Below are 72,089 nucleotides of genomic sequence, written 5' to 3'. Positions count from 1 at the left end.
TACAATTTTTTCCAGAATGTCTAAAAGTAATGAGGGCATGGGATGATAAATTTCTTGCTTTGAGAGAAAATAACTGTCAACTGCTTTACTATATCCAGAAAAGCTATGCAGCATAATTGAGGAGAAATAAAAACCTTCCTTCAAAAAAAAAAGTAATTCATGATCTCTAAGACAGCACTACACAAGATACATAATGGAGTCCTACACACAAAGAGGAAGATAAAAACGTTCAGGAAAATATGTGATTGCTGATTAGACAAACAAATGAGGATCAGGAAAGAATAATATATTTTAAAGAAAAACAATAAATGGCAGGAAGTATTATTATATGCTTTTCAGTAATGACAATGAATGTTAATGGTCTCAAATATTCATTCAGAAACACATACTGATGAGTTGTATTAAAAAGCCAGAGTTTTTGCCTATAAAATATGAACTGCACAAAGACAAAGCCATCCTACTATTACTATTTAATCTTGATAAGCTTTCATTTTGCAAATGTATAAAGATATAAAATCTGAAACCTTTCTAAATATCAAACTGTAAATGTTTTTTTGACTTAATTAACAAAAGTAGGTATTTGGAGCGATACTTTTGACAAACACAAATATCTGTACAGTATATTTAAGGAAAACAATATGTACACACAAGGTCGTTTTTATTTTATTTACTGTAACTGTAATAATTTATCTTCAGGACTTTAATAAATAATCTTTCTTGCATATTAAAATGGGATGATATCCATGGACATATGTCACGATCTCTGAGGACCCCTTCTCCTCCCGTCCCCGGAGGAGATGTTCCAATGTTGGGGTCTCGAGGACCCCTTCCCCCCACCTATCTCCCAGGGGGAAATGCCTGAACCTCGATTCTGTGGAAGAAACTCCGCCCTACCCCTCATACCGGCAGAAGGAGTAAGGCATGTCCTTTCTGGACTGCTCTAGGCTGAAGTGGGATGCCGAAATCCCTTCCTCGGCCCCCCATAATGTGTCAGGAACTGCAGGACAAAGATAATGGGGAGACGGCTGGATGGTTGAATGAGTCTCAAAGGCTTTAATTGGGAGGGGGGCTTATATAGCAGTAATGGCGGGACAGGGAGGGACTTGGGCCATTGGCTAAGCCAAGCTGCCCATCAGGTGATGTCATGAAACTTCCTTTGTGGGCTGGACAACCCTATCATGGTGGCACGCACGTGTTCGCCCCAGGGGTGGGGGGCTTCTTTTCCAGTTGAGGCGGGAAGGTGGGTGGGGCTCCCTCCCACACCGTCCCAGGCCTGGGGGAAGGGCAGCCCTTCCCCCACCAAGGCCAACAACAGATATACAATCCATCTTCTATAGCACAATCAAAAAATACTACCTGGGAAATTTGTATTTTAAAATTACCACCATATGATAATTTTATTATGAAAGCATTACAGTTGCTACTTGTTTGGTGGTTTTGTTTCCATCTTCCATCTCTTATTTCCTGCATACAATTCACTATAATATGCAACATTGTACATTTCCAGGAAGCCTTCAGAATAAAAGTGTTACAAGAAAAAATTCTGCTCTATTAAATTCTGTCACATTTGTGCATAATTTTGCCTACTCGTCTATTAGAAAACCTATTAGACATAGGTCCTATAGGGTATTATTTTACATATAATTTGGGGAGAATTTTCTTCAAAAGCAAATTTTATCTATAACCTACTCACATATTATTGTTAACATATAATGTTTCTATTTGTTTTTGATTTATAAACTAATGCAAACAATTTCCATGTGCATAGGATTTATAATAACTCATATACCACATAATATTTTAGCCAGTGTTTAAAACTCTACTTCTGATGGTGGTCCCAGCAGATTATAAAGAAGCTGAATAATTTCATTTGCCTAGGTTGGTCATAGCAATCATAACCTTCTCAGAATGTGTTACTTACTTGTTTGTAGTGGACTATGGTGCAAACTAACCTACTATTCTGTCTTATTATAAAAGTACAGAAGATATAATTACTTATAGTATATAGTACATATCACTTGTTATTGAACATTGGACAGGCAGTCCTTTGCCCGTGCGATGAAATGGGAGAAAACAGAGATTGTGTTGACTTTGATTCCTTGTAGGTTGATGTGCCTTCATGTTTTAATTTTTTAACTAACAATTCGGTGCTATAAAATAAAATGTAAATAATTAAAATAACATATTGAGTGCTATCACAAATTTAAAAACTAATTTATTTTAAAAGTAGGTAATGTAAACTTATGAAAAGCTAATCTTAAGTTATTGTTTAAGATATTTTTCTTCTTTTGGTGCTCGTCCTGAGGCTTGAACCTAAAGCCTGGATGCCTGCTTTCCCTGAGCTGTTTAGCACAAGACTAATACTTACCACTTGACCCACAGTTCTACATTTTTATTTTATTTTTATTGTCAAGGTGGTGTACAGAGGAGTTACAGTTTCATACATAAAACTGTGAATACATTGCTTGTTAAACTTTTTACCTCCTCCCATATTTTTCTCCCACCTTCCATTCTCCCCTTTCCCCGTTCCGTCTAGAGTTGTACAGTTGGTTTACAGCATATTGTTTTGTATGTATTGCTGTTGCATTGGTTCACCTTTTACAATTTGTCTCACCAATTTGATGTTTTCCTTCCCTTCCCTGATTCAGACAACATATATACACTGTTGGTGGGAGTGTAAACTTGTTCAACCACTCTGGAAAGCAGTATGGAGGTTCCTCAAGACTATGACCCAGCAACCCCACTTTGGGGCATCTACCCAAAAGATCACAAGCAGGGCCATACTCAAGTTACCAGCACAATCTTGTTCATTGCAGCACAATTTATAATACCTAATACATGGAACCAATCCAGATGGCCCTCAGGAGATGAATGGTTCAGGAAATTATGGTATATATGCACAGCTCTATTTTTGGCATACAGATTTTCCCTGTCGGTGCTGGCTTCAAATTGATCTCAGCCTCCTGAGTAGGCAGAATTACAGGTCTGAGCTACGTCACCTGGTAAAATATTTTATTTATACGATTACAATATTCTATGCATACAACATTTATAAAGTCACAAAGTCTATAATGGTACACTGTAACAACTTGGGCCATCATACTCACATCTTACCTATTCACTGATTGTTCACTTATTCATTCACTGCCAGAGCAGTTTCCAGTTCTACAAGCTCCATTCATGTACAGTGTCTTTTCCAACTACAACACATTTTACCTTTTTAGCCATATTTTATTATCTATATTCTATTCTATATACTATTTCTATATTCTAGTGTGTTTAGATACTTAAATATCATAGGGTTATACTGACCTACAATTTTTAATACTACACATTCCGTATGGCATTATAATCTAGGTCAAATAGACCATGTCATTGAGTCTAGGCATACAATAGGATGTACAACAAATGACGATAAAATTCCATTTGTAATGTAAACTTTTCTTCTATATCCATATGCCTGATCTCTCACCCTCTTTCTCTCTTTCTCTCACTGTCTCTATCTAACTTTATGTGAACTAAAATGAAATTGTCAATCCTCTAAATAGAATAGACAGGCACAGCCTTTAAAATTAAATATCCCTACTTTAAAAATTATATAACTTTCACAATATGAGAAAAAAATCCAATAATCCATTTTACTTTTTGCAATTTCACCAATCGGATTATTTACTGTGTAACTAACTTCATTAGTGCTCCTTTGAAGTGAAAAGAAAACCTCCTATGAAAATCAGGTAAGCAAATTACTTTTGGCATTTACCTGAAACTCCCTTTAACCTCCCAAAAACATTTTGAGAATTCATTAGTTACACGTTGCTACAATACAACTAGTAAAACAACTATAATAAGGCATGCATTGTAAAGTTAAAACCAATGATAGTCTCATTTGGAATTTTTGTTAATCTAGAATATGTAATTGTCTCTCAAGGTGAACTCAAGGACAAAAATCACTTCATATAGTGATGAAAAACAAATTGAAGACAACTTTATGAGCTATTACTGTTCTTCACCCCCCGCCCCCCCAACCCCGGGCTGAGGACCGAACTCAGGGCCTTGAGTTCGACAGGCAGGCACTTTTCTGCTGAGCTAAATCCCCAGCACCCTATTACTGTTCTTTTGCCTTTAAGAATCAATGAAATCTGCAATGAGGAACATTATGGAAAGGTTAAAAATGAGAACACATGCAGTCTATCAACAGGAAACTTAAACCGTTTAGGTTAATGAAATGTCCATGAAAGTTATATTAATTAGCAAGCTTGCAGGAATCTCACCACTATTTTATAAATGCCAGAGTAGAAAGTAATGGAACTCTGTGGGTACAAATGTATTGTTTCTAAGTTACCACATTGTTGGGGATTCATCTTGGCCTTCAGGGGATGGGCGCCCTTCCCCCAGCCCTGGGGCAGTGTGGAAGTGAGCCACACCTATCTCCTTCTGGGTCCGGAACCAGAGGGGTAGCTTTGAGACCATCCCCCACCTTGCGCCAGCGAGCACACAGGGCGGTACTATGGGAAGTGACGTTAGCCCATGAGGGAGGTCCTTGGGAGCTGCTCTTGGATGGACAAGCTCGCCAGCCTATCGCGGCTCATGCTCAATCCTCGTCATCACTACTATATTACTGTGAGCCCCTCCTGAATAAACCGGATTGCTCTCTGAAGCATCTCCGAGATCCGTCCGCGCCTTGCTTCCTTGGTGGGTAAGGAGGGAGGAAAAATGGATCTTGCTCGGCCATGTGCACCTTAGGCTAGCCCGTGTCCCTCGCTCCACCTTGGCCACCTGCTGGTCAGGTGCCCAGGGGAGAGGGTGGAAAGGGGAGCACTGATAAGGGAGTAAGCTTAGCATCCCCGCACCAGGGGAGGTAAATCTAGCCCGGCACCACACAGTGGTTCCCTTTCGCAGGCTTTGGTCTGTTTTCTGACCAGGATCAGTCCCTTCTGACACTGGAATTTCTGGAAATCCTTCATGAAGAAGAAATATCATATACTGAGAAGCTATCCAATTTCCTATGTTTTTTTTTTTCTTTTAGAAAAAGAAATTGCTGAGATGAGACTAAGAAAATATGAAACCCTAATTTAAAAAAATGATAAAAGAAAAAGAGCTTAGGATTAACCCTTTTATTTTTTTTCAGAGATAAAGACTGAATTCAGGGCCTTGCACTTACCTGGCAAGGACCCTTCCACTGAGCTAACTCCCTACCCCCTGGAACGAACTTTTCATATTGTTGTTATTCTAATGGTTGATTTTTTTACTCTGTGGCATGTGTTATTGTGTCATATATAAAAAGTCATTTTCAAGAACTATGGTCATGTCAGGTGCTGGTGGCTCATACCCATAATCCTAGGTACTCATGAGGCTGAGACCTGAAGATCATGGTTTGAAACCAGGTAAGTCCTTAAGACTCATATTTCCAATAAACTACTCAGAAACAACTGGAAGTGTCACTGTGGCTAAAAGTGATAGAGCAGTAGCCCTGAGCACAGAAAGGCTCAGGAACAGTGTCCCGTCCCTGGGTTCAAACCCCAGTACAAGCAAAAAAAAAATTTTTTTTTTAATTTCAATATGTTAACAGAATAACAAAAATCTACCTGGTAAAATCCACCTGCTTATTGTGCAATAAGCTCACACAACAGAGAGCTTATTGTCCAGTTGCTACTGAACCTCCTAGTGATGCCCAGTGTCCTAGAATTAAGGAGGTGAAGTCTTTAAGAGCTGTTTTGGGTACTAAGGGCTATGTCCCCATCAACTATGAATAAGAAGGTCTGAGTTTCCTCAGTTTTTGAATCAGAACTCCCAGTATGCATTATCTCCCATGAGAGCATTATCCCTTCCCTATTGCTTCAGATCTTGTTATATAACAGTCTTTTTCTTCCTGTCTGTCTTCTCCCATCCTTCACTTGCACATCAACGTGACATCTACTTATTCATACAGTCGGGTGCAAGCACCATACTATTTTGATTCTCCAGCTATGAGAATCCCAGGCCAAATAAACCTCTTTTATTCTTTACCCAGTGTCAGGCATTCTGTTACAGCAACACAAAACAGACCCAGAAAGCACAGAAAAAAAAGAACTTGGCAGAATTCAGCCTACATTGCTGATAGAAATTTCTCAGTAAACCAAGAAAAGAAATTTTCTTAAAGTGACAGATAACATCCAAAATAAAACCTAGGCAGTATAATATTTTATGTGAAAGCCTAAATGTTTACAGTTTATCTTTCAACATAAAACGGAGACTGCCTTTATTATTTCTACTTACTATGATGGTCAAGAGACTACATATAAATCATTGCACTCCAAATCTTGGCTCTCTTCATATAAAACATAGATTTCATACATTATGAGTGACTGCATTTTTTTCTAAATAAACTAAAATATTTATTCTCACATTTGTGCTTTGCACCAATAATCAGTTATTTTAACCATAGTTCCCCATGTTAGTTTTTAATATCTGTTCTGATGAACCAACCATATGTACTGGATCAATACTTTCCAAAGTGATACTCTTCTAAATATCTGTTGTGATTTTATAATACAGTTCAGTCAGGCTTTTCACCTTGTACCTTGTTCAGTTATATAATGTATATGATTGTTTTACAAATTTAATTTACTCACTGTGTGAACACAAGTATTGATGACAAACTTAGCCACTTAGTTTATGAGTAATATATATATATTTACATATATATATATATATATATATATTCGCTTAACTACTATTGAACAGGATTACACTAACAGAAATGTATTACCAGGAATTGAACAGCAAAGAAAACAGCAATTTACTTTTTTTCTTTATTGTCATAGTGAAGTAGAAAAGGGGTTTTCATATGTTAGGCAGTGAGTACATTTTTTATCCAACTTGTTACCTCCTTCCTCATTTTTCCCCCAAGTTCAGCCTCCCCCTTCCCCTCTCCCCACAAGAGTTGTAGAGTTGTTTACACCAAATGGCTTTGTAAGTATTGCTTCTGGAATGCTTTGTCTTTTTATCCTTTGTCTCTCTATTTTTATATTTCCTTTCCCTTCCCTAGGTTTTATTTTTTGTTATTTTTCCCCCCCAGTCCTGGGCCTTGGACTCAGGGCCTGAGCATTGTCCCTGGCTTCTTTGTGCTCAAGACTAGCACTCTGCCACTTGAGCCACAGCGCCCCTTCTGGCCGTTTTCTATATATGTGGTGCTGGGGCATTGAACCCAGGGCTTCATGTATATGAAGCAAGCACTTTTGCCACTAGGCTATATCCCCAGTCCCCCTTCCCTAGTTCTAATAATACATGTATGAATACATTAGGTGATGCTAAGTGAAATGAACTCCACTTTATGGAAATAAAGTGGTATATCGTTGTAATTATTTTCAACAAGCCATGTGAAACAGTACCCTTTGTTTTCTTTTTCTTTTGTTTTCTCTCTCACATTCCCTTCCCGTGTTTTTACCCCTGCTATTACTATATCTGATATTAATACCCTGTATACTGTATATATGTGTATTAAAAGAGCAATTTATTTCTTTGTTTAAAGATAGAACATGAGGCACACTCCACTTGGAAACAAGTTTATAGTTCCAGAAAGGAGACCACATAATGCATCATTCTATGAAACTACCTACTACTTCCTTCATTTCAAACTAAAACCTATTAATTATTTATATAGGAAAGAATGACTGTAGAGGAATGGATTGCTTTTCAGTGTTACAATTTTCACATATTTAACTCAATAAACACTTTGAAAATATTTCAGAGATACTTCTATTGGAATAAACCTAACTAAAAATCCTTTAGTCATACACAGATAAATCAATTTATACAATTAAATACAATTCATAGAGTGGCCACCAATTACGCATATTTTTATCACACACACACATACACACATATAAAAGTACTATTATTAGTATACCATAATAGATCTAATTCATATTTTCCCCTAGTTGGATCATTAAATGACCTAAAGTGTCTAGATTTAAGATTTTACTATATCCAGATACATTTTTAATACTGTTTCATATTATCATATTGAAATATCATCTAAGACCCCTACTAATTTAAACTATAGCTATTATTTCTTTCACTGAATAATTTAGTAACTTTCTCCTTTAGTATACAATATAATTAAGCTCAAAAGTACCCTTAAGAGATTTATATTTTATAATGTAAATTAGTGAATTAGTATCATTTTTCTTGCTTTGCTTTTTTTGGTATCATTTTTCATTCAGAATGAATGTTAATTTTTTATATCTCTAGTGAATTTTGAAATCAGTTCTAATCTATATGGTCTGAAGATTAGCTATAATATAGGGCCTTCAACTTAGTGGGAAAAGATCATAATATGTTGAATGCTTACATCTATTTCTCAAGGCTACTTTCAATATGCTCTGATATTTCCCATCATGTTGCCAGAACACATGAAGCCTATAGTTGTGATTGTAACTGTGGATTACAATACCCACATTCACATTTCCTATGGAAGTGAATTTTGTATAAGCTCATAATTGAAGACTCAATACAAGCAAAATAACTTGGTGGTTATCATTTCTAGTGACCTCCCTGCCATTGCACAATATCATTAAGACAGAACAACCTCTCCTTAGTCTTTGTAAACTGCAGTCAAAACTGGAAGGCTACAGGCAGAACCTAACTTGTAATTCAATTTTTCTACCCAATAGCTATGTATATAGCAAACAAATGCATCAGCCACTGTCATCTATTTGGCAGCATCTTGCAACAATTCAAACCTGTAAATAACAGGAATAAAGTGTTCCTCAATTTTATAAAAGTATAACATGATGGGACCTTCAAGACGGTCAATATAATTGGAACATTAAGCTGACTGCCAAAACGCAAACTGAGAAACAACTATTTAAGTAGTCACAGGAGATGCTTAAATAAGGATATTGCAAGCTAGAGCAAGAAAAAAACTAAGACCCTATCTCCCAAATAACTAGAGCACAAAAAGCTAGAGTCATAGTTTAAAGTAGTAGAGTGTCTGCCTAGCAAGACCAAAGCTCTAAACTTAAACTTAGGGGTTTCTGCACTACAAAAGAAAGAAGAAAGGAAGGCAAAGAGAAACAAAAGAATGAAACCCAGGTCTAACTGAGGAAGAATTACTTTTACCTACGACAAAGTTGCAACTGGTGTTTGAGATAATGACAAAGAGGTCTAATTCCACCTTAGATTAGTCAGAGACGGTTCAAAAATGAATCATCCAGGAGCGTTCCTAAAACATGTCAGTGTTAGGTCAAGACGAATCCTGGGCATCAGGAGGAGAGAATAGCTTTCAGGGGGTCCCAGCTACACACTGTAGAAAATAACAAGGTTGAGCCAGCAAGTGGCTTCCATCTAAGTACAAAACCCTTGCCCTTTTGCTGCCTCTGCCAACAGCTGCTAGCTATTATTTTATGCTTCATCAACATCACCTAAGACATAGATCTTGGGCCCCACCTGTGCCCCTTCCATTTCAGGAAAAAAATCCAACGTGGGGAACTGAGAGTCACCCCACTATAGATGGTTCCCAGACAGAAACATGAGAGACATGAAGGGTGCTCTGCGTGGTGAAGAGGGAGAAACAGTTGCCGCCAATGGAAGAGGCCTTTGCATGTCTACTGACCAAAACACCTTGTGATTTACTGTTTTTAATATCACCAAGGAACACTATGTTTTGAGGTGGAAAATTGGAAGCATCTGATCTAGTGTCAGTCAGTGACCCCAAGATCACAGAATGCTAACCTGCCTTTGTCTGGTTAGAATTTTGGGAAGATTCACCTGTAATTCACCTGGGTCTCAACCCAGACCCTGACTTGTTCCTTTGTTTTTTAAAACACAGTCTAAAGGACCCCAAGCAGGAAGCAATTCCATCCTGCTTTTAACTGTACCTATACTTTCAACTAGTGGCAGTAAAAAGAAATTACATGGATAAAGCAAAATATTTGTTTGAACATTTTGTATTGTCTTATCATTAGTTTGTAGATTAAAGTAACTGCCTCAATTTTTTTTTTAAAAAGGCCAGGAAATGAGAAACCACTTATGTTGAAAGGCTGCCCTCTTGTGACAATGAGTTGTATATTTTACAAGAAATAAAACCCATCTGATCTTATACTCTCTAAAATACAATTCTTAACATAAGAAAGGAAAGCTTAAAGGCTACTACTAGTGGATCTAGCTCAACATCCTGGCTACTCAGAAGACAAGATCTGAGGATCCAGGTTTGAAGCCAACCCAGGAAGATGAAACTTGGAGAACTCTCATCTCCCATTAATCAGTAAAAAAGCCAGAATTGTAAGCATGGCTTACTTAGTGGTTAGAGCCCTGGCCTTGAGCAACAACCACAACAACAAAAAAAGTAAGAGTGCAATGCCATGAGTTCATGTCCCATAAGGGGAACAAAAAAATTTAGTAAAGTTTTATTTGGGTGAACATATTTCAATAAATATTTCCTTTAGGGAACTTAAGGCTTTAATTCACCTCATTATTTGACTGTTCCAATGAATAAATTTCTAAGCATATACAATTCCTCTTTTTTTTAAGTTACTTTCAGGTTGAAATGTAGTAGCATACATCATAGGATGTAATAACTTGCATTGTTGTTTGTAGCTACTAATGTTACTCCCAGACTGAAAAACTAGATAATCGGCAAACAAGTCTAATGGAATGGTAAATAGTACAAGTGCCTTTAAAGAAGTCTTACTCCAGTTGCCAAAGGTAAATGATATAAACAATGACAAAAGTAAGTTGCAAGTGTCATTATACATATACAACAGCTGGAAGCATGGCATGAGAATACTTGGCTTTGCAGATAGGAACCTAGGAAGTTTCCCATGAAGACTCCATCCAGCACATCAAAGCTGCCTCTGCTTTCCTTTTCATCTTTTTTCTCCTCACAACCTAATCTTGTTTTCTCCCACTTTACCTCCCCCCCCCACTTCCCCCCTCCCGCAAGTTGTAAAGTTCATTACCAACGTAGTATCTTCTGAGTATCTTTGTTGCATAGTTTCACCTTTTAAAGCCATGACCAGACATTGAAAAGAATTGTTAGATATTTTAGGTGATACATTTGCTAACAAACCTAATTTAGTCATTATACAATGTAAACATATATCAAAGCATTCATGATATTACGCCCCATAAATATACATCATTATTATGCCAATCAAAAGTTTGAGCAAACACACATGTAAGCTTATGTCTTCTCCATAGTACTTTCAATCTTCTCAAATAGCTTCTGAGAGCAAGTCCATTCCTACAACATACAAAACATTAAGCAGTCTATTTGATCTGCTTGTTCATGCCTTGCGTCATGATCTACAACCGTGCCAGCTGCATCCTCTGTCATAACTCTTTTCATAGTCACCATTCCTAAAGATCAATCATGGGACATCTTAAATCTCCAATGTCTCCCATGGCAGCTGATACTCACCCTTTTCCTCCATATTATACCTAGTATTTAACATGATGTCCACAATTATCATACAATTTTGAAATTTTTGATTTTCCTAGTGGTCCCTGATAGAATACAAATGCCTTGATTCTAAGAATCGAGACATTTGTATTTGTTGTTTTCCAATGTTTTCTGCCATAAACTTAATTGGAAGAGCCTAAAGAAAGCTGATTGAAGAGACTGGTGTTATTAATATTCCTTTTAGGAAGATACATAAGAAATCAGAATGTATGCAAATGGTTTTAAATGACAGAAGCATGTCTTCTGAGGTACAATCTCGTAAAAAGATATTGTAGACTTGTGGATTGTGATCATCTTGTCAAAAACCAGTTACCTTTTAATGACCTCTGAGGACAACGCTTCCCTGACAGATGCTGTCCACAGAGCACGCTGGTCGGTAGCTACAGAGGTAGCTGTCACCAAGGACTAATGTCCTTCTTAGGTTTTTTTAATCATATTTTCAGGAATATTTATTATCAAATGTCCATATATTCTGTTAGAGTGTGCCATACATCTTAATTGTATTACTAACACCAACCCTGTTAAATGGTATGATGAAAACCTCCATTGCTTGATAGGAAACTGACACACAAAAGACTCAGTATTGGGGCTGAGAATATGGCCTAGTGGTAAAGTGCTCACTTCGTATACATGAAGCCTTGGGTTCAATTCCTCAGCACCACATGTATAGGAAAAGCCACGAATGGACACTGTGGCTCAAATGGTAGAACAAAAAGAAGCTATGGACAGTGCTCAGGCCCTGAGTTCAAGCCCCAGGACTGGCAACAACAACAACAACAACAAAAAAGACGGAGTATTCACTGAGTGGCAAGAGGTTGAGCACAAGTTTGAACTGATGAACACCAGGCTCCCTTGTCTGGACTCAAAGCCACTCCCACTTCCCGTGGTCCTGTTTTAGCAAATTCAGCATCCCAGACTTCCATATTCGCTAGCTCCGTGGAAATGCATTCAGAGAGCTGCTCCAAACACTTCCTTCCTGAGAGAGGATCAATTACTTTTTCTGCAGCTTAGTTTGTAAGGTGAAATTTCAAGGAGGAATTTGGGGTCATAATACAGATATAGAAGTATCACCTGTAAATTTATTCTCATATCATATACCCAGACACATGGCTTGTAGTTTGTTTAATCCACAATTATAAAAAAAATGTTACATTCAATCTGGAAAAAACCTAGAAAACCTGGAGAGTACTTTCAATCTCCATAAAACATTTCAGAACATTTCCATTCATGAGTCTCTGGCTCTTTAGAGCTAAATACTAAAACACACATGGACTAGGTTTCCTAGCTTTCATTTATTTACATTGAAAGTAGTATTTTATTCTCAGTATAACATTGGGTGCTCTCAATACAGAAACAATGTACATATCTAAGTATTTCTACAGTTTATTTCAGGATTCTGATGCTGTGGTAGTTCTTCTAGTCATTAAAAGGCAAGTCAATTTTCTTTGTATTGTGAACATGGTATGTATCATTTGCCTTCATTTATTCTCATCTCATTCTTTGTTGTCTGATAAATTTACAATAACAAATAATTACAGAGGTCCATGAAAGGGTATAGAGCGGGAGGAGAGGTGAACAAATGCAGTCATGCTATTCAGCATATTCTATGTGGAAAATGAACTATGTAACTTATGGGCAAGGATGGAAAGGAGAAATTGGGTGTTGGGATGACATTGTCCCAAAGAAGTAATGTGCTCATTACCTGACTTATGAAATGATAACCCCTCTGTAAAAGATTTTAAGAATACAAATCAAATTACTTTTTAAAAAAGAAATCGAGAACTAAGAATGGCTCTAGAAATAATGACTAGAATTATTCATTCATTTAACCTCAAAAAGACCAGTAATACCGATATTTTTCTTTATACTACAACTAATAATTTAGTTATTATAATCACCACTATATGTATTAAATAAAATCAAATTTGTTATTTCTTCTAAGTCAAAATTTTAGTGCAGTTCTTAATTCACAATATGTAGCATTGTTTTGCATTTTGTGAAAATTGACATTGACCTAATTTTAGATGTTTTCTTGGAAGGGAACTATTTAGAAAAGAAAAAGATGCCTCCTTCAGGTCAAAGGAAAGTCCTCATACAGTGTAATAGATAACTTTTTGGTATGGGGAAATATTTCACTTATGAGAACTGCCCATAAATACAATGGGCCTTCTCTCAGCTCAAAGTTGCAATGTTATGATGCACCTTCCGGCACTCCTGGCTCGTGTGTGCCCTGGAAATGTTGGAGAGAGTTGGATGTTTTGACTATGCAATTCCTGCTAGCAATAGGTTGATCACCCACCCTCAACCAGGGCAAAAATATGATCTATAAGATGTAACAGACTAACTCTGTAGGGAGCAAGGACAATACAGTCTTAGACTCATCAGTGTGAATGTGAATGGGACAGATAAGAAGGTAAGTATGGAAAAAGGCAAGGAATGGCTCAATTGAAAAGAAGGATGTGAAGGAAAATCTGAGCTAAGCAGGGGTCCCAGTAAATCTGGGTACATTTTGGGTTGTTTTGAATCCTTCTTTTCTGTGTTCCATTTAAAGCACTTTAATCAAGACTGCTAGCCTACATACAAATACATTCTTCCATATCCCAGAGAGCTAAAACTCTACCTTGAGCCAAGAGCATTGCATTCCAGAAACTTAAGCCATAATGCAGAAATCCAAATTCAATTCATCAACACCATCTGCATGACCAGCTGTTCACCTTCTAAATTTTCTTTTTTTTTCTGAATACCACATGTTCACAGAGAAAAAAATTATGAATGAAAATATTATCTATGCTTTGAAGTCCTACATTTCATTATCCCCCAAAACCCCCTAAAATTCACCCAAAATGTTGTTTAGGCTACTGAGGAAGCAAGTATTGGGGCAATACTTGAATATATGAGTATCTTCAGTCCAAGAACCTAAAAGCACACCCCAGAAAAACAGCATGTGTTTCTGTCAGTTTGCTGAGGTTGTCACATTCAGCAAATTTCATGTCACTTGGCAGACGCTCCCCAGTGGTATCACACCAATGATAACTTAGACAGTGAGCAGAGTTATTGCCATTTTCTCAATGCCAATCTGCTCTTGTCCTATGCTTCTTTTGCAGAGGTTTTGACATCCTGCCCATTGATCCATTTATTCACTCACAAATTAACTTAAGGTTTGTTATTTACTCAGTAGTTTAACAGTCAGAATACAGCAACACAAGTCTTGTCAATATTTGCTATTATCCAAAAGAATTTGTCCCTTCTTTTCTCCCCCAATTCACTGAGGTTTGTAATTTAAGGACATATTTAAGTTCAATGATATATTACATATGAAGTGCTTTAAGTGCAGATTAGCACATGGTTAAAGTACATGTACACCCCCCCCCCCAGTAGACTCAAAGATTTAAAACTTAGTTTTCTGCTATTGGGAAATGGTAGAAATCTTAGGAGATACAACCTATAGGAAGGAAGCTAAGTTATTCGGGGTGTGGTCTGAGGTGATCTACTCTTTTTACCTCCCCTCCATAATGGCTCTCCACCCACCATGAGGTAAACCATGATGTTCTCTGCCTTGCTACAGGCACCAAAGCAACAGTATCTCTGAGCCTCTGGAAGTATGAACCAAAATAAACCCTCTCTCCCACTAAGCTGGGTTTCTCAACTACTTTGTCACAATGATAGGAAACTCATTCACAGGAAGTACTAATGTTTTAGTTTTCTTATTGAAATAATGTAAAAACACAGAGGACTAATGTAGAGCCATTATTATGATGATTACCAGCATTTGTATGAATTACAAATATACTTACATAATTATGCCTTTTCTATATTAGCAACATGTAGGCATAATTATGCAATAAATTAGAATGATAATATGACCTATTAAGATTATGCAAATTATTTAAAGTATTCTTGCATAAAAAAGGAAAATTATAAAACAATATTTTATTTCATGGCAATGCTGGAATTTAATAAGAAACTCAACTTTGCTAGGGTAGTGTTCCATAATCTGAGTCACTTGTATTAGCTCCATTTGAGATTTATTTAAAATTTTCAATTTATGAACATTTGAAATACAAAGAGGTTTCCTTCTGAGAGTTCCGTTTATGTGAACAGTACTTATAATGAATTCACTCCACTACCATATTCCCTTTACTTTTCTTCTTGCTTTCTCCTTTTCCAGAGAGCATTCAATAGGTTTCATTATGTTGTAATATCAAGTTGTTGTATTCATCTACCTTTTATTCATTATTTTTTTCCTCCAAACATTTGGTTCCTTCCACCATAGTTCTACTTTTGTATTACATAGATGATCTGGATTTCACACATTAGTCACATCAACTAACATTTTTTCTGCATCAGGTTTATTTCACCTAACATGAGGGTCTCTAATTCTATCCATTTTCCTTTAGATGACATCATCTCTTTTTTTAATGGATGAATAATACTCTGTTGTGTATATTTATCACATGACTATCTAGTCTCTCTCTTTTGGTATCTGATCCAAACTTCAGTCTTCAAGGCAACTTGCCCTAAAACCATCTGTGCATAATGGCTCCAGAAAATTGATATATGACAATTATGTTTCATATTGACCTTTCAATCTGAAAAAAAAATGATGAAAAACTTTGGTTGGAGATCATAATCTTGAAGATCATAGGAATTCATTGCCCTTATCTCTGAGTACAGTTGGAGAGTTCCTTGTTCATGTCTTTACTTTTACAGAATTACGATACCTGAAGGCATGATAAAACAAACACCTATAAACATTTGTAAAGTTGCATCTTTGAGATACTCTAGGAAGACTGTATCACCTATGGCAAGGAGGCTTCCTGCTGAGTGTAATGGAGTTGAATATACTGGAAGACAAATTAGCTACTATTTTCTCTATTATCCAAAGGCCCTAAGCAATCAGGAACACTAAATAAGATTTCTGTTCTTGGTAACATATTAGCAGTGCTTTATGATTCAATTTACTTTCACTAATGTGAAATTGAGATTTAAAAGCTTCTAGGGCAGTGAAAGACTTGATAAATGGGACTGTGTCAAACTAAAATTTCTGTATGGCACAAGCATAGCCAGAAAACTACAGCCTACAGAATGGGAGATTGTTACCAATTACACATCATTCAATGGCCTAATATCCAGAATAAACAGAGAATTTTTTTAAATTAAGCCTTCACAAAACCAACAACAAGGTTAATAAATCCACTAATGAGCTAAAAAGAATATTCTCAGTAGTGAGATGTCCAGTAGACACATAAAGAAATGCTCAACATCTCTGGCCATAAAGGAAATGCAAATCAGAATAGCATTCAGATTCTATTTCATACCAGTTAGAATATATATTATAAAAAAATGATAACAGATGCTGGTGAGAATGCAGCCAAAAGGGAACTCAAATATACTATTAGTGGGAATGTAAATTTGTTTAACCACTCTGCTTTTCAGATTGGCTAAACAACTACCCCATGATCCAGCAATTCCACTCCTAAGCATTTATCTAAAAGATTGCAAACCATGATTTAGTTATGCTGCTAACACATTCAGGTTTATTGTGTCATTATTCAACATACCAAAATATAGAATCATCCCAGATGCCCCTCAACACAATAGTGGATCAAAACATGTGGATAAACAAAATGCAATTTTACTCATCCATTAGAAAGAATTATATTGTATCGTTTGGAATAACATAGAGCCACCCAGAAAAAAAAAAATATGTTAAGTGAAGTAAGTAAGGTCCAGAGAGTCAAAGGATCCAAGTGTTCCCGCATATGTAGAATCTGGGTTCAGCTTACAAACTCATAAGTAAATATATTAGGTGATACTCAAGTGTAAACAAATGTATTAACTGGAATACAGTAGATTCAAGGGAGAGCCTTAGAATTCATACTTAGAACGGTAAAATCCAATAGCCCCCTCATCAAATGGGCTAAAGACTTAAAAAGAGACTTCTCTGATGAGGAAATGAGAATGGCCAAGAGACATATGAAAAAGTGCTCTACATCACTGGCCATAAAAGAAATGCAAATCAAAACAACATTGAGATTCTATTTCACCCCAGTAAGAATGTCCTATATCAAGAAAACTAACAGTAACAATTGTTGGAGGGGATGTGGCCAAAAGGGAACCCTACTTCATTGTTGGTGGGAATGTAAACTGGTTCAGCCACTCTGGCAAGCAGTATGGAGATTCCTCAGAAGGCTAAACATAGAGCTCCCCTATGACCCAGCAGCCCCACTTTTGGGTATCTATCCAAAAGACCACAGACAAGAATACACTAAAGCCTCCAGCACAACAATGTTCATGGCAGCACAATTTGTCATAGCTAGAATCTAGAACCAACCCAGATGCCCCTCAGTAGATGAATGGATCAGGAAAATGTGGGACATATACACAATGGAATTTTATGCCTCTATCAGAAAGAATGACATTGCCCCATTCACAAGGAAAGGGAAGGACTTGGAAAAAATTATACTAAGTGAAGTGAGCCAGACCCAAAGAAACATGGACTCTATGGTCTCCCTTATAGGGAATAATTAGCACACGTTTAGGCAAGTCACAACAGAGGATCACAAGAGCCCAATAGATACACCTTTATGAACATATAAGATGATGCTAAATGAAATGAACTCCATGTTATGGAAATGATTGATATAACAATCTACTTGTAACTACATGTAACTACTTTCAATGTGCTATGTGTAACCATAGCTTCTATTATTGATGATCTTCTTGTATCCCCTTCATGTGGTTGTACCTACACTATCTCTGTATCTTATCTGAGTATATTGGAAACCGTGTACACTGGTATTAGATCTAGGAAATTGAAAGGGAATACCAAAATCGAGAGAGACAGGGTAAAAAAAGACAAACAACTACAAAAGCAATACTTGCAAAACTGTTTGGTGTAAATGAACTGAACAGTTCATGGGTGGAAAAGGGAAAGGGAGAGGGGGGAGGGGAATGAGGGACGAGGTAACAAACAGTACAAGACATGTATCCAATGCCTAACATATGAAACTGTAACCTCTCTGTACATCAGTCTGATAATAAAAATTTTTTAAAAAGAAAGATAAAAATCAAAGGTCAACAAAATGAAACACCAGGAAGCAGGTACTGAAAAGCGTGATGTGGATTCAAAGGGAAAAAGATAGGTGAATGAAGAGAATAGGAGGAAAATGCAGTAAAGAATTCAACACAATATCCTATAAAATTAAGAAGAGTGATATAACAATTGTTTCCATAACATGGAGTTCATTTCACTTAGCATCATCTTATGTGTTCATAAGGGTATAGCTATTGGGCCTTGTGATGCTCTGCTATGACTTGCCTAAACCTGTACTAATTATTCCCAATAAGGGAGACCATAGAGTCCATGTTTCTTTGCGTCTGGCTCACTTCACTTTATATCACAGTTGTAACTGCTTTCAACGTCCCATGTGTATCTGTAGCTTCTATTATTGATGATGTTCTTGTATCACCTTCCTGTGGTTGTACCTACACTATCTCTGTAATCTTATCTGAGTATATTGGAAACCGTGTATACTGGTATTGGAAGTAGGAAATTGAAAGGGAATACCAAATTTGAGAGACGCAGGGTAAAAAAAAGACAAACAACTACAAAAGCAATACTTGCACAACTGTTCGGTGTAAGTGAACTGAACACCCTGGGGGGGGAGGGGAAGAGGGAGTAGGGAGAGGGGTATGAGGGACAAGGTAACAAACAGTACAAGAAATGTATCCAATGCCTAACGTATGAAACTGTAACCTCTCTGCACATCAGTTTGATAATAAAAATTTGAAAAAAAAAAAAGAAAAGAAAAGAAGTGAAAAACCATATAATAAAAAACCTCTTACTTCCAAAAAAAAGAAGAAGAGTGAGGGAAGCGGTGAGTAGGAGAGATGTGTAGGAATATTGAAAGGGGTGAGACTGAAGATGTATTGTATCCATAAACTGCTTTGTTAAATTCCAACTCCTTTGTACAACTACTTAAATAATTTTAAAAAGATGGAGAGGAAGAAGTTTCCAGGGATATATGGAACTCATGGGAGGACATTAGAGAAATAAAATTATAGAATAATTTGTGCTCTTGTTTAAGGCTGAGATAAGCTTGGGCACCAGGAGCTAAGTGGCAGAGGGGAGAGGGCCATATCTGTAGACACCTGTTCGAGGCCTAGCAAGTGAAAGACTGCAGCAAAAGTGGAGTTGTTTTCATGTGCTGAAAGACAACAGAGGTACAGATACCCTTCTTAAATACCTCAGTTAAAAGTGAAGATTCCTGTTTCAGCCTGGAGCACATATTAAGCACTTTAGGGACCTTCACAAATACAACACTAATTTTGATATGGGCACCAACAATGGACCCAACACACTATCAAGTAGATTATCAAGAATAAACACGATGGAGGACTGACAGATCCTGTTGTTACGTATTCAGTTGTGTTTCCTTCACAGCTCACGTGTTTCTTGACCCCACTACCTTCAAGGGTGACTATATAGGAATAGGACCATTAAAGAGATTATTACATCAAACTGAGGCTACTGAGGTGGGCTTTAATCCAATCTGACTGCCAACCTTCCATTAATGGGAATTTGAGCACATATATGGGCATATGACAGAGCAAAGATTAGTGAAGACATAGCAAGGAGGGAACAAGATGGAAGCCAGGAAGAGAGGCCTCCCAAGAAACAAAATCTGCCATTTATTTATACCAGACTTTCAGCCTCCAGGACTATAAACAAACAAATTTCTATTTCATAAAATAATCTACTTTTGTTATTTTGTCATAACGGCACTTGAAACTGAATATATGAAGCAATCAAGGGCCTAAGTACTGACAGGACTTGATATTCGTCTTACAAAGTACAAACTTTGGAGATTTTGAGGATGCAAGAGAGAATATTCTGGCAAAGGAAATTCCTGGACATACAATAAGTTGAAGTGTGCAAGGATGTTTAGATACTGCTAATAAGCGAATTTTTATAATATACAAAATGGCTTTAATATTTTCTATGCTTTTAATTTCTTAATGTTTCCACATTAGAATAAATTAGTTGTACAGAGGTTTCATTTTTGAAATTTCCATGTGTAACATTCCCCATCACTCCTCTTCATCCTTCATCCCTTCCTAAACCAATCTTGACTTTGTTCTTCCATTTTCATGATTGTATATAAAGGATTTGAACCGTATTTATTCTCCACACTCTTAAAAATTATTTTATTTGATTATTTAAAATATGTACCTAGACTCCTCAGATTTGAATATTGGTTGTGCATGTGATTCTGGAAAAGCTAGTTATGGTTTCTAGGATTGTTTTTCATCAATGCCTTAACAAGATTAACTTCATGAGTTTTATGAGTAAAATGAACTCGTCTAGTATAAGAACATAGTGATGTATGTGTTGGTTATCATGAGTATTATAATTGTTATCATTATGGAAAGATACTTCTTAAAGTACATCCGTGAATAAATCATCATAAAAATCTTAGCTGACTGAAACGTATGGAATAAATTGACGTGCACTATATAATTATGAAGTGATAGATGCAGAATTGGATGTGAACCATCGCAGACCAATAAAGTGAATGACTACTTAGTGAGCTTTATTTGCAAAATGTCATTTAGAACACCAAATATTCTTATTTACAAAGTAGATAATAGTTCAATTTATTTCTAGGTGAAAATTTGCAAATTAAAAGGCTTCATTTCTGTTACTACTGCAGAGAGAATGCACAATCAGTGGCTAATCAGGCCGTGATGATTCCTTGTTTTACTTTAGAAATGTTTCTAACATGCTTATTTAGTAATATAAATGAGTTATGAAATAGGATGCTAATAAGGTACACCAAAATAAAGCTTTTAAGTGACAATTGTTTCAGATATGCGTATTTATTTTTGTTTATCTTTTTAAGGAAGTTTAAAAAAATTTTTTTTGGTTGGGTTGACTAGTTTTTAACATAAGCAGTTACTACATAGCACAGACTGGCTTGGAACTCACTAGGTAGTCCAAGCTTGGAACTCATAATCCTCCTACTTCAACTTCCAAAATGCTGAGATTGAAAGAGTACGTTGTAATTTCCATTTATTTTCTTAATGTTGATTCTCAAACAATTATTCTACAAGTACATATATCTGAATCCCAGATTACACAATGCATTCTAACAATAAAAACTGATTGCATTGTTCCCATTTACGAGTTCTTTCATTTTCAAACAAGCTTAAGTTTGATAAATGAAGGTACTCAAATATTCTGTGCTGTGCATGTATCTGATTGAAGAAATACTTCTTTTCTTTCTTTAAGTACAAAATTATATCTGCAAAATGGTAATCTGTGAAAGGAAAGAGAAAATGAAAACTAAATATTAATACAACGAAAATTATTTCCTTTTTGTCTAAATATTAGAATAGAGCAAGCCTTTACTATGAGTTACAACAGAATCAACTGTAATCACAGACAGAAATTGAGAAACAGTAAATAATACTTATGCAAAAGGAAATCATCGAACTCAATTTATAAGTACCAAGTCCTCTGCTTCCATCCTGACCACCTCCAAGAAAAATAACCATAAATACTACATGCAAACTTAACTTTAAAAAAAAAATAAAATAAGACAAAAAGCCAGGTACAGGAATCAGGTGTGGTAGGCTGTTGGGTATGACAGTAAACAGGTTAGTAAGGACAGATTTCATTGAGAAAATGACATTCTACAGTAAAATCCTGGAATTGAGAAAATAGCCAGGGAATTTCAAAGACAGAAAAATTCTAGGGCAAGCAAATAATCACTACAATGAGAGAGGAGGGTTGTGATAATCACAGCGGAACCAGCCTGGTTTGTCCATGTATGATCAGGAGTTAGTTATAGGAGGCTGGTGTTCCGTAAGCCAAGTGAAACAAAACATACCCTGCATTTCACCTATTTCTATCGATATTGAATTAAGAATATATATTGAGGCTAAACATAGAATTTCCCTATGATCCAGTAATCCAGTTTCTGGGTTACCCAACTGATCACAAACAAGAATGGAGAAACAAGTGACAAAGAGTGAACCAATGCAACAGTGATAACCATAAGACTCTAGGTTGGAAATTAACTCTATAACTAGAGGTTGCAGGGGGGAAGTTAGAGGGTAGGGAAAGTGGGAGAAAATGAGAGAGGGCGTAATAATGTTCCACAAGAAATGTACTCATTACTTATGTAACTCTAACTCCTCTGTACATAACCTTTACAACAAAATAAAAGCAAATTAAAAAAGAAACTAAACACACACACACAATAATGTATATTCAGGGCAGAAAACTAAAAGAAACAGAATTTTTAAGATTATTTTAAAAGTATCAATCAGAAATGGCATTGCTTAGTTAAGTTTGTAGCACTGCAGGTGAAAAGCATGACTGAATTCTGCATGTGGAATATGAGATAAAGTAGTCAATGATAATGCCAACTCTCAAATTTTGGCTTTAGCAACTTGAAATCTCTCTCTCCCTCTCTCTCTCTCTCTCAACATAATTGGAAAAAAATATTATTTTAAATGGACTAAGAACAAATAGAAGAGGCTCTTCCTGAAAGCAAAATAAATACATTGCATGTATTTTGTACATTTTGTAAAACATAAGACCATGTAAATAGCATAAACCCATCCAGTATCCTATCCATAACAAATATTTCACATTTTATCTTATTTTTATAGATATTTATAAAATATAAATTTTATTCTTTTTGTTTTTATGGCAGCAAACAGATTGATGTTCTTTGTATTCTCTCAGCTTTCATCTGGTGCAAATATAAACATTTCTCTAGATTTACTTCTCTCTGTTTACTAGTTCACATTTAATACGCAGTGATAGCAGCAACTAATTTATATATGTGACATAAAATGTCACTTTTTTTTTACTTGTCAATCATTTGGTATACTATCATTTAATTACTATTCTATCTATAGAATTATGTGTTGTTTTCTGTTTATTTCCTCTTAACGTTTTTACATTCCTCTACCAGCATTATGCTCTTTTAATTTCTGCTGTCTCAGAGCATCCTTAAAGGTTTCAAAGACAAGTATATATCAACTTTCCAAATTTTGGGTTCAACTTTTAGTATATGAAATTCCAAATTAGGAAGAGTGAAGCATATGTTTTCGGGCTGGGAATGTGGCCTAGTGGTAAGAGTGCTTGCCTCGTATACTTGAAGCCCTCGATTCCATTCCCCAGCACCACATATATAGAAAATGGCCAGAAGTGGCATTGTAGTTCAAGTGGCAGAGTGCTAGCCTTGAGTAAAAAGAAGCCAGGTACAGTGCTCAGGCCCTGAGTTCAAGGCCCAGGAATGGTGAAAGAAAAAAAAAGATTATTTTTTTTTTCAATTCATTGGTGTTATGATAAACTTGTCAATGTAGTTAATAAGAATTTCCATTGCTACACCATCAAATCCTCTGCTCTGTGAAAAAGCTTAAATGAATATGTGTACAATTTTCTTTATCATCAAGTTCCCTCAAATACAATTTATAAGGGAATGTTTACATGTTACACTCTCTTTTGTTTTTTGGGGTTTTTTTGGTTTGTATTTCATTATTTCCATTCCAGACCTTTGTCTTTTTTGCTTCATGTGAGAGCATCATGGGATCTCCACAGTTCTCCTGTGGCCATCTCTTCTATTGTGATATGACATGTACTCCTTTGCATTTCAATTATATTCCAAAATATAAATAATTCATATATATATATATATTCCTATATAGTTGATTATATTGCCTAAACTTTTCTAATACTAATGTCTCTACTCAATTCTTATTATATTATTAACTGAAATTCGTATTATTTATACTTTTGATAGTAAATTTGACATTGGTTTCAAATATTTAATCCTTCTCCCTCTTGGTCATTTTATCATGTCACTTTAACCTGTGCTTTCATTGGTTGCTGTTTAATAAGTGTAATTTTGAACACTGAGTAATATTGTATGTTACTTCTATTTTATTTAATTCTCTGTAATAAATCTTTTTAAAAGTAAACTTTATTTCCGAACTTCAATACTATTTTCTCTTGTGTTTCTAAAGGTAACCATAGTATTTAACCCAACATTCTCCCATGAAAGAGATAAATATTTCACTATTTATTCAATTTTAAATATGTGGAGCTAAATTTTTCTTACACGGAAATTGTGTGCTCTTTAACATGCAAACACTCAGATTCAATGTTTAATACCAGGTTAGGATTTTAACATGTGTGCTGCTTTTAGACTAATTGGGAAAATGTTCCCTTTTTATTTATAATAACACGAGAATATATTGCTCCTCAACAATCTGAATCATCTAAATTGAAATTCAAGGAACAGAATATGTGAAGAATTCAATGTTCATATTTTCTTTACATTGAGAAGGAAAAGGTTGTGGGGAGCTTACAGCAATATGGTGGAGTTCTGAGGGACAGCAAATGCTACTTCACTCTTAGTTTAGTGAAGGCTTTGCTCTTAAAATAGTGAAATGAAAACATCATCTATAGATTAAAAATACAGATGAAAATGGGCATCTGTGACTCATGCCTCTAATTCTTGCTATTTAGGAGACTAAGAACTGAAGATTGAGGTTTGAAACTAGCACAGGCAGACAAATTTGATTGTCTCCTATCTCTAGTTAATCAGAAGAAAAAGCTCTACACGGAGGTATGGCTTGGGTGATAGAGCATCAGCCTTGAGGGATAAAGGTAAGGGAGACTATGTGGCCCTGAGTTCAAGTCTCAGTACTAGTACACAGGTAAACTAAGGTAAACTAAGTTCTTCACAGATTGAATCCCTGAAAACATCCATGTATTTCAGTCCACTTCTAAGTATTTCAATTGAAGGTAAAGTGCAATTAATTAGCCCTAGTTTTTTGTCCTCTCAATGGTATTTTATTGACTTTAGATTGACTCACTATTATCCTACCAGAAGTAAAAAAATGATTTAAGTACTTTTCCAATATTTCACTGTTGATATAGACTGATAGAGACCTCATCTAAATAAATACATATATCTATAAATATACACATAGATACAGATATAGATATATAGATAGATCTCATCTATCTATAGATAGATGACAGATATTCTTTACTCATTTGTTGACTTTATAATACGCTGCTAGTCTGATTCCATAATTTGGCCATTTTGAACAATGCAAACTCACTTGATACGTTTGGTGCTGTACCCAGGTGTGATATTTGAATCATATGGTACATCTCATTTTACTTTTTTAATTTAATTTTATTTTCAATGTGATGTACAGAGGGGTTACAGTTGCACACATAAGTTAGTGAGTACATTTTCATTGAACATTGAAAGCTGTTACCTTCTTCCACATTTTTCCCCACTTTCCCTCCCCCTCCAAACTGATTTCCATAGAGGTTAGAATAATTATATTCTTAACAGTATATAATATAAGCATTTTCTTTCCCTTACATAGTTGCCAGTATTTGAGGATAACATATTAAGTATGTCATAAAAAAATCACTAAAGCCTGTGCACCATTTTATTAGGAATGGAAGCACGTGATAAAACTGGCAAACTAAGAAAGATGAGGTTTAACTAAAGTATGAAAAGCAGAGGAAGTAGACTTTCTTCTTTTATGCCCAAAAAAGATAATAAAATTAGTAAAAAAAAAAAAAAACTCAATGTAAATCACGATTATTTCTATCTCTATGACGATGTATTCATTTTAGAGCTTGAATTCATTGGACACTATCTAAATGGTTGTTTAAAAAAACTCTCAAAGGAGGGTGTGACATTATTAGAAAAAACTATAAAATGGTTAATACTCTGTATAATAACTTAATGACAACAATTAAATTACATTTTAAATGCAATCACTCTGTCAATGTATATAATACATAAGAAATTGCTTATGAATACCTGAGGAGTCTGCTTGTCTCAAAATTACACCTTTGTTGTGTCTTATGTATTGGTCCTGCATGTGTTTTCTTTACATAGGTTAATGTGATTCTAAATTAAATTTTATCTAAACAGAAATTATATTATTTTTAACCTTTCATATTATAATATCTGTGAATAATATAGTCTGAAAGAAACAAAAAAATACACTTGGCTTTGTCTTCTTAAACTATTAACTAACATACCAATGTTCTTATGTGTAAAACAATATTTTGAAATAAAAATCTAGCTTTCTTACCTTTCAGGATATGTAAGTGATTTTAACACAAGACTCTGTATTCTATATTTGCAAGTGGAGCATTGCATATTTGAGCTCTTGGAATACGTCAAGGCAATGCTTGAAATATTTGCAATATCATTTAAAAACTGTGCCAGAATCTTCACTTCTTGTAGTTTGTCAAAGGGTTTGCTTTTCCTAAACAAAAGACATAATCAGCATAACAACAATATTTGGAATACTTTAATTCCAAAATCAATATAATTTTAATAAGACAATTTAAAAAGAACAAAATACATGGAAAAATACCACAAAAACAATTTGTAAACAATACATATTAAAATAATTTAAATAACAATTTATAACAATGAAATAATAGTAACAATATATTCATTTCCTATGCAAATATTTATGATACATTTAAATGTGAGCAATTGTGACTTTCTGAGTGAATTCTTTTTTTTTTTTTTTTTTTTGCCAGTCCTGGAGCGTGGACTCAGGGCCTGAGCACTGTCCCTGGCTTCTTTTTGCTCAAGGCTAGCACTTTGCCACTTGAGCCACAGCGCCCCTTCTGGCCGCGGTGCTGGGGAATTGAACCCAGGGCTTCATGTATAGGAGGCAAGCACTCTTGCCACTAGGCCATATCCCAGCCCCTGAGTGAATTCTTAGATTATAAATTTTTCTAAGATTGGTCATCTTATATTTTCTCTTTTAGCTTATTCATAGTCTGGGATATTTTTTAATGTCTTCATGTACCAATTTGTCAAATATTTTTAAATAAATAAATAATTCATAATAGCTCAAGACCAAAAGAAAAACATAGTAACAATTAATTAATTATAATTTTGTGACTATTCACAAAGAATGCAGAACTGTAATAATACTTCCCATACTTGACCTTACTTAACTCCCTTAACAATTCCTTGTAGCATGAAACATTCCAACTTTCTAGAAGTAAAAACTGAGTATCAGCACATACAGAGGCCTTTCCCTAAGTCATAGAGGTGGAAAAACACCACCATGTCTATGTTCTTTACAAGTCTTTCCTTCCCCTTCCCAACCTTATATGCCAGAAATCTTCACTGGTTTCCCTGAGTCAATTTGCATGTCCCAAGAATGCCTAAAGCTAATAAATATGTGATTTATCCTGCCAACCACTCCCCCTTCTCACCAAAAAAAATTAATATGAAGTTAAAACTTACACATTTCCTTATAACACTGAATAGTACCAATCTTCACTCTAGTCTTCTCTTCCAATACCCACATTAAAAATTCTTCTGCCTTTTCAAGCATATTGAATCTTCTTTGAACCCATACTTACCTATTTACTTCAAAACCATATATCCCTGCACCAATTCCACAATAGGTAGAGCAGGAATTGGAGATGGAAATCATCCTCCCAAACAATTGTTTCTCCCTAATAAAAATCCAATCTTGACCTCAACTAGACTTCTCTAAATAAAATACTACAAATTTCCATGTGCCCAGTGACTGAATTACAAATTCATGTAATATGCTTACTTCAAAATCTACACGCTGTCTTGCTTTCCCTGCCTCTAATTTCAAGCATAATCTTCTGTCAGCTCTAGGAGTGATCCCTCAGTATTCATATGTTTGTATTTGTTAGAACTTGCAATGCAGTATGGCACTGACTTCTGCCCATCATTTGAATCTCAATTAATACAAAACACCAGTATAGCAAATTTAATGGCCCCATAAAATCATATCCCCCATTTTAAGTTTGTATGTTATCATTCGCTTCATGATTTTTTGAGGCGATAGATTATTCATTGAATTTTATAACATTATGATTACCTTTATGCCCTTCATTATGCTCTAAACTAAATGAGAAACACATTTGTTTGGATAAACCTTTAGCATTCAACTGAGCTCAATGTAGATAATCACTAAAAGTTGCTTGGCCAGAGGAAAGAGGGATACTATCATTTTATTTTGATAATTAATTCAAAGTCTTTTCTGCTGTCCTAGACTGAAATTATGTCAGGACAGAGACCGAATTTGTCAGGATTTTTATTCCCAAGTCTTAACACAGTTCCTAACCTATAGAAACTCTCCAATTATTGTATTGAATAATCAGATTGTATGCTCTCTATGTGTCTCCTAGCTTGGTGTGGAAAGGTAGGGCTATTTTTTTTTTATTATCTCTAAGTAGTTGTAGAAAATAGTTACCACTGAACAAAGCAGTTTATGAATACAATGTAACAATGCACCTTGATTAATGTTACCTGGTTCATCCTTATTCCTCATCTATCCCAATCCCATCCCTTCACTCAATCTTAAATTTGTAGGATATGCATTGAATTATATGACTGTACTTCCCACTTTCTCTCTTCATTCATCTACCTCCCTCCACATTCTTACTTGGGAGCTTTGTGCCTGGGAGTAGTTCTGTGAAGAAGCAAACTTGGGTTCTCAATTATGACTATTACTTAAAAATATTTACATAATTTTGAGTATGACACTTGAAAAGAAGTGGAGAATATTGAGGCAAGGCAGTTAAGGCTAATACTGGAATTACTAAAATTAATAGTGAAAGTAACAGAAAAAGTCCACTATTTATCTAACTTTTGTAATCATGAGCTATATAAAATAAATTTATTTAGTCTATTTCATATTCAGTATATTTTGATAGTCTCTATACAGAGAATTCAGTCTGTTTGGATTAACAGATGAACTGAACACGTAAAAAAACAGAACATTTTAAGCTAAGAAAAGAGAACATACAAAATAGTACTTACTCATAGATCTTTGGCTTTTCGAACTCTCCATTCTGGTTTAATAACTTAAATGAAATAGAGCCATCCATCATGGTTTCATCTAGGGCAATGATACTGAGAACAAAATAATAGCCTACAGAAGGAAAAATACAGAAGGTCCCACACATTATTTTTTAAACCTTACTTTGTTTTGGTACATACACAAATATGCTCACATACATACATAGACTCTAGTCTCCTATTGTATATGCAAATAATATGATTCAGATGTATTCACTGGGTCAATGGGAAATGTATTTTATTTCCTGTTACTTAGTGATAAATATTAAAAATGCGAAATAAAAATCCTGCTGGTTAGTTCAATATAGTAATGATTTAATCTAATGCCTACTGAATCAAAGTTAGTCTGGAAAAAAAAAAATCCCACTCTGTTTCTCAGTGGCTTAAAGGGAAAAAGAGGGGGGCAAAACTCCTTAAGAATGAACAAAAGGCTGGGAATATGGCCTAGTGATAGGGTGCTTGCCTAGCATGCATGAAACCCTGGGTTCTATTCCTCAGCACTACATACACAGAAAAACTGGAAGTGGTGCTATGGCTCAAGTGATAGAGTGCTAGCGTTGAGCAAAAAAGAAGCCAGAGACAGTTCTCAGGCCTTGAATTCAAGCTCCAGGATGGGAAAAAGTAACAAAAATAGACCTGATTTTATTTTTTTTCTCAAGACCGTCTGCCATATGAGCCACAGGTATACTTCAGGCCTCTGGGTAGCTAATTGAAGATGAGAGTCTCACAGACTTTTCTGTCCAGGCTGCCCTTGGATTGTGATCCTCAGATGGCAGCCTCCTCAGTGAGTGCTAAGGTAAGGATTACAAGTGTGAGCCACTAGAACCTGGCTCTTTTTCTATCAAATTCAATCATATCTGAACGCACTATTAATATTGGAAAATATAAATAAAGCAAAAATTGAATAAAAACAGAGAGTATATCTTTCTTCAGGAGACAATTAAGTTTACAATAAATGGAAAACAAAAGAAAATTTATTTGGAGAAAAGAGAATAAGTATTTCCAAAGTGTTTATCATAAATAACTTTTGACAAAAAATTCTACCTTGAACTGTGTTTTCATTCCTGAGTGAAGAAAAATAAAGATATTTTCAAAGAAAAGCAAAAGTCTAACAGAAATTGCTAGTGAAAAGTATATTTCAGTGAAAATTTAAGGGGTGAGAGCTGGGGAGTGGTCAATTGCCACTTAAATAGGATCCCAACTCTGTGGAAGGTGGAGAGAGAATAATTGTGTTCAAGGCCAGCTTGGAAAACATTGGTGAAACACTCTCAAAAACATACAAGCTGAAAGCTGAGGTGTAGTTTACATGACAGAGTACCTAAGCTCAGGTCCTTGTGTTCAATAGGCAGTACTACATATATACATATATATATGTATATATATATATAGAGAGAGAGACAGAGACAGAGAGAGAGACAGAGACAGAGACAGAGAGGTGTCAAGAGAGGGGAGAGGGAGGGAGAAAAGGAAGAAGGGTAGGGAATAGGAAGGAAGGAAAGAACAAAGGAAGGATAGAGGGAAGGAAGGAAGGAAGGAAGGAGAGAGAGAGAAAGAGAGAGAGAGAAAGAGAGAGAGAGAGAGGATTCTTCACATGGGAAAACATTTATTCTTTATAAAATACTCCCGTCTTTTCTTCTGTAAACAGCAACTGCTTTCTTTACTACTTCCTTTTAAAGTGTAATTGTTTAACACATTTGTATGAGATTCCTGTGTTACTTTTTCCTGCTTATCTAAGCCTAAATGTATTAGGATGATCATTACTTTTCTTTCTTTTTGGTAGAAATATAAGTTCTCAAATGGGTGGTGGCATGTGTGTAGATTTATACAACTATACAATCTGGAAATGTAGTTGTATAGATGCCTTAGGCTGGGGGGGGGGAGGGAGGAATGAGGGACGAGGTAACAAACAGTACAAGAAATGTATCCAATGCCTAACATATGAAAATGTAACCTCTCTGTACATCAGTTTGATAATAAAAAACTTTTTAAAACTGCCTTAGGCTCCTAACATGCTGCATTCTCTAATAATCCCAGGAAAGGGAGGATAAACAGGTTAAATTGGGAATTACTTTCATTGTTTCTTTATGTAAACATTAAAGACGCCCGTGTTCATTTTATCTAAAAACTTTGATACAGTTTAGGGTTTTTTTTTTTTAATCCAAAAGTAACCTAAGCCTGTTCAATTTGTCCATGTTGCCCATATCTTGACAAACTTGATAAAAGCTGAGAGAATGCAAATAAAGTTTCAATTAAAAGTAAAAATGCATTAAGAATTAGTGATTTGCTTATGAGTTAAAATGTTAACAACTTACTACAGAATGGACTCTTGCCAGCAGTATCCAAAAATGCAGTTGTCCTCAGAGGCAAGCCTTCCCTTCTTAAATCTTTTAAATCTCCTTTCCATAGTTTAGGTTGATAACCTGAGATTTTTAGAAACAGAACACTTGGAACTTAACTTCTCTCAAATAACAAACAATTATAATTAAAATAACTAAAAAAACTCAACATAAATTACTTTATTAACATCATTGTCGTCATTATTATTACCATGGATTTTTGTAACTTACCAAGCAATTTTCCAGAAAAGCCACAGCCTATGTATTTAATATAAATGCCAGATTCATATATAAATTAACTCCCTAAATATCTTATCTGAGCTTAGCATATCTCACAGAACTACAGTCCATTTAGCATATCTCAGAAGACTTAAAGCTCATTTGACTCAAATTTTACTGTTCTATTTTGAGTTTAAAATTTTATTGACAAAACTTTTCAATTATTTTATCATCCTTATCATAAGTGTATTATATATTTGAACATACAATTTAGCTCCATAGTCTCCAATTGCCTGTATGAATATATTCACATAAGTATTATGGGTATGTGCATGTACAATATATAAAATATATGCAGAAATATGATAGGTAGCATCTATATAAACTATGAATTGCATATAACAAATTTTCATACATGTGGATACTCATATATGGGATTTGTACTATTTATAATATATGTATATACCACATATTTATGGATTTATTACTTAAATCTGTAAGTATTTCCAATACTTTTATTACATTCCCTCCAAAAGTTTTAGATTTGAATATAGGGAAAAGAATATTCAATTGAGAATTCAATTTATTTCTTACTATGCTCTTTAGCTGTCCATTTAGCCAATCTGAGTCATATATAAGAAAATGTTAGGCCAAGAAATGCAAATCACAAGTTCAGTCTAAAGAAAATGAATAACACATCCAGACTTGGGGACAGAAGAGGTCTGTGAAAATACGAAATCTAGCAAAATTTATATGCTGTATGCCTTGCCTAATATTCTCTGTACATAGTTACTCCTGTTTAAAAAAAAAAAACCTATCCATAAAAAGTGTCAGGTTAAATTCATCCTTGGTAATCACTCTTCATTCCTGGAGCTCTTTGGCTTTGAAAATCTATCTGGAACATCCTCCCATGATGCAGAGCAGATGTTTGCCTGTTTATGACATTCCATGGCCTGGTATTCTTTTTGGAAAATATACTTCTTTAGACCCTTTCCCATTCTCACATACTCTATTTATATGGGTTCCCTTTAGTCTACAATTCCCCACTGGCAGCCAGTAGGTGTTTAATGTTCAATTGCTCTTACCAAGTCTTATGGACTTAAAAGTGTGAACTATATACCACTCATGACTACTTGTTGACAACCAATGAAGTAGTTGTAGATCACATCGCTTCACATCATCCTTCATTTGATGTAAGACTTCTCATTCAGCAGAAAACAAAAACAGACAAATTTACAGAAAGCCTCTTGGTTCTTCAGGGAATGTGCAAATCTCTTTAAATATTTCCAAAGTTGGATGACAGAGGAGTGTTTTTGTATATCAAGAACAAAGATCATCATGAAGTCATTGGAATTGCCCACTATGTAAGTCATAGAAAAACAGTTGAAAATGTTTCTCTCATTAAATAGCTTATAGATAAATACTTATAAATAAATGCTTTAATTCCTCCATATCACCACAGGGAAATCATTATAAGTGGTTAACCTATTAAGAAACATATATAAAGGATAGTTAAATTTTCTGCATTTACTAAAACATTTGTTAGTGATTTCTGAAAACTTTTAACATATCTGTAGCAATCTCTCTTACCAAGCCTTGGACATGAATCTTTCATGAAACTGTCACAGTCCACACATAAACTGCTCTTATACTCTTTGTAGGAACCACAAGGAAAGGACACGAAATTGCAGTTTGTTTCCAAAGCCGCCAAGAACAGGTGAACTGCTCTCTGGTGGTCACATTTAAGATATTCCACTCCTTTGGGATGGAGAAACAAACAAACAAACAAAAGCACAGTCACTGTGGCTGTATTAAAGAAAGTGTGAGAAAATTACAAAAGTTGAAGATTAAGTTCTAGTTTTCTAAGTATAACTTATAAAAGCACTGACTACAACACCAAGTTCTAGCTTACGCCACCCAACAAACAGTACAAGTAAATGCTTAAACTTAACATGAGATTCATCATACATTTTAGTAAAGTAATAAACGACATAGAAAAGATACTTAATTTTAGTAAAAGACTATGCAAATATAATGCTGCTGTCCTTATTAACTAACACGGTGACACTTTCCTCCTTATTGATTTCATCTTCCCACTTCAGATTTCCATCAAGTGTCTGAAGTGATTATAGAAATGAGTTACATTAAAACTTTATAATCTCCCTTTCCTGTGCTAGCCCCTCACAGCCTTGTCGTTTTGAACAAACTTGAGTCTTAAATGTGGGAAACTTGAACAGATGTCACTGTGAATCACATCACCAAGTTGGGAGTAGTTCTCTACCTCTCCATGTACAGGACAACCAAGTGCCAAGCAGTTTATAAATATGTTCATTAATCAGGTAGTGTGATGAGAGTAAATGTTAAATGTCCTGTTAAATGTAAAAGGCTCCTGATTTTACCGATTTTGTGTTTCCTCCATAATTTCAAATTTCTCCTAATATTTGAAATGATGAAATAAATTCATTGGAGCTTTAACCTAACAGGTTAGATGTCATGGTCAAATGTTACATCCACTTTATGAATTAAGCAAGTATGAATGAAACTGGTTCTTTGACGAACTCTCATGAATCATGGACCAAGGTGAATTAAACATAATGCATTTGAAAATATGATTCGCATACCTGAAAAGATTGATTTAGGACAGCCAGGTTGTTTTTTTCCTCCATTTGGATAAAAATCTATATGACCTAATGGCTCTTGAATGCCTAAACCTAAGGAGAAGAAATGAGGGAAGGAGGGGAATAAGAAGGAGGAGAAGGAGGAGTAGACAAAAGAAAAAGAGAACAAGAATCACAAAGTGTACATTATTATGCAATAATAAGAATAAGTATATAAAATTCATTGAAAATTCATTTTGAAATTTCAACTGAAAATAAAAGCTATTTTAAATTTCAGTTTTGTGGTATTCGTTTTTAAGCTAATTCTTTGAGAAAATGAGTGAAAAACAGGAATCTAGAAATATCACCAATAATGGGAAAGAAACACGGCAGCCAATGACTGTCAAGAGCATAAAAAAAAATTGTCCGTCTTGTGTGCCATTTCTGTGCTTATGATCAAATGACCTTTCTAGAAACTTTATTAAAGCAAACTGAAGGCCCAATGGATCACGAAGAATGCACAACCTCATTAAGAAAGATGCAGTAATCTTTCTCTTCTCAGAATCCCCATTCCCTCTGGGTGTATGTTTAGTTTTTCACTTTTAAATAACCAAGCCAGTTATTTGCTGCGTTACCTCTTACATCAGAATGGATGACATCCACAAACTTTGCATCAGTGTAATCTAATCTGCTATTTGGAGGTTTTCCAGAAAATTTTGGACCAGCAGGGTCAAGTCCTAAAGTGGAGAGAGAAAAAATAAAAGAAACTGCTAATGTAATGAAGACTCATTTTATGGTGTTCTTGTGTTAATATTACAATGAAAACACACATACATACATAAAGGTAAATTAAATTTGAAATAGTAGATCTTTTCATTATTTGAGTGCTCAAAGGTTAGCAAATTAAACCATACTAGAAACACCTTAACAAGATATTATAAAATATTTTAGAATTTTAAGTAGTAATTAGTACTAAACTACAATAAGTTTGTACTTAATAAAATCTCTTTTACAGAAAACAAAAACCAAACCGAAAACATCACAATAAATAACACTTGGTCCTCTGTTACTCTGTGCTTCATTAGTTCATTTTGGATAAATCTATAGGTCTAAAAGGTCTTTTAGATGCTAAAAGCTATATGACTTTTGGCATAAAACATAAAGAGTATTATCCTTTATTTCTCCCAAGATTTCTCCAAACTCTGTAATGAAATAGAATAGGCTTAAAATTCTGCAGATTTAGGATATTTATTTCTGGAGTATATTTACAGTATAAATAATGAATATAATAAATTTCATGCTCATGAATTTCTCAAAATGATTAAAAAGACTACTGAGAAGATAATATTCAGACTCTTGAAAACGTCTACAGAAACAATTATTTTTAAATGACTATAAAAGTTAATCTTGTTCATCTTATACTCTTCTCCTTGTTTTATGTAGTCACTTGACTGAGCAGCTCATTTATTTCTTTTTCTTTCCGATAAATTATTCTAATATAGACCCTTCAAATTGGTGAGTTTAAACCCTAATATTTGCCTGTTTTAGAAAAAGATTACATTAGACTAAAAATTGTGTGAACATACATTATTATACAACTTACATATTCATCCTTCCCATTTTGAAATCTAATTAAAGGTTCTGTTACATTTTTGTTAATACTTGACATTATTACAACTCTTCCAAACATATAAATATCAAGAATCCCTTAAAAAAAACATACATTGTTTGGAGAAGGATAATATTCTACTAATAAAAATCACCACCATTTCTAGAGGAAAGAATAAAATTCCATGGTGGCTCGATGCAGCTAATGAATACTCTCATTAATAATTTTTCATTGATAATAAGGGAAATTAGGAGTCAGAGTCCCCTCAAAATTAGATGTAAATTTTTGCTTCTAATACTAGAAAAAAAAACATTAAGTCTTTAAATACCTCAAAGATTGTGAAAAATAAATGCACAGCTAAAGTTTTAGCTAATAAGAATAATTTAGTAGCCTGGTTTTTCTGTAGTCATTACAACAATGTACCCTTTAATCTTAGATAGGGCTTCAAAGGTAGCTCATTACCTCTCATGCTCATTCAATATCTTATGCGGTATTCAGAACCAAACAAGACTATAGACTCTAACACTAAAGTAATAATATCTGAAAATAATATAGGGAAAACTGAATGTTCATAAAATGTCTGTTGTCAATAGGTGAACCTATTACATTTTAAATAAGATACCGTCCCAATGTTTAAAAATGGCTTTACCTGTTATTCTTCCAAGTTGGCCATGAAACATTTTGCCAACGAAGCCACTAATATGAGCTCCTAAGCTCATTCCTATGAGATGAAAATTATCAAGGGATGCTCCATGCTTCTGAAATTGAAAGAGGTTCATTATTTTCATTTGGGGGAAATCACGAGTCATTCCTCATACATCTATACCCTCAAACTCATTTATTTTCCTGCTTTAACTCACTTCTGGAAAAAGTGAAGGGGACCTCATAATTCTGAAACAATTTTATCTTGGTCCAATTTGTCCCATAAGACACAAATTTGTCTCCATTTATAATAATATCATTAAACTTTCACTTAAAAACTCTGTAAGACTTGTTAGTATATTATTGCAGAATGACACACATAAAATCATTTAATTACCAATGTGTGTAATGATAATATTATAAATTTCTAGATGCTCAGTGTATATTACAGTCTTAATACTACTATTATAAAACAACAGCACTAGACATTAGATGTTAATTGGCACTATTAGATGCTTACTTTTTGATAGATATTTTGATATATGCTCTATAAATGTCTCATTTAATATTACTGCTTTATCTAGAAATCATTTACTTTTATTGTATTGTTCAAAACTAGGCAGGATATTTATTAAATACTAAATAAAACATCTGAAGATTTCCTATACTAAGATAAAGACTCATAAGATAAAGACTTGTCCAAAGCTACATATAATTTTAAGAGGAAAGGTGGATTTCAAATGGGTATTATCCTAATATGTGTGTTCTCCAAAGTTAGTATATTGACACCTTATCCCTTAAAACAGTGGTATATGAGAGGTGGCCTTAGGTAGTATGATTATGCCATGAGTTTAGAGCATTCAAGAATGGGAGGCATGATAAAACAGATTTGGGGGAGCTCCTCTGCCAACTTCCACCAAGTAAGAGCACTGGACAAAGACAGCATCTATGAATAACTGTCACCAAGCCCAACTTCTTTCAAATCCTTGCTCTAGAATTTCTCAGTCAACTGAACTGTGAAAAATAAACTTCTGTTCAGTATTATTTTGGTATAGCAGCTTTGATGGATGAGAGGCCATCCAGATCAATAACAAAAATAAATAAATATTGTGTTGATCTGCCTGTCTTGTGTTATGACCATATTGTATCAAAAATCAGAGGAAAATTGGGAAAATGTATGAATTGTTTTTCACTACAGAGACAATAAAATGATGTTAATTGATTTCAAAGGATGTTTCCCTTACCATCCTGGACATTGATGGACTCTAATCTTCGACAGTTAAGGGTTGAATATCCATTAGGCTCATGGAAGATGCAGTAGGCATTATAAATTTACATTGGGAATAGGAGAATTATAAAAAGAACATCGCTGTGCCTACATATGACATGGCAGAAGGCTTACAGAAAGATGTGAAATATTTCATACTATTGAAAAATGAGACTTCGAAGCTTTCTAGCATAAACTAATCATTTTCACATTTCTCAGAGCCATTGCTTCAAACCTGAGAATTTCTCCAAACTTCAGCGCTACAGATCTTTCTATCCCTTCTCCTTAATAAAAAAACACTTGCCAAACAAAAGGAGAATTAAATCTGATGCTATAATTATTCCTTAATTTCTCTACTTAACTCCCATACTTTCTACAACTTGACATAAATTTCTTTTACAGACAATTCTACAAAAAAAAAAACAATTTATGGCAATTTTATACACCCTTAATAAGAATGCATCAGTCAATCATCTACCTTTAGAAAGATGATATGGTTTTCTCTAGTTTTCAAGATAGGAAAAAAATAATGAAATTGAATTATTCACTAATTATTAAGCATCACCTATCATGTGCTTACATACATACATATTCAATATTTATACCATATCTATACAAACATTATTATAAAATTTTTATCACAAATGTAATGAAATATAGCACAGCGATATTAAGAAATATAGCACAGCAATATTAAGAAATTTCTCAAAGATGGGAAGATAGTAAGTGGGTGAATCAGGCTTTGAACCTATCTAGTTTTATTCCTAAGCACTGTATGTACCTATTTCTTGGATATGAATTACAAAATAAGTCTGAAAGTCCAAAACAACACAGTGCATGTGTTCATTTCAAGCCCAGGGATGTAACTTCTTTTTTTTCTCTAAGTATTCATACTTCTCAGAGCAGATGTGAATATCTATATGCATTGAGTTAAAAACCAAAAATCAGTTCACTTACACCAAACAGTTTTGCAAGTATTGCTTTTGTAGTTGTTTGTCTTTTTTCTTTTTTTTTTTTACCCTGTGTCTCTCGATTTTACATGGGGGGGGGGGGAAGAGAAAGGGGGAGGGGAATGAAGGAAGAGGTAACAAACAGTACAAGAAATGTATCCAATGCCTAAGGTATGTAACTGTAAGCTCTCTGTAATTATATTTGATAATAAAAACTTAAAAAAAATCACTGAAACTGCAGATACCATAGAAATTGCCTCAAATTATTTGATCCTTTTTAACCCTGAATGGAACTGACCTTTGTGTTTGGCAGAAGTACCTATTTTCCAAGCTATTTTCCCTTTAATTTTACTAAAACACGAGCCATGTCGTTAGAAGAGTTGCATAAAGAATGAAATAATTATCCAAGTGCAATGGCTCATAAACATAATCCTACTTGTATGCTAGGTTCGGATTAAGAGGGTTCTGTTTGGAGGCAAAAAAAACATGCATGAGATTTCTAAAAAGCTCAGTCAATAGAAAGATTTCATTCTAGGCACACAAGAAACATCAATGAGAGGATTGTGGCCAAAGTCAGTCTAGGAAAAAGTTATTCTGAAAATAACAAAATCAAAATGGGTTGGTGGCTCAAGTGGTATAGTGCTTGCCTGGAAAGTACAAAGCCCTGAGTTCAAATCCCCCAGTACCAAAAAACAGAAAGAATTTTACAGTTTATCCCTCTCACTACATACAAATACTATTGTACTCTTAGTTCAATATGGAAAACTTAACAATATATTTAAATTCTTACAATAATTTTAAATAAAATGAGTAATAACAGTAACTGGAATTTTAAGATCAATAAAAATCAGACAGGGTACATTCAAGTAGATAGCTATCATTTGAAGCAAACAAAACTCCACAAAGTAATATATCAAAGCAATAATGCTAAATACTACAAAAAACTATTAACTTTATCACCACTTTGGTGTATAGCATAGAAAACCTTACATAACAAATACAATTCATAAAAAATTCCAGACTTACCACAAGATTTAGAATGGATCCAGTCAAACTCTCAGCAACTTTTCTGGTGTTTCTTACTGCTCGGTTGTAAATAAAAGTTGTAGCACCCTGGTTCCAGTCCACTACAATGACATTAGCATCCTCTTCATTCAACAAAATCCTGAGGAACTTTTGAAGCCATGATGGAGTGGAGCCCAGTGGTCTGTATCCATGTATGATCCAAACTGTTTTCTTTTGTATGTCAAAATTAATGTTAAGTGAATTATTATGCTCAAAAAGTGGCTCCGCACATTTTAGATTGTTCCTTGTATACATCATCAGAATGATCTTTATCTTGGGAACAAACAGATCTCTTAAGGAATCCTTTACATTTAGGTTGGTAAATTCAAGGCATGGTCTTTTATTCTCTGAAATCAGAAGGAAAGGAAAGTCAAGATGAATATGAAAATAATACTGGAGTCTTGATGCTGTTAAAAGGACAGAAGTGAACTTGAGGGTAAAGGGTTTCACTTCATTCTCACTTTCATATCACTCACTGAGTAACTACAATACATGGCTTAGGATAAAAGATTGTCAGGACTAGAAATAGCTTTTAAAATTAACTAAAAAATAAAAACATTAACAAATGCGCAAGACCTGGTTTTTTATCTGAACAAAATAGGAATTAGCAATGGAACTCAAATAATAAATATTGCTAAGAGAACAGTAAACCAAGGCACCACCATACAATATTTTTAACGAGCCAATTGCAAAAATATCCAGATATGTTTATCAAAAATGAAAACAATCTTATTTGAAAACAACAAGAAAAATCACACACTTTGACAAAGCCATTTTCTTTTTTTTGATATTTAATGGGGGAAGGGGCTCTGGGGTTTGAACTCTAGGTCTATTTCTTGCCAGGAATTGCTCTACCACTTGATTTATGACCCTGGATTAATATTTTTCTCCAAGCAAGTCTGGACTTTGAACCTCCTATATGAATTCTCATTTATCTGAAATGACAGCCATTAACCAACACACCCAGGTCTTTCTTGGTTAGAGATGGTTCTTAGAATCCATTTTTGTTTGGCTCACCTCCTAGCATGATCTTCCTGATTCCCCACCTCTCCCACCCTGGTACTCTGGGTTGCAGTTATCAGCTACTGCACTCAGCCCAAAAGACCACCTTCTTACCACAATGTAGTCAGTTGAAACTGGAAAGTAGTCTACTTTCTCTTTATCATCAAATAAAACTGACATGAAAGAATGCATTTCTCAAAGAAGTTTAAAAGTCCATCAATAAAATGAGATAAGTTAATTATAAATACTAACAAAAGCTTTAAAGTGTACTCATATATAATCGTGATAAGGAAAAGCCTTTGTCTCGGTATGTCTTTCTTTGTTCTGTCTCTATCTCTGTCTACTCTCTCATATGTAGAACCTGAGATTTGAACTCAGGGCCTGAGTGCTGTCGCTGAGGTTTTTTGTTTTTGTTTGTTTGTTTTTCTCAAGGTTAGTGTCCTACTACCTGAGCCACAGGTTCCACTTCTGCCATTTACTTTTAGTAGTTTATTGGAGATAAGAATCTCATGGACATTCCTGCCTGGGCTGAGTTTGAGCCATGATCTTCAGGTCTCAGCCAAATGAGTAGCTAGGATTACAGGCATAAGTCACTGGTCCCAAGCCAGAAAAAAGTCTCTTTGCCTAACAATTTCACGAAAGAATACAAATCTGAAAAAAGTGGTATCATTTTCTGTGTCAGGTTTTTAAAAGTGCAGTAAAGAGAAATCCTTTCAATAAACACCCGTTGTCCCCCTGTTTGAGAGGCTGAGACAATTCAATGGTAAGCTTGAGTTTAGCCTGGGCTATGAAAGAAGACTCTCAGTAAAAAAAAAAAAAAAAAAAAAAAAAAAAAAAAAGAAAGAAAAGTGTAATAAAATTTATGAAGCTAAATATAACATGTACTCACACTGAAGAATGTGAAGAACATAAATTGAAACAATATTGCTTTGAAATATTTACATATTTTTGTGTCTGTGTATGTGTACAATATGTAGAAAATCTTTAAAGTATTTCCTTTTTTATTTATTTCTTTATAGAGTTTTCAGTACAAATATGTTAATTACAGGATGGTGAATAAGCACACAAATGTAAAATACATTATACTTTATTTTATAGTGGTGTAGGAATGTATATTCAATGTACCTCTCTATCAATTACTATTAATATATCTATCTCAGAAGGAACCAGAACAGAGAATGAAATAACTGAAAAGGATAAATAGTAACTGTCATTGCTGAGAATGGAATAATACAGCTGGTTTTTTAAATTTTGTTTTCATTGATTTTCAGAGGAGAAGTATTTTATAAGCACAAAATCTTAAAAGATTTATTTCCAATTGAATTTTTATGTGAGTCCATACTTTTATTTCTTTTGGAACTTCAATGTAATAGAGTAATAGAGGAAAGAAATTCTCAAATGCATTTCAAAAACTTACAAAAGTATTCATATACTTCTCAGTAATTATACTTTTAAATATATCACAAGACAAATACAAGAAATAAACTAACAAATATTTTCCTAGTGGATATAATATACTCCGTTTCATATAACTTCTTATTTTAAAAAGTATATACACGATATTGTCACAGATGTTTAGAGGAACACAAAGGAGGGCAGAGAAGGAGACCTAAGGTCTACCCTCTATTCACAGGTTAAGAACAGAGATATGCTTGGAATACTTAAAACCTTGCTAGTGCATCTCTTCAAAGTACGAGATAATAAGTAATTGAAGAAGAACAGAGTGAACTGTAAACCTATAAATGCTTCCTACACTATGCAAATTTTATAGGGAATCATGTTATCTGCTTTACCAGCTGGAACGTGACATAGGCCAAATATGGTCAACAAATCAAATTGCTGGTGCACTTAAAGCCCATAGATTTTACTTGACCATAGGAAACAAACAGTAGGATCTCTGTAATAAAAATAAAGAAAAGAAATCATCACCCCAAATCCTAAGCAGAAATCTATAATTGTTTAGCAGATGTAGAAGTCATTGTAAAAAAGTCTAGAATACCTTCATTAGGGCATAAAAAATATATGATTTGCAAAACAGGATATACTAAAGAGTAATACTTATTAAGGTTAAAAGTAACAGGATGAGATTAAGAAAAGAATGATGAAATATTTCAGTTTAGGAAAATTAAAAATGCAATAATAGAATAAATCATATACAAATGCTTTATCATATAGATATCATGAGAAAATTGTTAAAATTATGAAGGAAAATATAGGTATAGGGCAGAGAATTATTCAAACTAAAAGTTGTTGCTGTTTCTGAAGGTAGAAGAAGATGATCACGAGGAGAAGGTAGCAGATACAGTAATTAAGAAAATAATTTTTCATGCTGCAGTTTGCCAACTGAACAGGTTCACTATAACACAAAGAAAATCAGTTAATCAGACTCACCGATAAACTTCATAGATACTTGTTTGGCTTTCCATGAAAGATTAAAATATCCTAAAAATATCAAGGTAGAAAAATCCAGATTACTCATAGAGGAATGAGGTAAAGATGATTTCATATTTTCTTCTAAAATAGTAGATTAGATAGATAAGACTGTAATGAATGTACATTATAACTTTAAAGATTTGTGACATAATAATAGGTTAAATTTCATGAGAGACATTATTCACATAGAATATGAAATGCCTCCTGACATGATTGCTTTTAAATAGGATTTTTTATTTTATTTTATTTTATTTATTTTATTTATTTATTTATTTTTTTTTTTTTTGCCAGTCTTGGGCCTTGGACTCAGGGCCTGAGCACTGTCCCTGGCTTCTCTTTGCTCAAGGCTAGCACTCTGCCACTTGAGTCACAGCGCCACTTCTGGCCATTTTCTGTATATGTGGTGCGGGGGAATCGAACCCAGGGCTTCAAGTATACGAGGCAAGCGCTCTTGCTACTAGGCCATATCCCCAGCCCTAAATAGGAATATTTGATTTATTAATAGGGAGATCTATAAAGAGGCACAGTAGAAAAAATAGAAATCAGTCAAATAATGCTTCAAAGTAGAAATTAGTCAAATAATGCTTCATGCTTGAATGTTATAAAACAGAAAGTCAATGACAAAAGTCATTCTTACATGCCCAACTAGTAGGATAGCCCTTATAGAAGTAGGCATGTTGAAAAACATCTGCAATCAAAACAATTCAGTTTGCATTCCAAAAATAGATTGGTGATGCTGTAAAGATATTCGGAAAAGTGTGCACGTTAACTGCTATAAAACAGTACACAAGCCAGGCATCACACACGTGTAATTCCAGCTACTCAGGAGGCTGAGATGAAATCTGAAGATAGTAATTCAAAGCCAGCCCCAACAGAAAAGTCCGTGAGACTCTTATCTCCAATTAACCATCCAAAGAGCTGAAAGTGGAGCTGTGGCTCTAGTGGTATAGTACTTAGCCTTGAACCAAAATCCTCAGGGACAGGATTCAGGCCATGAGTTCAAACTCCAAGACCAGCACTAACAAACAAACAAACAAAAACAGTAGAGACTACATTCTACTCACTAAAAAATATATGTCTAAGCAATAATGCATACACAATCATATGCAAGTACACATAGATACACAAACACACATTCACATATATATGCAGATATAGATATACACAAAAGATAAGAAAATTTAAAAAGGAGTAGTGGAAAGTAGAAAGCATAAAGTAAGATAATGTCTTAATAGATAAGGCATGAATGTGATATGTTAAGCAGCTAGATAACTGTATAAACTGATGCTATAGTAAACAACAAGGAATCTTTTATACCAAAAAGTAGAAAAAAGATACTTAAAATAGAAACAGAAGATTTTCAACAGAGAATTTAATTTAGTCTTCATTGAATAAAGGATATACTTTATTTTATTATCCTTTGTATCCTGCCATGACAGTTGCATTTCATCATCTGTTCCTGAATTCAAGCCACTTGCTGGAGACTCAAAGTGGGGTGACAGGCTACTCTTCCATAAGTGCTTTTTTAAAAAAAATACAACTTGCTTTGCAAAACTAAGAACATAATAGCTTTGAAGCAAGCAAAGACTTGACTTGTGGCTAGCTAGGGACTTGACCTCCTGCACACCTGCCACTGAGGACACTTCTATCTGGCCTGCTAGAAGATGAGGGAGACAGACGTGAAAGAGCTAAGCTGTGCTAGTTGCTAGTCAGCCAAGTGACCTGATAGCTAACCAACAGCTGGTCCTACAAGTAAACCTAACCAAAAGCATCAGTGCTGCACCCTTAACCAAATCCCATATGAATCCACAAAAAATGACAGTAATGCTTCATCAATACCACTAATGGTCTACATTTCATTTTTATTTTCTTTTATATTTTCATTATTGTAATATTTTATCATTGAAATGAAAGCTATCCAACATTACAAAAAGTTAAACTAATGTAGTTTTCATATCTGTATAGATCATTAAATTGGTTTAATTCTACTAGACTAAAGTTATGGAAGGAAAAACAAAAGTCTAATTGTAAACAAATCCTTATAAAAATTGTCCTTCAAAGAAGAAAGACATTAAGATATTTCCAGACAAAGGAGAGGTGAAAATTCATTCCCACCAAAGCTACCTCATATGAAATAGTACTAAGAGTCCCTCAGGTTGAGATGAAAACACTAAACTTCAATGAAGACATATAAAAATGCAAAGTCTCTTGTAAAACAAATGATACACATAGAAACAGCATTTTTTTTATTTTCTAAAGGATTTAAAAGAGCTGGGAATATGGCCTAGTGGTAGAATGCTTGAGCAAAAAGAAACCTCAGAGAGTGCTCAGGCCCTTAGTTCAGGCCCAGGACTGGCAAAAAAAAAAAAAAAAAAAAAAAAAAAAAAAGATTTAAAATTTAAATGCACAAAGTAATTGCAACAGTATGTTACACAGCACAAAAAAAATGTAAAGATGTAATTCTTGTCATCAGTAACAAAGTATAGCAAAAAGGAGATTTTATTATGTTTTTAAAGTTCAGTTCTGGTTTTTGTAAACAACTAAATACACTGGTGGTTAAAATATGTAAAATATAAAATTTTCAACAATGAAAACCCTCTCCTCTTAAAAAAAGAGAACAAAATAAAATAAAATAAAATAAAATACTTCAGCCATGTTTCCTAAGAGGTTTCAGAAGGTTATAGTTACTGGACTATAGTACAAGGAAGGGTAAAACTATAGAGAGCATGGCTCATTTTTGCCACATTTGGCAGGCAAAACAGATTTGGGCAGGATAAGGCAAATAGAATTTGAGTAGCTGAATCCTAAAGAGGAAGAAACTGTGCAGAAGATCTTAGGAACATATAGAGCAGTTTCCTTCAGTCTGTTGCTTTAGATAAACCTATGTAAATAGACAGAAGCCACAAAAGCTGGAAGGTGAACAATTCTGGAAGTCATGCAGAGATAAGGAGATATTAAAGGGCACAAATGGAGACAAAGAGGAAATGGTTATAGACCTATATCTTATGTGTACTTTGTGACAATACCAATATCACAGTAAAATTTTATCACTTTTCTGTGCTTTGGATGCATTCTCCTCATTATTTTAATATTTCCTCAGATATGTGGATCTAAAATTTACTTTTACTAGATTTATAATAAGAAAAATATTTGCATGATATTTAATTTTTAAAATACCAAAATAATAATAACAAAAATCTATTTTTATCTAAAATCAATTTTCTTAATGTATTTATTTTCAAAGTGATGTACAGAGGGGTTATAGTTTCATACATAAGGCATTGAGGACATTTCTTACCAAAAGTGTTACCTCCTCCCTCATTTTCCCCCCCTTCTCCCTTCCCTAATCCCCCCCCCATTGTACAGTTAGTTAAAAGCATGTTGTCTTTCTTGTAAGTATTGCTGTTGCATTTGGTTACCTTTAACCCTTTGTCTCACCATTTTCATGTCCCCCTTCCCTTTCCTAGTTCCAATAAATGTATATACACTACCCAGGAGACCAAAACCAGTTACAGTGATATCAAGAGTAAAACCAGGGGGAAGAAATACAAAAGAAAAAGGCATAATTTCACATGGCATGTTGAAAATAACAACAATGATAAACCACTTATGTCCATAACTTGGAGTTCATTTCATTTAATATCATCAGTACTAGTTATTGAGCTATTGTGAGCTATTGTGATCTTCTGCTAGGACTCTTTCAGATATGTAGTAATCATTACTAATGAGCAAAGCCATAGAGTCTATGTTTCTTTGTGTCTTGCTCATTTCACTTAATATGATTGGTTCCAAGTCTTTCCAATTCCTTATGAATGGGCAGTGTCATTCTTTCTGATTGAAGAATAGAACTCCATTGTGTATATATACTACATTTTCTTGGTCCATTCAGCTACTGAGGGGCATCTGGGTTGGTTCCAAATTTTAGTGATGATAAATTGTACTGGTAGGTTTAGTGTGGTCTTGCTTGTAATCCTTTGGGTAAATGCCCAAAAAGGGGTTCTTGGGTCATAGGGGAACTCTGTGTTTAGCCTTTTGAAGAACCTACATACTGCATTCCAGAGTGGTCAAACAAGTATACACTCCCATCAACAGTGTAGTAGAGTTCCCTTTTGGCCACATCCCCACTAATAAAATCTGTTGTTACTAGTTCTCTTGATAATGGATATTTTTACCGGATTGAGGTGGAATCTCAATGTTTTGATTTAAAAGTCAATTTTTTAAATATTAATTTTTAAAGTTTCATTTGAATATAGAAAGAAGTTCTGGCAATTAGATTTAGTAAATTTATTGTGATTATAATTCAGGAGCAGATAGATAGTATGGAATCCCATTGCCAACTACGAAGGAAGAGTGTGAGATTGCCACTAATCTCAAAAGACATTACTCCGAGAAAGAATTGTGAAAGCCATGCCAGATTTCAAATTACAGAAGCAATAAGATTTAAAAAAAAAAAAATGGCCTAGTGGCAAGAGTGCTTGGCTTGTATACATGAAGCCCTGGGTTCGATTCCTCAGCACTATGTATATAGAAAACCACCAGAAGGGGCGCTGTGGCTCAAGTGGCAGCGTGCAAGCCTTGAGCAAAAAAGAAGCCAAGGACAGTGCTCAGGCCCTGAGTTCAAGGCCCATGACTGGCAAAAAAATAAAATAAAATAAAATAAAATGAATGTTTGTAATTAGGACGTAGCATACCTCATTCTAAGCTTTCCTTGTTTTTATGGTTTCCTCCTAAGTTGCTTGAGCTGATAAGAAACTTTGACAGAGTAGAAGATAATAAAACTAATCCATAAATATCAGTAGCTTTTCCATATGCCAACAATGAGAGGAGCAAGGTTGAAATCCGAAAAGCAACTCATTTTGTAATAACATCAAAAAAATCAAATACTTATGAATCAATGTAACCAAAGAAATAAAGGACCTCTATAATGAAAGAAGGTATTGATCTCACATACATCTTCGAAATATGTAATCCACAGTCCCCTGATAATATATGTAAACTCCATCTTATCCCCAAAAGCCTAAATAAAATTTCCTTCCTTTTTCCTCATTTCTGAAAATAACATGGATTGTTAATAACAATGATATCACTAGTAATAATAACTGATGGTCATTTAGAAATCTCTCCATGCCAAGCCCTATGCTATATAATACCTTTCCCTTCCACTGTTTTGTATGTGACATTTAGACACTAAAATTCCGCAACATATATAATCCAGTCTAACAAGCTCAAAGACTCAAATTTACCCCCAGGACTGCCAAACTGGAAAAGAAAACCTAAGTGCATAATAAAGTAGATTGTTAACTATGTCAAAAGTGCTAAGTCAATAAAGACTTTCTTTTAAAATACAAAATTTATAAGCATCATAGTCATGGGCTAATGTATATAAACATTTGAGTACCATAAATAAGCCCCTATCAGGAGATCTGTAGCTCATTTTTTCATTTGTGTATAATGAAAAGACCCTTTGGAGCCAACAGAATCACTAACAGAAAGCAATTTAGTCACTACCAAAATGGAGGTTTGTTTGATCTTACAGTTAGTTAAAACACAAAACTGTCAAAAGAACTTTATTTATTTATTTATTTATTTATTTATTTATTTATTTATTTATTTATTTTTGGCCAGTCCTGGGGCTTGGACTCAGGGCCTGAGCACTGTCCCTGGCTTCCTTGTGCTCAAGGCTACCACTCTGCCACTTGAAGCGCCACTTCTGGCCATTTTCTATATATGTGGTGCTGGGGAATTGAACCCAGGGCTTCCTGTATACGAGGCAAGCACTCTTGCCACTAGGCCATATCCCCCGCCCCTCAAAAGAACTTTAAAGTCTGTGCAAGCTAGAAATGATAAGTGAAACAAAAAATGAAAACAAACAACAAAACTATTGTTCCAGGTACAAGCGGACCTTTTGCATGCTAGGTAGGCATTCTACCAGAATGCTTGAGACCATATCTGACTATGTAAGCAATTAAAGTATTTACCAAGTCTTAGAACCAGGAATTGCATAGCAGCTGCTTAAAAATAAATGAGAAAAGTGAGTGGGAAGTATGTTTAGAATATAGTTGATTTGGACAATTCCCAATTATCCTGATTTGGAAGACAATTTTGTATTTTCACATGGGTCACCCAAAAGATTCTGAAACAAGTCTTCCATGAAAATGAATAGAAAAGACCTACACCTAGAATTACCTAAAAGAATGAAGGCAAAGTAACTATCAGATTATTCTACTCTGGTTGCTATTGCTTTATAAGTGACCAAATGGCATATTTATGCTATCTCCTCTGAACTTCTCAGTGCAATAAAACAGTACTCTCACTATAATTTCCACTTCAAAGTGAAGAAACTGAGGTTCATTTCAGTTTAGTTACCTAGTTACAAGGTTAAGTAAGTTAGCCCAGAGCACAAGCTACTGGACATGAACCTGGAATTCTATTTTCAAATTCCATGTTCTTTCAGGTCATGTTTGTACTTAAGAGACTGCTATTATAAATTAAAGCTCTTTGTAGTTACTAGTTTAAGTAAGTAAACATAAATAAAGTACTATTTGAAATAGGTTGATAAAATCAAATTAGACAAATATAAGCATTTTGTTGAGAGAATACACTCAGAAGCTCAGGGCCTTTAAACAGGACATCAAGATTATAGAACTTTATACACCACTTCTAATCAAAATGTGGCTAAATAGAATATCATAACCTATTTCCAGTTATGCATAATAATTTGCACTGCAGCAAAATTCCCAGGTAGCCTAGCCACAGTTCTATGATTACAGAAAATGAATTGAAATATTATATATTCCACTTTCCTCAACTGTGAAAGGAAAAAGGAAAATAAGGTAGATTTAATGTTTTACCAAGTACTAGAAGATAGTGGTTGATAAACTCTTTTTGAACCAAATATGATCAGGAACATATGAATATATTTTAAATCTTTAAAGGATTGGAAAAAATTCAAGATGATAGTATTTTATCACCCATCAAAATTACAACTAAATTAAATATTTCTGTAGCTTAAAATTAAGATTCTAATATTATATATCACACAGACATAAAATATGTATTTTAAAATGTCAAAAGAGTAAATTATAAATTATACAGAAATGCATGAATTATCCTGTAAAATTATGTAATTATTATCAAAATAAAATTAAAACAATATTAATTACTAGGTGACATTTAAAAAATTTTTGAGTGCACATTTAAAATTGTTTGAAACACATTTGAAACATAAAGTCACCTGCTTATATATAACACTTAGCATTTTTAATTTAAAGTTTACTTCTGTTTTTATTACAATAAAGTAGTGTTACTTGTTCGACCATAACCAGCAAGTAGTTCTATTTTAATAGCAGTACAAGTAGTTCTGCTTCATTATACTACAAAGTAGTAAAAGATATTACTAAAATTATTGTTCTAAGCCAAAAACAATCAAGACTAATGTTCTTCCTCATTACCATAAACTTGCTTTCGTTTATATAATTATAAATATTGTAGTCTATCGTTTTGTTACTTTGTAATGGATAATTTACCTATTTGAAAATCTTCCTCAAAATAAGGCTATTTGAACAAATAACATTGAAATAAATGTTTATTAAGTCAAGATTTTCAAACCTCATTTTATCTACTACTGAATTATTGTTTCTTTTATTTCTTTTTTATTTTAATTCTTTTTAAGAGGTACACTAATTAGTAATTTTCTGATGAGTAAGTAAACTATAGAATTTCAATTTACCAAACACACATACGTACACACACATACATTTATACACACAATTCTTCTCAGTAATCTAGTTTCACATAATTAATTCTCAGTATCACATCATATTGTTTATACAATGATATTATTAAAATAATATTCCTTATCCAGAATGTACACTATAGTAATTATTTTACTGCACAATTTTAGAGATAGATTATTAATAAATATCTTACCAGATCTTACACAGCACATCAAACACAGAATTATGTATATTCTCATTTGGAATCAAAAACAGTAAAAGCAGCACTTGAGATTCACCAAAAAAGGAATTCAGTATTTCATTAAGGTTTGTTTCTCTTTGCTAGGATTGGCACAGTCTGGCTGGTATGACTGTAAAAATGACTTTTGCTCCTCCCTCTGTTGAAAAAGGTGAGGTGAGTTCATTTGTTTTTGTTTTCTTTTTCCCCCAATCTGGCTTGTGATTATGAGAAGGACTTTTAAGTCAAAAATTGTAATAAGTCACAAACAAATGTTCAACTGCACAAGTTGAATTTAAGGGACTGAGAAAACTAATTATGGCTTTCTATATTCCTTTTAGCCTCAGGATTTCAGAAGTGGTCTGGAAGAATATGTTTGTGGAAGACTAGAAAATAATGTGTTGTTAAAATATGCTGAAAATGGAAAGAGTAAAAAAAAAAGCTGGTTTTCTGCCCATTTGATTGCAATCTAAGTTGCCTTCATGTACCATAAAACCAATAATGAAATCCATACCCCATGAAACTGTCAAACGTGAACTCTGGGCTTCCCATGTGTGTCTGATTTTTGTATCTAAAACACAGAGGCTATTTTAGAAGTCAAACTTTTAGCTGTTTTATGTAGTTACATAAAAAAAACTTTTGTTTTTAATATGATAATCATTTAAAAATTCTTAATGATTTAGTTTTCTATGCTTATTTAGTTCTAAATTTTCTTATTCTCCCAGCAATGGACTTCAGTAATCAAGGAAAAATGTGTGCTGTCTTAAGTACATAGAGTACAAGTTCAGAAAAAAAAGTTGTTGTTTTGAAAACCTCATGACTCTGTCACATTCCAAGGATATAGTTAAAGCAGTGCTGAGTTTATATCACAGATCAGACAAATTAATCTTAGGTCTGGAGATATTTTTCAGAAATCCACAAACAAATAATATACTTGTTTCAAATCATAAAAAATTAACTCTCAGTGAATTTGATGTTTGCTCTCTGGGGCTTTTATGAAAGGTTTTAAAGAGCCCACCACTATAATTTCTTTGGTGACAATCAAATAATTTAGTCCCTTCTACACACTATTCTCTTAATAACTATACATCCTCAATAAAGAATATTCATCATTTCAAAAGGAAGGTATTATGACTCCAGTATAGTATTTTCATCCTTATAACTCTCAACTTACAGGAATTTGGCATTTCCAATAGTAAAATACCTAGCAGTGTTTCACAATATAAAATTATATATCTTCACTATTTTTTTTTTGTTTTTGTTTTGCCATTCCTGAGGCTTGAACTCAGGGCCTGAGCACTGTCCCTGGATTCTTTCTGCTCAAGGCTAGCACTCTACCACTTGAGCCACAGCACCACTTCTGGCTTTTTCTGTATATGTGGTGCTGAGGAATCGAACCCAGGGCTTCATGTATACGAGGCGAGCACTTAACCACTAGGCCATATTCCCAGCACCTATCTTCATTATTTTATAGTTTATTTATTGTCAGTGGGAGAACGTTAGAGATATTAATGTCTATTGTAAAAAGTAGCAAAATATCAGTAGGTGACAATATAAAATGGCAAGTTTAATATAATAAAGGACATTATTGATTCATGTACTTATTTAGTCTACTTGGAGATTTTAAAAATGATTTAAGAGGTATGTCAACACATATGCAATGTAAATTGTGACACAAATGTGTTAAAGATGTTGATAATTGAAGTGATGACGATAATGAAACGTAATATTACTGGAGTTTATGTGCCACATATGCTTCTGAGAACTACTGATAACAGATGAATAATGTGTTTATATGGATGAGTCACTGTTTAATCAAAATATTTTGGTACAATATTTTACTTACTTTGCCTTACTTAGGTTTAAAAAAAGTAAATAATAATCTCACCCTTTGATTCAGTAATTCAAAATCCCAACTACTTTCCCACAGAAGCCAAGATCCTTACATGTGAATAAACCACATGTGCCCAAAATTATAAAATGAAGGACACTCATCCCCAGCACTTTTTCAATAGTCAAAATTTGACAATATAAATGTTTAAGAGTGAGAAGTAACTATAATTATGAACAGATTAACAATAATTAATAGTCAGGAGAGATGAATGTAGAAAACCCTCATTATAGTTTCAAGAGGAAAAGTCCAAGCTGAAAATGGCAAATGCAGTATGATTTTTAAAATATTATTCAAAGTCTAGAGGGTTTTACTCTAAAAGGATGGTGAAGTGATAGTTTTGTTGGTAATTTTCACGATCTACATTGCTTTCCCAGACTAAAGATCCTTAGGAAGCACTCAGAAAATATATATTAAATACTTATATTTAGTCCAATCCATTCCTAAAGGAAATTAACTTATTTACATAGAAAAGTTGACTTTCCAAGGATATGAATCTAAACAGTAGGTGAATTAAATAGAAATTAGGGCTCCCTAAAATGCAACCTCTCCTTTCTAAAAGATGATTTTCTTCTCCACAACCATATAAAAATATACGTTCTCAAATTAAGAACGAATTTCTGCCACTTTACTAGGAGCTAAACAGCGTCTTCAATACTGAATTTTTAATTTCATGGTCTTATCTAGGCATTATCAAGGATTCTTTGGAATGGACTATTCTTCAAGTCCAACAGCCTTTCTTGGGGCCACCTAAAAATTTACTGTCATTTTTCAAAGGGTTCTTTGTGGACTGAATCCAAGCTAAATACGCTTTAAAACAAGTTCCCTAAAATTAATCTTATCAATATGTATTCCTTCAATTATTATTCTGTAATTTAATTTTAATCCTCCTTGATGTGTTTTTGTTCATTAACTCTTCAGAGAGCAATTGATCTGTTCTCATTGGCCTAGAAACTTCTGTGGCCAAGTTACTAGACCTTAAGTCATTATTTCACTTAAACTGATCAAAAATAACAATGAATAAAGCTTCTGATGAAGCAGAAGACAGGCATGCAAGCTAAATGGAAAAGCCTGAGCTTTAATCTTACTCACGGGCTCCCCTAGGCGGATCCGGGACGCGGCAGCAGAGCAGTGGGCGGTTCCCACGGCGGTGCTGGGCGTGGCCAGGCCGTTCCGCCCCGCCCACCTCCCCTGATCTCCAGGCGCCGGCCCCGCCTCACTCCTCCAGCTGCGCTGTCAAGCAGGAGGGAGGGGCGTGGCCTTGGTACCCCCTTCATCCTGGGGAGAAGACCGGAGGGATGTTCCCCGCTCAGGAGGAGGCCGACAGGACCGTGTTTGTGGGAAATTTAGAGGCTCGGGTGCGAGAAGAGATTCTTTACGAGCTATTCCTTCAGGTACCCTCCGCGGGATGGGGCTGCGGACCCGAGGAAGATCAGCCGGAGGGACCACTGGGAGGGAGGGACCCCCAGCCCTTCCCTTACTTGTCAGGTGCCTGGTTTTCCTTTAGATGCGCCTGAGCACACCTGTCTCCCAGAACATCTTGGGAAGGGCGTGGCTTAGGGTGTTCTCCATTCCTTCTTGCAGGGTTCTAGGGGTTGCAGTGACCGGGCCTCCTCTTTCTCCCCTCAACCTCCAGCTCTGAGTAAGGGTTTCTCAGTGGTTACCTGGGCCTTGGATGTACAGGAGTGGTACTCAAAAATGCCCTGTCCCTCTCTCGCCCCGGGTAATAAAGCACCTTTATGTCCCACATCCCTCTTTAAAAACGTCTCGTGCATTACTCATCCATCCCCCGGCAAATGTCCTTTCATGCAAAGAGCACTTGTATTCTACATGACAGATAGCATTTGGAATGGTGTTGCGGCTGATTAGACTGTAATCAATTGATTCCCTAACTAAGGCTTGTTTATTTCATACCATGAGGACCTTCTGAAACTTTTTGAGATTCGGTAGCTCCTGTATTTTCCCCGTGTCTTGTAAACACACTCCGCTTTACGTGAAAAGCGATCACTTCCCAAAATGATAACTTCATACAGCCATTCATCTGATGCTTAATCATCCAGAATTACTAGGCAAACATGAAGGTGCTTAGAAATCTAAGAGCTACCCCTTGGAAATTTAAACAGCATCGTGATTTAGAATAATCTACAGAGAGGAGTACATAATATAGAAAAGTGGTTGGGAGTGTGAGCTCTGTGGTCAGTTCAGCCACATGACTTTGACCCTAAGTGAATATTCAATGTTTCAATACCATCCTATGACTAATGGGTGTTACTAGTATCTGTTTACTATGTATCTGATGCAATTGTGAGGAACTAATGAGCTAGGCTTTTAAAGCAGCTACAGCTGGCAGCTACCATTTACTTCGGCTACTGCTAATAGTAAGATTGTTGCTATTTAAAATAATACAACATCAACAGAAAGCAAGTGATTTCCCCTCTATCACAACACAGAAAATTCTGAGAGACAACATCAGGGCTGAATTTCCAGAAAACAGTGCATAAGTAGTGGTAGCCGGTTTGGTTTTTTTTTTTTTTAGTTTATCTTTGAAACAGCCTCTATTTCAATGACGTATTTTGTGAAGTATGTTTTTTAAATACTCAGAATCAGAAAAAACAGCACAACCTAGAATATTTGGAGAGTTATCAAACTATCATTGTGGGCCTAAAATAAACCCAAATTACTTAATCATCGTTATACCTAAAAGATGTTAAATATTTAAAAAATCTTCAAATCCTTAAATTCTTAAAAATTGGATTAAGAACAATTAATTTAAATTTTGAGCTTCAACTGTTTGAAATGCTTCAGCAAGTCTACATTTCTTTATGAAAATTCAAATTACTTAGGCCCATTTTGTCTCTTTATGTTTCCATGTGTTAGTAGCAAAATAAAATATGTAGGAAAGCAGAAATTTACTTTTATTAGTAAATTATCATATTTTCTAGTTAATTTCAATTTACCAGCTGCCATTTCAATTGAGAAAAATCAAGGTATTATTGTATATTTAGCCAAGGAAAACTAAGTAGATATTTAGAGAGCAAAGACAGTACTTTAATTCCAAATATATTCATTTTGAAGTACTGTCACAGAATAGTTTCTAGGAAGCTATCTCCATGAAAGAAGCATGAGTAGGAGATACAGATTTGTTGGAAAGGGCCAAAAGATAAACTCATTCCTGGGACAGCACAGGTAGTACAAAGTTAAAGAATAAATCCCAAGATACAGAATCATTTGGGGGATGGTCATTAGGACTTTTCTAAAATGCTAAATAAATTTCTATATATTTTACACCATAGTACAAAAAGTACAATAATTAAAATACACATCATTAAGTCCTTTTTCTGATTTTGTGATCATTTCCTGTAATCATGGTTGATTGACGCAGTCATATAATTTTTTTCTCCGTCATAGTTAACACATTACTTTCATACTTAGCTTCGTTTTTCTCTCAATAATTTATTACAGGTTTTCTATCAATAGAATCTGAACATTTATATTTATGGTATTTTATTCCATTTTCAGAATATATTATGGAATAATATCTCCATCTGTACTTATTTAAAAACCTTCCTTAATTTTTCAGTCTTGGAATAATGTGGCTACTGTTTCAAGGTCTTAAGTATGTAAATTACTCCTTTGAGAGTTTTTGCCAACTACTGCTACTAAATCAAAACACATGACAAAGTTTGCTTCTTTTGGCAAGACATTTTCAGTTTCTTGACAGAACTTCAGTTATATTATGATGTTGCCCTCTGTTTTGAAGATGACTCACTTGACATTGAACTTGTCATTGCAGTTTGAACTTCACCCTGAGTTTCAAATACTCTCCAAAATGGTTTGTGAAGTCTAAAATGAAAGAATGATCTTTCTTTCCTTTTTGTATGTGAGACTATTCAATTTTCCTTTCCTATGAATTTTTCTGTTAGCCAGAACATACTAAAGAAATATATTGATGAAAAAGTTGAATTATTTGCCTAGGTATGCAAATCTATTGCCAACAGATTTTCTTTTTCTTCAAAGGTAGACTTACATAATAGATCTAAGTGTGAAAATAAAATCTTTGGATTTATGAGAAAATAATTTTTTAAAGTTTCTTATAGGCTGGACCACTAACCAAAGTGACAATATGCAAAGACAGAGAAGGAAAGCCAAAGTCCTTTGGATTTGTCTGCTTTAAACACCCAGAATCCGTGTCATATGCCATTGCCTTGCTGAATGGAATTCGTTTATATGGAAGACCAATTAATGTACAGTATCGATTTGGTAGGTCCTCTCAGGGATGAGTGTCTAAAGTCTGCTTTGAGGTTGCTATTTGTGTGCAGTGTAACACAAGCACTTTACTTGCTAGATAGTGTTAAGACAATGAAATGTTCTCAGAAAAATTATGTAACATATAATGTTATATGATTAATTAGTATTATACATTACATTGCCAAACCTACAGCATTTCTTCTATATTTCAATTTTAAATGTTCTCTTTCAGAAGCAGCCAGCAAATATCTCTGATAGGCACTATTGACTAATTGAATAAATCTTCCTGAACTGGGCACTCATCACTAGCAAGACACAACAGTGTCTTGTCACTGTTCCGATTTGATACCAAATGCCTACTTCTTGGCGGATGAATCTTCCAAAATACTTTCTCTTAGGGAACTATCCGATACATATTTCCAGGGGCTGGTTCTAAAAGCCCTATAAAAGCAAAGTGGGGGAAGATAACCTTTACTAGGGATGGAGGAAAGCTTCTTAACATGAAGGCCTAAGCTCCAAATGCCTTGTCCTGCAACTAGTCACCTGCAACTAGGAACTCAAAAGATGTTATACTAGTACTCTAGTACTTTCAGGTTCAGTAGCCTGATACAGCCATCAGGATAATTCTTCTAATGCTTTTGTTGCCTCCTACAAATGGTTCTGTCTCTTTTGGGTGATGGTAGTGTTCTTATAGCTCTTATTACTCTTGTTCTACCCCCAAACAAATAAGAACAACAAAAGCAATATCTTCCTGCATTTGACTTGTTGATTTATTTTACTTATTTTACAGCATGGGTGTCTCATGCCCTTTGTACTGCCAAAATTAATTCACACAGGCCAGCAGCATAAATGAGGGAATATTATGTTCTGATACATTTGGTGTAAGGTTGAATTGCATTGAATTTTATTTCCATGAAGATTAGATAATTTGAGTCATATTCAATGTAAATAACATTAAATTTAGAAAGATGTAAAACAAAACATCATAGCTCCCTGTCAATATAACTCTAGGACATAGTGTTTTGGGATAACTTATTCACGTATACAAATATATCTCTAAGTCATTTATACAAATATATTTGTATAAAGAATACATACATTCATTTTTACAAATCTATCTCTAAGTCATTTGTGCATCCATTTATATAAATGACTTTAGAGATAATATATGTTGTATGAAATTTTCAGTCAGATATATGTCCTCTAACTTAGGTTGGCTTTGAACTCTCACTATCCATGCCTTAGTCTCCTGAGTGACGAAAGTACAGGTGTTTCCACCATGGCCAGTTGAAGATTTCAGACCATTTTGTGGTTTAATAATAAAACTCCAAATTAAATCAGCAACTAATCTATTATCATTTACTTTCTTTTAAAGGGAGTTCACGCTGTTCTGAACCAGCTACTCAAAATTTTGAGAACTCTGTTAAAATAAATTCACAGAGCTACAGGTAATTAAATATTTTTTTCATAATAGTAAAACAAGCATATTCCTATGACAATACTAAAGATGGGTTGTAAATAAATATATACTAGGAACAGTTTGAACATATTCTGGTCTGTTACAAAACCGTATATTTAGGCATAGTTTAAAATTGATTTTGTTTTTCTCCATCTTTGAATACTCAGAAATGTTTTCACTTTCAGTTCAATCGTAATATGTTCAGTATCAAGTGGTTAAGGTTTACATTTGTGGTATTCTTTGTTTTGTGCATGTATGAGCATGTGTGTGTGTGTGTGTGTGTGCGCGCGCACGTGTGTGTGTTAGTCCTAGCACTTGAACTCAGGTCTTGGACACTATACTTAAGCTTTTTTGTTCAAGTCTAGTGCTCTATCACTTGAGCCACAGCTTCATTTCTGGCTTTTTTGGGGATGGGGTGGGTAATTGAGGTAAGTCTCATGGACATTTCTGTCCAGGCTGGCTTTGAACCAAGATCCTCAGAAATCAGCCTCCTGAGTAGCTAGGATTGCATTATGAACCACTGGGTGCCCAGCTCTAATTTTTGTATTCTTTATAGTTGCTTTTATGACCATTAAATCATTTAAGCCTACAGTCTTGTTATGGTGGCTACATGCTACTGTTATTCATGTATTATATCTCAGTGAGTTACAGACACAAAGTCTAACCACTTCTCAAGGTCACAAAGAAGATAAAGTGCTGGCCTTGAAACTAATCTTTCCCACATAAGACCAATCAATTACTTACTATTTTATGGAACTTCTCTGTGCTAACTTTTAAATATTCTAGAACTGTGTATAGCTTTATCTTGATGCAATGATAACTCTAGATTATTTGGTAGGCTACCCCAGATATTATAAAACAGAAAGCCTTCCAAACTAAGATGTCAAAATAGAGCAATGATTAAAAGATATAGTTTAAAAGACAGAGTGAAAATGTAACAGCAAATATACTGGATAAGTTCACATATGGGATAAGGTGCAAATGGGTAGAAAGGGTTTAAAAAAAATCTGAGAGCTCAAGTATTCACAGACCTTGTTTCTCTGCTCTCATCAGCCTTTGTAGCTTTACTGTGGTGATAAGTAGAAAATATAAAGCCTGAATAAATGTGTCTATTCAAAGATGATGTTTTTGGAGCTAATGTTTTTCATGTGGTCTCTTAAATAAATGTGGTGGGGGAAATACACTTAAGCATAGAAGGAACTTGGTGTTTGTCTAGTAGATGCCTACTGATTTTATCTAAGTTTCTTAGGCAGTGAAGTAAAGCACACAAGCATAACTTTTTAACCCAGCAATGACAAGATCTGATCTACTGTGAGTTGATAACTGTTTCTCTTTACCATGTTTTATGTGATCATAACTTATTCATTATCTATATTTTATGTATATTGTGACTCCTACCTGCCTTTTGCAATTTCATTACATTCCTAACAGTTTCATCACTACATCATAAATAACAAGATTACTTACGGTCTGTGCTAGGCGTTTTATGGGTTCCGTCCATCCTGTTTGTTATTTTGTCATCTGTTTCAGAACTACGTATTCTTACCAAAAAAAAAAAAAACAAAACTAGTAATAAATAGCTGAACTGCCTCTTGTTTATTCTATTAGCCTTGTGAGGCATAGGAGAGTCACCCCTCAAAAATGGTGACTACCTCATATTATCTTTAAAAGTATTGCACTCCAAATGAAGCACAGTGTATTCCATGTGTTCGTTCTTCCCACCATGCCTATATTAGAAAAATAAGAAGAAAGTCTTAAATCATATTGCTCTAATGCAATTTCCACATCTGCCACTTCATGGTGTGGTCCTGGTTGTTTACTACTCTCTCCTTAATCTGGAAAAGTTATACCATGGTGATGTTAAAACAAAAACAAAATACTGCACTAAAGTACTTAGCAAGTGTTAACAAAAAGGAATTTATTACTTTAATAGGAAAATTACTATGGACTTAGGTATGGAGACATTTCCCTGTAAGAGCTTCTCCCTTTGATTTTTAATACAAAATGGGAAAAGATATTTCATGTTCCTCAATATTTAAAAGCAACAAGATCTTACAAGGAATGGAGTAAAGATTTTTAAAAAAAAGCCTAAATAAGCATCAGAAGATTGAAGTAAAACTCTAGTATTCTCTGCTGTGTTTTGCTACATAGTTTCTATATCACCACAGATTCTAGGATAGATCAGATTCTTGTGCATATCCCATGCATATCCCAGGATACCACATTTAATTAGCAGTGCTTTATTCTTCTGGAATTTGTTATATTATGAAGAAACTATGAAATAGGTTACCATGTCCTGGGGTTGATATGCAGAGAAAAATTGTGCCTATATAATCTCTTAGTTGCTCACTCATCTTCCTTATAAATTGGTTCTGGTGATTTCTTTGCTCCTCATAGTTTTTGCTGTTAATGAATAATATTTTAATATTTTAGTAAGGTCAGTTTATTATAGGTGTTATACACAAAAGAGTAAGGTATTTAAGCAGCATAAATTTGGGGGCCTAGATATCCAAGATGAAGATGTCTGTAGGACTGAAGGATGAGGTATAAAGAAAGACCAGTTGCATGTATTTTCTCTAGTTTCTGGCAGTTTGATGGCAGTGTTTGGAAACCTGTGGATTATGGAAGTGTTGTTACCCAGATCTCTGCCTTTACTTTTGTAGTGTGATGGAAATATCATGTGTGAGTATATCTCCAGATTTTTCCTCTCATAACAGTATCTGCCATACAGAATTGTGGGCCTATCCTTTCCAAAGTGACCCCCTTCTTAACTGTCTCTATAATGGCCCTCTTTCAAAATTTGATCACAGTCTGAGGTACTGGTGTTTAGGCTGCAACAAGTGAATCTGGGAGAATTTATCAACACATAATAGTTCCTAATTTATATATGATTCTCTTATGCTATCAATCATGGAAAACATATAGTAACAGCAAAGGGTTTAGCGAATCAACAGCTGTTTTTCCAACAGTTCTGGTTTCACCTTCTCTGCCCCAGAATCATATCTTAGCCATTGTATGACTTTTCTTCTTCTTTCAACATATTTCTTTAAAATCATAACCCCCATAAAACATATATATATATATGTCCATATACATACTGCCTTCCTTGAATCCATCTCTTGTCTAGCCTACTATATTTGTCTCCTTTCTTTCGATGATGTACTTTTATCTTTCATATTCTTTCTTCCCATACTCATCTGAACCCCATTGTCACAGCAGCTGCTCCTCTAAAGGTTACTGGAAATTTCTAACCAACAGTATAATGCCCTAAATGTTCATCCATTTGATGCTGATGCAATAAGGGGATTTTTTTTATTATACCAGCCCAAGATAACAGTTACATAGTTAAGGTACTCTTACCTATACGTTGATGAAATTTTTTACTTTTTTCTATCTATAGAAGGTGGTTGTGTACTCTTGGTGACTATTAATGATTTGTTCTTTTTATGTTACTATCTAAGTCAAGCTTCCATTAACTTTTAAGAAAAAAAAAGAAGACATTACTTAGGAATTTTAAGATTGTTTTGCTTCTTTTGTTCCTATAAAGGAGTGAAGACATGGTGGGAAGATCTTCCTTTGCCATGCAATTTTTTCCAATTAATAATACTGCTTTACCTCAAGAATATGTCTTCTTCCAGAAGATGGTAAGTTTGATAGACATGTTGCTCAATGTATTCTATTCAAACTCTGAAGGACCTGAATGCTTTTCTTTTCTGATACTCAACTATAAACCTGTCAGGAAGATAGCAAGTGCTCCCAAAGTATTCTACCATATCAAGTAGCCCAACAAGAATGGAGCAGATAATAGTAATGCTACTTGTCCAAGTGAAATGTGAGTTATATTTTCTGAATAGGTAATCTTTATTAGACCAGCTACAGTAAGTGGACTTATATCCCAAAGGTCTCAAAGCCTCGGTAATTAATTCTTAATAAATATCTTAACATATTCTTGGAATGAAATAATTCCACTTAGTGTCAAGGATTTTTTTTAATTTTGTCAGTATTGGGGTCTGAACTCTGCATGTTTCATGTTGAGCCAAGAGGCCAAGCCAACAGCCTATAGTCCTGATGTATGGTATTTATTTGTTTACTTGTTTATTTAATGTTGTAATCATTTTAGGGCTTGAATTCAAGGTTTGGGCTTGTCCCTTAGCTTTCCTAGTGAAAGTAGGTGCTGTACCACTTGCACCAGCGCTCCACATCTGGCATTTTGTAAATAATTAGAGGTAAGAGTCTCACAGACATTCTTGCCAAGGATGCCTTTGAACAATAATCAGATCTCAGCCTCCAGAGTAGGCAGGCTTATGAGTGTGAACCACTGTCACCTTGCTGTTCCTAGCACTTTTTAATCTTTCATAAAGTTAGGGAGACTTTAGAGAACTAGATAATGGTATTAGGTTTCGGTTCTTATTTTGTTGTTGTTGTTGTTTGGGTTTTGTGTTGTTTTAAGATTGTTATTTTTGATTTTTGTTTGTATGTTTGTTTGTTTTGGCAGTCCAGGTTTCTGAACTCAGAGATTCATACTTGCTAGTCAGCCAAAATGACAGCCTTGTTGTGTCTTAATTATTTTGGTGATAGCAGTTTTAGTTTGGGGCCTGAGTCTGATAGAAATCTACCTACATAGGATTCTGCACTAGCTGAGATTATAGTGGTGTGCCACTTCATCTAGAATTAGTTTCTTTTTTGACTATGGAAGAATTTTATTAAAACTTAAAACTGGGCAAAAAATTGATTTTAAATTTTAATAAAATGAATTACAATCTTTTAGGTGCACCTAGAGCTAAATGTGTATTTCTTTAAACACACTTGTTAATGATCACTTTTAAATACATTAATTTTTTATTTTACTTTTTGGATATATTAGGACATCTAAATACATAGATTTTATATTTTTGATATTTAAATGCATCAAATTTATGTTTTATTTTTATACTGTGACTAATAGAAGATTTAGACCTACATGTGTGGTTTACATTTTATTTCTCCTGGACAGTGTTAATCTGTGTTTTAGTTAGCCCCGAGTATTCCCTTTAATCTTTATGTTAACAATTAAACTCGCACATCCTTATTATGAAGTCATTGTGTAAAGTCATTATGCCAAATGACAGTGTAATTTTCCATTACTATTTGCATACGCATATGAAGTGTTCCTTTTTTTTAACTTTTGGAAGTGTTTTGGTGAATGAATGTCTATCTTGCTGCAGCAATGGTATTCACAAAGCCCGCCAGCACAGCTTCCTTATTACGAGATGACTGCTCCAGCTTCTAACAATGCACCTGGGACTTCCGCACAAAATCACCTTCCCAGTGTGGAACCTGGACCCAGTTCCTATGAATGGACACACCGGCAGCCAAGTGACTCTGCCCTTTACCAGATGAATAAACGAAAGAGACAAAAGCAAACAAGTGACAGTGACAGCAGTACAGAAAACAACCCAGAAAACAAATATAACCGAAAATTCCAAAAATATAAGAAGAAGAAAAGATATTAGTATTTTCTTCAAATGAAATAGATCAGTGTTCTTCATTCACTTTATACAAACAAAAATGTATTACACCAAATGACCAATTTCTTGGCTGTCTTGTCCTTTATGAAATAGATAAAAATACAACTTTGATTTACTAATCAATGTTTGCCTTGAATGACAAAAGCCTTTAACACTTAATATACTACTTTTTATACTTGTCATGTTACCTTTGACCCATTGTCAAAAAACAAATGTACTTAGTTTTGTTCTGTTTAATTATGAAGAGCCAGACATGGTGGCTCACACCTGTAATTCTAGATACTCAGGTGGCTTAGATCTGAGGATCATGGTTCACAGCCAACCCAGGCAGGAAGGTCTGTGAGACTCTCATCTCCACTAAACTACAAAAATAAAAGAACAAACAAAGAACAACTGAAGTGGAGCTATGGCTCAAGTGATAGAGCAGTAGCTTTGAGGAAAAGAAGCTCATGAAGTACACCAAGGCCCTAAATTCAAACTACAAGATTAACACACACACACACACACACACACACACACACACACAGAGATACTCACTCACACAATAATACCCTTTTAGTAATGAAAATGAAATTTTACTAACCCATTAAATAAAAGACACATGTACTCCCTAGTTTGTCATCTATAACATTCAATCACAAATAGGCCAGGATTAATAGTTACATGGTATTTTGCTGAAAAATGTAATGGAAATATTTCTGAGTTTCAGGTTGCTCTCAACGAATGATTCCTAACTGAATGAATGTATAATGAGCTTTCCTACCATAATAAAACCAGCGTTTTATTTCCCTTTGTTAATAATATTTTATTTTTTAGTTTAAATAGGATGTTATTTTCCATCAAGTTTATTCAAAAAACAAAGATAAATGACACTAATACCAAAGAAAGATAATTATCACAGGCCTAGCTTTCAGATCATATTCCTTTGTTAGATGATTCATATACACACATCGTTCTCTTAATTTCACACTTACTATTTATAGTGAAAATTACCTAACTCTATCAGCATTTATTCTCTACCTCTCAGATTGAGAGGATGTAGTTAACAGATCTACCTTTTCGAAATAAGCGAGGAAACAGAATATTGTAGTAAATATATTTAATACATATTGTACAAATCAAGTGCCCTGTTTTTTTTATTTATCTAAGATAGAGTACATGTAAAACAAAAAGGTTTTCTTAAAATTTTTGTTACTTCTGTAATCATAAATAAGAACAATTAATCAATCATATAATTATTAAGCTAGCTAAACTATTATGTACATCTCGTGGAAGTCAGCAATTGTTTTCAATAGGAAAAGTCAAGCTGCAATGTACTTATGGTGTGCTGCATAGCACTTTATAGGTATTTATTATTTAGTAAAATAAAAACACATTTTTAATAAAAGGAGTGACTGAATTTACCTCTTCTTATGACTACACAATGTAGTTGTGTTAAAATTGAAATATTAAAAAATCAAGTCAATCTATTTCCCCCTGATCAATTTGAAAGTTAAAGTGTGCTTTTTGTACCTTTTATTATAGTTTCATGTTCCGGAGAATGAAAATGACAGATCTAAAAAACACATTAAGTTCACTTATATCACACTCTTTAATTCTTTGATTACCTACATTATGTCAGAAAAAATTATAAGAAAAATTTACATCAGAGCATTATGAGAAAATTGCTATAAGAAAAATTAATACCAGAACATATGGAGTTAGGAATAAGGTATGTGCAATTAAGAATCCAATGTATATCATACAAATGTGAGAAAAGTAAAAGAGGTAGTGGGATGGAGGGATGTTTCAAAGAGTGACACTGAGCAGGATGTATTTTATTTCTAAATTGCTTTAAATGAAAATTCCCTTGTACAACTACTTAAAGATTATTTTAAAAATTAAAAAAATAATGAATGTAAGCAAAATATCTTGAAATAAGATTATGCTAACTAAAATGATAGAATTGTGAAATTTCTGAAAATGTTTCATGTCACAGACATGGAATTATTTCGGTTTTTACTTTAATGAGTTAAAAAACTTAAATTGAACAGAAATCTAACAAATTTGCCTAAACTATGGTGGCTTTCATTTTAAAAAATATAAAATGACCCTTACTGTCACTACATATATGAATGTAGAATTATTATTTGCCTCTACTACTTAACATTATGGTAGCTACCTAACATTATGATAACAAGAAACAGTAAGTGTCAAGTGCTATCTACAATATTTCCTATTAATTATTATTATAAACAACAAATTACTGTGCAAAATTATGATGTAATTATATTTGGTTATCTGTGCAGGTTTTAGCGAGTGAATAAGAGTTAAGGATTATTACACTTTCATTTTCAAAGGTCACAAGCAAAATCATTGTGCCTGACATGTATTCAACCTCTTTGTTGTATATCTAAACATTAACACACGAATGGGTGATTAGAAAATGAGATCTTTCTCTACAAATACTTCTATAGTACTCCCAGATTCTTTTGTCTATTTTCTACTAACCATACCAACTTGATGGTTTCATTAACATTGAATACCCAATAATTTCCTTTCCTTCTTACTCTGATTTTTCTCTCAAATATGTCTTTTTTTTTTTTTTTTTTTTGCCAAGTTTGGGCCACATTCAGCTACCGACCAGTTGTTCGAGGTTTACAATACTGTTCTTGCTTCAGTGACTTATGAAGAACTGTTTCAGTCCCTCTGTCTCAAGCAAAGGAAAACACTAGACTGCAAGCACTTCAAAAGAAAATGGACCCATTGAATAGGTGCCTACTGAATATGAAGGAGATGGAAAGATAGAAGATACACCCTTTGTTCACCTTAAGGTCATTTAAATATGGACAGAAGGGCCATTTTTTTCCTAAAGTTTACATGGCTCTGGGAGATATGGATTAAAATGCTGATTCTAAATGGTGTTCTTCATCTTTTCAGACCTGGAGGAGTATTGTTGTTTGCTAAAAATATTGTACAGTACTGATGGAATACCAATTGTCACTACAATGGTCTGTGACAGGAGCTCAGGTAGGCCGTGCATATTAGCCACAGTCTATCTTTACTTCCAGCTTGTTGCATCAGAAAATAACAGTCTGCCACTGGTTAATTTATTTTCTATTTAAAAAGCCCATTGACTGACTTTGATTGTGAAGAAATAAACTGTACAAACCACTACCTAAATTACATTTTACTACAGAAAACTCAAAGAACATATTTTAATGAAATATGTAATTTATTTGCATCCCTTAGCTCAGGAAAGGTCAGTGAAAATAGACTCATGTTGGTCTTGAGATTTTCCTGAGGTGACTGATGAAGATTCAATTCTGAACCAAAGACATATGATGCCCAGCTAGAGGCTAAGTTTCTTTAAACCATCATGACCACTAGACAGATAAATTACATCATATGCACACAAAAATATCCATAGCAAATAAGGACACTTGGTCTAGTATCTTGTTTCTAGTAAAATTTTCTTTTTTAAAGCTTCCAGTACTAACATGACTTATCCTCAACAAGTTACTGAAAAATTAAGAAATGCCAGTATTGTGTTATAATTAGATAATACACACCATGTGTAGGAAGCAGTGCATGTCCCTGTGTTTCAAACTCTGGGATTAAGTGATGACATCTCGTTAAAGGATCTAGATCTAACAATAACTAGTTCAACTTTTTTTTGCTTACTTCGGAAGCTGAAGAAAACATTCTTTAAATAAAGTGTGAATAAATCCTACATATTTATCATTAGAGTCTTAAACATGTTCTTGCTACTTACATATGACAAAGTAATAATATCCCGGGAAGAAAAATTCATCTTCACCCACACTATCTACTTCAGGATAACTTATTTGAGTTCAAACTTCAACCATAATGGTTATATTACAGACTATTCTGCTTGCCAATGAGAACCTTGTGAATGCATCTAGGTAATTACTTACCAGTCCAATTTCTAACTGGTCATTTTAACATTTTTTACTACTCATTGTGACATTCTGCATTGACTGTTTGGAATATTCACTAAAGAATAGTGAATCAATGTTGTTTTAAACTCTGATTTCGATACTGAAAGTATATTACAGAAATTATATGATCCTCAAACTCTAGGACATATATGGTCAGTTAAAAAAGTGACTTCAAAATAATACTGTAACCAATGCTACAAGTAAATATCATAATGGAGTGCATGTGAGGCTTCATTCCTGAAGACCACACATCCTGGGGGAATAATCAACTAACTACTTGACATAAAGGAGGGGATCTAGAAGGTCTAGGCTTTTCCATGTTGACTCTCAGCATTTTTCCTATTGCTAGTATTGCTCCATCCCTCATTACAGAAGCAGTCCCAGGTGCTCTATGTGCATATGTAAAATGGCTTGCTACTAGTCTGTATCAACCTACCAGTTAAGATTATAAAGTGATTTGTAGTATGGTCATTAAACAAAATGCTAATCCTTGCTTTTATGGAATTTCATTCTGCCAATGTATGGGGTAGATTGAATAATAAAACTCAATTGAATACAAAGGTAACATTTGGTGAACTGCTAATTTCTGAGAATAAAATTATTCAGGGAAGTGTTTAGGTATTTAAGAGTCAAGAAAGAAAAGCAAGTGATCCATGAGCATATCTGAGAGAAGAACATTCTGGTTTGCTCCATGGGGGAAACATGCCTAGAAGAAAGGAAGAAAGCCAGTATGGAAAGCTGACTCTGGAAAACATAAAACCAGAAGAAAATATGGAGCTTATAAATCATTCAACATTAGAGGTTACATTTTGTGAATGGGGTGAATGTGGCTGGGAAGGAGGTGTGGTAAGGGAGCTCACTGAGGAAATTCATACTAGGGAAAATAGTTGCTGGAATCTAAGTAGTAGAAATGGAAGTGGAAGAAGTTGAATTTTAAAGACAGAGCTGACAATGCACTACATTTTCCAAGACTGAGAAGAAGGAAAAGAAAATTAGAAGCAGAATTTTGGACACTAATTTTCATTTGTCTACTAGATAACTAAAAGAAGATGCTAAAAAATTGGTACACACAAGTCTAGAAATCTAAGTTGAAGATTTAAATATTAGAATTATTGGTATATGAGTGTTACCTAGGAATTTGACAAAAGACAACCTAGGAAATAAGCATAGAAAAAAGTCTCAGCATTATTTGTAGCTTTTTGCTTTTGTAAGATGAAAAATAGCTAGAAAAGTAGAATAGTTTGAGGTCTGGCAATCCAAGTGAAGAAACAGCAGAAAAATTAGCCAAAACATGGATAAACACTTAGTTCATACAGATGTCAAGATATTCTAAAAAGAATAGCTTCCTAACAATCAAGTAAGCTACTGTACCTGCTCACGACAATGGTAGCCATGTTTGGGCTTCATATAGAACGTCTTAGGACTTACTGACATAAATTTTCAGGCCAGTGGCTCCTTTCTTCCTGGCCAGAAACTCCTCAAATGATAACTAAATTTCTATTCGAGTGCTAAGGGTTAGTCTTCTATTGAACAAACAAACTTCACTGGAGGGCAATTTATTGCAGGTGTATATTTATTTGAGAGGTTCTACTTAAGTCAGTAAAAGGAAAGTTGGCAAGCTTACATTCTGTGGCAGTTATTTGTTCACATGCCAAATATAACATAATTCTTACATTATTCTGGTGTCTTGTTGGAACTTTTAATATCAAATCTACTGACTGATTACATTTTCATGAAGCCACTGTACCTACTTTTGAAAAAAATAAGATTTTGCTGATTGAAAATTTTCTAGTAAGCTTTAAATTACATTTATTGTAAGACATGTTGGGCAAAGTAACACATGCTTCTAATTATATGTCCTAATAAGTATTACTTTTTTTCATTTTACAAATGCCCATACCATACTTTCACCTAAAAATTAAGTGTGTTTCTTTAATTAGAGATTCTTAACAATTCTATTGTTTTAGAATTGAGTACAATTCTGTGGAGTTCACAAATCCAGCCCAATTTGGTGTCAAAACTGAGGGACACGTCACATGATTTTGAACACAAATCAGGCCAGGCTTTGTCCCAACTTAATTAATAAAATATGTGTACATTGGTAAAACCAGATTACAGTATATTTATGAAATTAAAAATTGTCCCATACTGAGTATATATCACAAAAAGAATGAAATTGTTGTATTGGAGATACTACACTCCTATATTTGTTGAAATTCTGTTCAAAATATCCAAGATATGGAGTCAGCCAAAGTAATAACCAATGAATGATAAAAAAAACATAGCATATGTTGTGGGTATAAACAATAGAATATTATTTCACCATATAAAGAATCAATTCTACCATTTGCACCCATTTGGATGAACTGGAATTCACATCAGTATAAATTTCTAGGTCTGTGTTTTGACTCTACCTACACATAGCTCAATACGCACTTCTTCCTCTTCTCATACCCCATCGAAGTAGAACGTAGATTATTGTTCTAACTCACTGTACCGCCAAAGTAATTGGGAAGCATATAAAAGGATATCATCATGTACTTTCCTGAAGAACAGTGGAAAATTGTGCAACATCAGATAAGACTTTATAATGGAAATTGGCTGAACAGATTTCATGATATAATCTCATTTGAATAGATTTCATTCTCCCTCCTCTTACGTTATAAACCTGAGCCTAATGGTAACGATGAGAAACATGATTTATGCAAAGACCCAGCTTTATCTGAAAACAGATTTCAAATCTATTAAACTTAAGTGAATTAAATAGAGGCTCTCCTGTAATATTCTGGGGAAGGTAATAGTTCAACAAAACTGCATTTTATTTTTGATTTGCCAAATCATTGTTTTCAAACCCAGATTTCAGAAATTTTGGGTTGCCTTTTCAATGTGTACTATTTAGAAAATCTAAATGTAGCACTCTTTAAAGAACTAATGCTGCATGTGTGTGGATATGTGTGCTGTTTAAACAGACAAGCATCAGTAGCAAACAAGAATGATTAACAGCGTTTTACCTGACTTTGAATTTAAGCATCTGCTTCACACAAAGATGTGTGACAACAAAATGCCACATTCCTATCTTTAAATAATTCACTTTTTGTTTTTCCCCAGTTAAATATTTCTTATTTAAAGAAACCTGAATCTAAGACATACCTGTGTTAAAACTTGAAAGATAATATATAAGCCAAAGTTGAGGCTAAGAAAGTTTGGCCAACTGCAAGACAAATAGCTTTGCACTACAGAGATCTTGACGTTAGCATCTGCCCTAACTTATAAAGTTCATAAATCAGATTATTATAATTTAAGAACTAAAGCGTGTCTCAACATGATCCTTATTATAACAACCATTTTGATTTAAAAAACAGTTTCTTTAGCTCATTTATGTTTCATGCTCACTCAGTCTTCCTTACCATATTTTTCTTCCAGCCCAGAGTGACAGAATTGAGACTCAAAGAAGATTTTGCTAACAGTGGTTCATTCTTCTGGATAATGCATCAGGAAAAGAAAAACATGGCTACATTCAGAGTATGTAAATTGGGTAGCTCTTCATTGCTATATATTTCATTTTGTGGATAAGTAAAAGAGAAGTCCTTTGCTGAACAG

The 72,089-nt window shown here is 34.2% G+C and overlaps 2 protein-coding genes across 3 annotated transcripts; one reads left to right on the top strand and one right to left on the bottom strand.

Annotated features, from left to right (window-relative positions):
* Window positions 1-21,605: 21,605 nt before the first annotated feature.
* Window positions 21,606-51,520, bottom strand: Lipi (lipase I). Its single transcript, XM_048345950.1, has 10 exons — window positions 51,420-51,520; window positions 40,017-40,402; window positions 36,781-36,889; window positions 35,158-35,259; window positions 34,547-34,636; window positions 33,516-33,683; window positions 31,683-31,790; window positions 29,332-29,443; window positions 26,594-26,770; window positions 21,606-21,765 (listed from the first exon to the last, which is right to left on the bottom strand). The coding sequence occupies exons 1-10, from the start codon at window positions 51,463-51,465 to the stop codon at window positions 21,678-21,680; spliced, it is 1,386 nt and encodes a 461-aa protein (XP_048201907.1). The 5' UTR covers window positions 51,466-51,520; the 3' UTR covers window positions 21,606-21,677.
* A 3,090-nt stretch (window positions 51,521-54,610) lies between these two features.
* Rbm11 (RNA binding motif protein 11) lies at window positions 54,611-64,533 on the top strand. 2 transcript variants are annotated; one of them, XM_048345948.1, is made up of 5 exons: window positions 54,611-54,728; window positions 57,432-57,594; window positions 58,958-59,030; window positions 62,589-62,685; window positions 64,246-64,533. In XM_048345948.1, the coding sequence occupies exons 1-5, from the start codon at window positions 54,633-54,635 to the stop codon at window positions 64,531-64,533; spliced, it is 717 nt and encodes a 238-aa protein (XP_048201905.1). In that variant the 5' UTR covers window positions 54,611-54,632. The 2 variants fall into 2 exon arrangements, with proteins under 2 accessions (XP_048201905.1, XP_048201904.1); XM_048345947.1 differs by having other exon boundaries at window positions 62,589-62,802.
* Window positions 64,534-72,089: the final 7,556 nt, after the last annotated feature.

The sequence above is a fragment of the Perognathus longimembris genome, chromosome 5 (genome assembly GCF_023159225.1).
Source record: "Perognathus longimembris pacificus isolate PPM17 chromosome 5, ASM2315922v1, whole genome shotgun sequence".
Taxonomy (NCBI): Eukaryota; Metazoa; Chordata; class Mammalia; order Rodentia; family Heteromyidae; genus Perognathus; species Perognathus longimembris.
The sequence above is the reverse complement of the archived record's forward strand: the minus strand, read 5'-3'. Positions and strand labels throughout refer to the sequence as shown.

Bases quoted from the DNA above. Each gene is read 5' to 3' on its own strand.
- Rbm11 (XM_048345947.1), top strand. From the start codon at position 54,633: ATGTTCCCCGCTCAGGAGGAGGCCGACAGGACCGTGTTTGTGGGAAAT. The intron at 57,595-58,957 runs GTAGGTCCTCTC...TTTCTTTTAAAG, and splicing joins TAATGTACAGTATCGATTTG to GGAGTTCACGCTGTTCTGAA. The intron at 62,803-64,245 runs GTATTCTACCAT...ATCTTGCTGCAG, and splicing joins AGATAGCAAGTGCTCCCAAA to CAATGGTATTCACAAAGCCC.
- Lipi (XM_048345950.1), bottom strand. From the start codon at position 51,465: ATGAGAATATACATAATTCTGTGTTTGATGTGCTGTGTAAGATCTG. The intron at 34,637-35,157 runs GTAACGCAGCAA...TCTTCTCCTTAG, and splicing joins CATCCATTCTGATGTAAGAG to GTTTAGGCATTCAAGAGCCA. The intron at 26,771-29,331 runs GTAAGTACTATT...TCTTTTGTTTAG, and splicing joins GAAAAGCCAAAGATCTATGA to GAAAAGCAAACCCTTTGACA.